General features: G+C 40.5%; 1 protein-coding gene across 1 annotated transcript; it reads left to right on the top strand.

The window, feature by feature from the left end:
• Positions 1–18,092: 18,092 nt before the first annotated feature.
• Positions 18,093–45,348, top strand: LOC139755277 (craniofacial development protein 2-like). The gene is made up of 2 exons (XM_071673396.1): positions 18,093–19,738; positions 45,307–45,348. Exons 1-2 carry the CDS (start codon positions 18,578–18,580, stop codon positions 45,316–45,318), a joined length of 1,173 nt encoding a protein of 390 aa, XP_071529497.1. The 5' UTR covers positions 18,093–18,577; the 3' UTR covers positions 45,319–45,348.
• The last annotated feature ends 26,741 nt before the right edge of the window (positions 45,349–72,089 follow it).

Here is a 72,089-nt window from a genome sequence, read left to right as displayed (position 1 = left end):
TATATACAATTCTTTTTTTTTTTTGCTTTGCCGCTGTCTCCCGCGTTTGCGAGGTAGCGCAAGGAAACAGACGAAAGAAATGGCACAACCCACCCACATACACAATGTACACACACACACGCCCACCCACGCAAATATACATACCTATACATCTCAATGTACACATATATATATACACACTCAGACACATACATATATACCCATGCACAGAATTCACACTGTCTGCCCCTATTCATTCCCATCGCCACCTCGCCACACACGGAATACCATCCCCATCCCCCCTCATGTGTGCGAGGTAGCAATAGGAAAAGACAACAAAGGCCCCATTTGTTCACACTCAGTCTCCGGCTGTCACGCAATAATGCCCAAAACCACAGCTCCCTTTCCACATCCAGGCACCACACAACTTTCCATGGTTTACCCCAGACGTTTCACATGCCCTTATTCAATCCACTGACAGCACGTCAACCCCGGTATACCATATTGATCCAATTCACTCTATTCCTATTCACCCTCCTGCATGTTCAGGCCCCGATCACTCAAAATCTTTTTCACTCCATCTTTCCACCTCCAATTTGGTCTCCCACTTCTCGTTCCCTCCACCTCCGACATATATATCCTCTTGGTCAATCTATCCTCACTCATTCTCTCCATGTGACCAAACCATTTCAAAACACCCTATTCTGCTCTCTCAACCGCGCTCTTTTTATTTCCACACATCTCTCTTACCCTTACATTACTTACTCGATCAAACCACCTCACAACACACATTGTCCTCAAACATCTCATCTCCAGCACATCCACCCTCCTGCGCACAACTCTATCCATAGGCCACGCCTCGCAACCATACAACATTGTTGGAACCACTATTCCTTCAAACATACCCATTTTTGCTTTCCGAGATAATGTTCTCGACTTCCACACATTCTTCAAAGCTCCCAGGATTTTCGCCCCCTCCCCCGCCCTATGATTCACTTCCGCTTCCATGGTTCCATCCGCTACCAGATCCACTCCCAGATATCTAAAACATTTTACTTCCTCCAGTTTTTCTCCATTCAAACTTACCTCCCATTTGACTTCACCCTCAACCCTACTGTATATAATAACCTTGCTCTTATTCACATTTACTCTTAACTTTCTTCTTTCACACACTTTACCAAACTCAGTCACCAGCTTCTGTAGTTTCTCACATGAATCAGCCACCAGCGCTGTATCATCAGCGAACAACAACTGACTCACTTCCCAAGCTCTCTCATCCACAACAGACTGCATACTTGCCCCTCTTTCCAAAACTCTTGCATTCACCTCCCTAACAACCCCATCCATAAACAAATTAAACAACCATGGAGACATAACACTTTCCTGCCGCAAACCTACATTCACTGAGAACCAATCACTTTCCCCTCTTCCTACACGTACACATGCTTTACATCCTCGATAAAAACTTTTCACTGCTTCTAACAACTTGCCTCCCACAACATATATTCTTAATATATGTTGATGGAGAGAGATGGGTGATTATTGGCGCATATGCACTTGGGCATGAGAAGAAAGATCATGAGAAGAAAGTGTTTTGGGAGTAGCTGAATGAGTGTGTTAGTGGTTTCATACACGAGACCGGGTTATAGTGATGGGTGATTTGAATGCAAAGGTGAGTAATGTGGCCGTTGAGTGAATAATTGGTATACATGGGGTGTTCAGTGTTGTAAATGGAAATGGTGAAGAGCTTGTAGATTTATGTGCTGAAAAAGGACTGGTGATTGGGAATACCTGGTTTAAAAAGCGAGATGTACATAAGTATACTTATGTAAGTAGGAGAGATGGCCAGAGAGCGTTATTGGATTACGTGTTAATTGACAGGCGCGCGAAAGAGAGACTTTTGGATGTTAATGTGCTGAGAGGTGCATCTGGAGGGATGTCTGATCATTATCTTGTTGAGGCTAAGGTGAAGATTTGTATGGGTTTTCAGAAAAGAAGAGTGAATGTTGGGGTGAAGAGGGTGGTGAGAGTAAGTGAGCTTGGGAAGGAGACCTGTGTGAGGAAGTACCAGGAGAGACTGAGTACAGAATGGAAAAAGGTGAGAACAATAGAAGTAAGGGGAGTGGGGGAGGAATGGGATGTATTTAGGGAATCAGTGATGGATTGCGCAAAAGATACCTGTGGCATGAGAAGAGTGGGAGGTGGGTTGATTAGAAAAGGTAGTGAGTGGTGGGATGAAGAAGTAAGATTATTAGTGAAAGAGAAGAGAGAGGCATTTGGACGATTTTTGCAGGGAAAAAATGCAATTGAGTGGGAGATGTATAAAAGAAAGAGACAGGAGGTCAAGAGAAAAGTGCAAGAGGTGAAAAAGAGGGCAAATCAGAGTTAGGGTGAGAGAGTATCATTAAATTTTAGGGAGAATAAAAAGATGTTCTGGAAGGAGGTAAATAAAGTGCGTAAGACAAGGGAGCAAATGGGAACTTCAGTGAAGGGCGCAAATGGGGAGGTGATAACAAGTAGTGGTGATGTGAGAAGGGGATGGAGTGAGTATTTTGAAGGTTTGTTGAATGCGTTTGATGATAGAGTAGCCGATATAGGGTGTTTTGGTCGAGGTGGTGTGCAAAGTGAGAGGGTTAGGGAAAATAATTTGGTAAACAGAGAAGAGGTAGTAAAAGCTTTGCGGAAGATGAAAGCCGGCAAGGCAGCAGGTTTGGATGGTATTGCAGTGGAATTTATTAAAAAAGGGGGTGACTGTATTGTTGACTGGTTGGTTAGGTTATTTAATGTATGTATGACTCATGGTGAGGTGCCTGAGGATTGGCGGAATGCTTGCATAGTGCCATTGTACAAAGGCAAAGGGGATAAGAGTGAGTGCTCAAATTACAGAGGTATAAGTTTGTTGAGTATTACTGGTAAATTATATGGGAGGGTGTTGATTGAAAGAGTGAAGGCATGTACAGAGCATCAGATTGGGGAAGAGCAGTGTGGTTTCAGAAGTGGTAGAGGATGTGTGGATCAGGTGTTTGCTTTGAATAATGTAGGTGAGAAATACTTAGAAAAGCAAATGGATTTGTATGTAGCATTTATGTATCTGGAGAAGGCATATGATAGAGTTGATAGAGATGCTCTGTGGAAGATATCAAGAATATATATATATATATATATATATATATATATATATATATATATATATATATATATATATATATATATATATATATATATATGTATATATATATATATATATATATATATATATATATATATATATATATATATATATATATATATATATATATATATATATATATATATATATATATATATATCGTCGTAGAATCGTCCCTCAGATCGTGCCTGTCACATCGACCTGTTAATTTTCCCTCGCCTGCGGCGCCAACCAGCCGGGGGTCAGCCAAGAGGTCACGCCTGGGAGAGGTCGCCTCCTTAGTATCATCTTTTCCCCGGCAAGATGCAGCAGGGCCGGGCCCTTAGGCGGTATGAGTGCCGGATCTTAGGCCTCCAGCCAATCACGGTCGGAATGAGGGCGTGACAATCCGTCTTTGACCAATCAAGACTAATCGTAGGTGGTCATTCCTCCCAATCATAGTGTAGTGAGGCGGGTGAGGGCGGAGCTGGCTGTTCCCGGCTGACGTCTGCTCGGCCATGATTCCTTCAGTCATTCACGTACCCGGCAGGTCATGTAGGTTTTCTTCGTCTCAACTTGGTAGTCACTACGATCACTACTGTGATCACTACCATCGCTCAGTGATGCGCCGCTACACTGAATTATACGATGTTAGACAGAGCCGTTCCGGGTCCGAGTGTAACAATGTATGGTAAATTGTCATGGAATTGCCCACCGATGTAGTGTGTTTTGTGTCATGGTTCTGTAGCGTTAATATGTCTCTTTTGTCTTGTATTCTTTATTTCTTGTTATATAAGGGTCATCAATGGACTGAGTTACTTATGGTCAGAGATAATGAAGACAAAGAAAGAGGATGATACAGTATTAAAGGAATCAACTTAGCGTTTAAAAGAAAATACTAAGGTTTTGGAAATATTGTTGACGGAGAAGTTGCTTTTGAAGGAGATGATCGAGTACTCATCCTCTCCACTGTGGTCACCTCCAGTCTACTCAGCCTCACAGACCAGAGCGAGCGAGCAGTGTGGGGAACCACGAGCAAGAGAGGCTTTTACCAGACTTTGTGGTCGTCTGGTTGAATACAAGCCTTCATGTTTGGATTGTGCTAATAAGTCGACCTTACCTCGCAATGCACAGCAAATATAACAAATCAATTGCGCCATCCAACACCTCCTCGTCCGCTTGCGGTTGCCACATCCTGTTCCGGACGTCGGCTGCGGTAGTAAATGATTTTAACAACCACGGACAGATCAGCTTTGAGCGCCTCTTCGCAAACGGAACTACCTTGGCCCACCAGTGATGCTACTACGTTTGTGAATCGGGAACCATTGCAACACAAACCTCGCCAGGTGGTAGAGTTTCCCGCAGTGTATCGAGACAGACTTCCCCAGAACCTTTTTTAAAACAGTTGTGGGAGTATGTGATAGAGTGAAAGAAAGTAAATTCTCGATTAATATGGGTAAAACTGAAAGTTGATGGAGAGAGGTGGGTGATTATTGGTGCATATGCACCCGGGCATGAGAAGAAAGATCATGAGAGGCAAGTGTTTTGGGAGCAGCTGAATGAGTGTGTTAGTGGTTTTGATGCACGAGACCGGGTTATAGTGATGGGTGATTTGAATGCAAAGGTGAGTAATGTGGCAGTTGAGGGAATAATTGGTATACATGGGGTGTTCAGTGTTTTAAATGGAAATGGTGAAGAGCTTGTAGATTTATGTGCTGAAAAAGGACTGATGATTGGGAATACCTGGTTTAAAAAGCGAGATATACATAAGTATACTTATGTAAGTAGGAGAGATGGCCAGAGAGCGTTATTGGATTACGTGTTAATTGACAGGCGTGCGAAAGAGAGACTTTTGGATGTTAATGTGCTGAGAGGTGCAACTGGAGGGATGTCTGATCATTATCTTGTGGAGGCTAAGGTGAAGATTTGTATGGGTTTTCAGAAAAGAAGAGTGAATGTTGGGGTGAAGAGGGTGGTGAGAGTAAGTGAGCTTGGGAAGGAGACTTGTGTGAGGAAGTACCAGGAGAGACTGAGTACAGAATGGAAAAAGGTGAGAACAATGGAAGTAAGGGGAGTGGGGGAGGAATGGGATGTATTTAGGGAATCAGTGATGGATTGCGCAAAAGATGCTTGTGGCATGAGAAGAGTGGGAGGTGGGTTGATTAGAAGGGGTAGTGAGTGGTGGGATGAAGAAGTAAGAGTATTAGTGAAAGAGAAGAGAGAGGCATTTGGACGATTTTTGCAGGGAAAAAATGCAATTGAGTGGGAGATGTTTAAAAGAAAGAGACAGGAGGTCAAGAGAAAGGTGCAAGAGGTGAAAAAAAGGGCAAATGAGAGTTGGGGTGAGAGAGTATCATTAAATTTTAGGGAGAATAAAAAGATGTTCTGGAAGGAGGTAAATAAAGTGCGTAAGACAAGGGAGCAAATGGGAACTTCAGTGAAGGGCGCAAATGGGGAGGTGATAACAAGTAGTGGTGATGTGAGAAGGAGATGGAGTGAGTATTTTGAACATGCAGGAGGGTGAAAGGAGGGCAAGGAATAGAGTGAATTGGAGCGATGTGGTATACCGGGGTTGACGTGCTGTCAGTGGATTGAATCAAGGCATGTGAAGCGTCTGGGGTAAACCATGGAAAGCTGTGTAGGTATGTATATTTGCGTGTGTGGACGTATGTATATACATGTGTATGGGGGGGGTTGGGCCATTTCTTTCGTCTGTTTCCTTGCGCTACCTCGCAAACGCGGGAGACAGCGACAAAGTATAATAAAAAAAATAAAAAAAAAATAATATATATATATATATATATATATATATATATATATATATATATATATATATATTTAATGTATTTATTTATTTTGCTTTGTCGCTGTCTCCCGCGCTATCGAGACAGCACAAGGAAACAGACTAAAGAAAGGCCCAACCCACCAACATGCAAATGTATATACATATTCATCCACACACGCAACTATACATACCTCTACATCTCAACGTATACATATATATACAAACACAGACATATACGTATGCACACATGTATATAATTCATACTGTCTGTCTTTATTAATTCCCATCGGCACCTCGCCACACATGAAATAACAGCCCCCTCCCCCCAAATGTGTGCGAGGTAGTGCTAGGAAAATACAAAAAAGACTCAATTTGCTCATACTCAGTTTCTAGATGTCATTTGATAATGCACCAAAACCACAGCTCCCTTTCCACATCCACGTCCGAAAAAACTTTCCATGGTTTACCCCAGACGCTTCACATGCCCTTGCTCAATCCATTGATAGCACGTCCACCCTCGTATACGACATCGTTCCAATTCACTCCATTCCTTTCACGCCTTTCACCCTCCTGCATGTTCAGGCTCCGATCACTCAAAGTCTTTTTCATTCCATCTTTCCATCTCCAATTTGGTCTCCCACTTCTCCTCGTTCCCTCCACCTCTAACATATATATCATCTTGGTTAATTCTTCCTCACTCATTCTCTCCATGTGACGAAACCATTTCATAACACCGCTTCTGCTCTCTCAACCACACTCTTTTTATTACTATGCATCTCTCTCTCACCCTTTTATTACTTAGTCGATCAAACCACCTCCCTCCATATATTGTCCTCAACCTTTTCATTTCTAGCACATCCACCCTCCTGCGCACAACTCTATCCATAACCCACACCTCGAAACCATACAACGTTGTTGGAACGACCATTCCTTCAAACATACCCATTTTTGCTTTCCAAGATAATGTTCTCGACTTCCACACATTCTTCAAGGCTCCCAGATATTTCGCCCCCTCCCTCACCCTATGATTCACTTCCGCTTCCATGGTTCCATCCGCTGCCAAATCCACTCCAAGATATCTAGAACACTTCACTTCCTCCAGTTTTTCTCCATTCAAACTTACCTCTCAATTGACTTGACCCTCATCCCCACTGTACCTAATAGCCTTGCTCTTATTTACATTTACTCTCAACTTTCTTCTTTCACACACTTTACCAAACTCAGTCACCAGCTTCTGCAGTTTCACACATGAATCAGCCACCAGCGCTGTATCATCACCGAACAACAACTGACTCACTTCCCAAGCCCTCTCATCCACAACAGAATGCATACTTGCCCCTCTTTCCAAAACTCTTGCATTCACCTCCCTGACAACCCCATCCATAAACAAATCAAACAACCATGGAGACATCACACACCCCTGCCGTAAACCTACATTCACTGAGAATCTCACCATGAACCAATCACTTTCCTCTCTTCCTACACGTACACATGCCTTACATCCTCGATACAAACTTTTCACTGCTTCGAACAACTTGCCTCCCACACCATATATTCTTATAACCTTCCACAGAGCATCTCTATCAACTCTATCATATGCCTTCTCCAGATCCATAAATGCTACATACAAATCCATTTGTTTTTCTAAGTATTTCTCACATACATTCTTCAAAGCAAACACCTGATCCACAAATCCTCTACCACTTCTGAAACCACACTGCTCTTCCCCAATCTGATGCTTTGTACATGCCTTCACCCTCTCAGTCCATACCCTCCCATATAATTTACCAGGAATACTAAACAAACTTATACCTCTGTAATTTGAGCACTAACTCTTATCACCTTTGCTTTTGTAGAATGGCACTATGCAAGCATTCCGCCAATCCTCAGGCATCTCACCATGAATCATACATACATTAAATAACCTTACCAACCAGTCAACAATACAGTCACCCCCTTTTTTAATAAATCCCACTGCAATACCATCCAAACCCGCTGCCTTGCCGGCTTTCATCTTCCGTAAAGCTTTTACTACCTCTTCTCTATTTACCAAATCATTTTCCCTAACACAAAACTTCAAAATACTCACTCCATCTCCTTCTCACATCACCACTACTTGTTATCAACTCCCCATTAGCCCCCTTCACTGAAGTTCCCATTTGCTCCCTTGTCTTACGCACTTTATTTACCTCGTTCCAAAACATCTTTTTATTCTCCCTGAAATTTAATGATACTCTCTCACCCCAACTCTCATTTGCCCTCTTTTTCACCTCTTGCACCTTTCTCTTGACCTCCTGCCTCTTTCTTTTATACCTCTCACACTCATTTGCATTTTTTCCCAGCAAAAATCGTCCAAATGCCTCTCTCTTCTCTTTCACTAATAATCTTACTTCTTCATCCCACCACTCACTACCTTTTCTAATCAACCCACCTCCCACGCTTCTCATACCACAAGCATCTTTTGCGCAAGCCATCACTGCTTCCCTAAATACATCCCATTCCTTCCCCACTCCCCTTACCTCCTTTGTTCTCACCTTTTTCCATTCTGTACTCAGTCTCTCCTGGTACTTCCTCACACAAGTCTCCTTCCCAAGCTCACTTACTCTCACCATATTCTTCACCCCAATATTCTCTCTTCTTTTCTGAAAACCCCCACAAATCTTCACCTTCGCCTCCACAAGATAATAATCAGACATCCCTCCAGTTGCACCTCTCAGCACATTAACATCCAAAAGTCTCTCTTTCGTGCGTCTATCAATTAACACGTAATCCAATAAGGCTCTCTGGCCATCTCTCCTACTTACATACGTATACTTATGTATATTTCGCTTTTTAAACCAGGTATTCCCAATCACCAGTCCTTTTTCAGCACACAAATCTACAAGCTCTTCACCATTTCCATTTACAACACTGAACACTCCATGTATACCAATTATTCCCTGAACTGCCATATTACTCACCTTTGCATTCAAATCACCCATCACTATAACCCGGTCTTGTGCATCAAAACCACTAACACACTCATTCAGCTGCTCCCAAAACACTTGCCTCTCATGATCTTTCTTCTCATGCACAGGTGCATATGCACCAATAATCACCCATCTCTCTCCATCAACTTTCAGTTTTACCCATATCAATCTAGAATTTACTTTCTTACACTCTATCACATACTCCCACAACTCATGATTCAGGAGTAGTGCTACTCCTTCCCTTGCTCTTGTCCTCTCACTAACCCCTAACTTTACTCCGGAGACATTCCCAAACCACTCTTCCCCTTTACCCTTGAGCTTCGTTTCACTCAGAGCCAAAACATCCAGGTTCCTTTCCTCAAACATACTACCTATCTCTCCTTTTTTCTCATCTTGGTTACATCCACACACATTTAGACACCCCAATCTGAGCCTTCGAGGAGGATGGGCACTCCTCGCGTGACTCCTTCTGTTTCCCCTTTTAGAAAGTTAAAATACCAGGAGGGAGGGTTTCTGGCCACCCTCTCCCGTCCCCTTTCGTCGCCTTCTACAACACGTGAGGAATGCGTGGGAAGTATTCTTTCTCCCCTATCCCCAGGGATATATATATATATATATATATATATATATATATGTATATATATATATATATATATATATATATATATATATATATATATATATATATATATATATATATATATATATATATATATATATATATATATATATATATATATGTGTGTGTGTGTGTGTGTGTGTGAAGCGTTTGGGTAAACCATGGAAAGCTGTGTAGGTATGTATATTTGCGTGTGTGGACGTATGTATATAAATGTGTGTGGGGGTGGGTTGGGCCATTTCTTTCATCTGTTTCCTTGCGCTACCTCGCAAACGCGGGAGACAGCGACAAAGCAAAAAATAGAAAATAAAATATATATATATATATATATATATATATATATATATATATATATATATATATATATATATATTTATATATATATATATATATATATATATATATATATATATATATATATATATATATATATATATATATATATATGTGTGTGTGTGTGTGTCTCCATGGTTGTTTAATTTGTTTATGGATGGGGTTGTTAGGGAGGTGAATGCAAGAGTTTTGGAAACAGGGGAAGTATGCAGTCTGTTGTGGATGAGAGAGCATGGAAAGTGAGTCAGTTGTTGTTCGCTGGTGGCTGATTCATGTAAGAAACTGCAGAAGCTGGTGACTGAGTTTGATAAAGTGTGTGAAAGAAGAAAGTTAAGAATAAATGTGAATAAGAGCAAGGTTTATAGGTACAGTAGGGTTAAGGGTCAAGTCAATTGGGAGGTAAGTTTGAATGGAGAAAAACTGGAGGAAGTAAAGTGTTTTAGATATCGGAGTGGATCTGACAGCGGATGGAACCATGGAAGCGGAAGTGAATCATAGGGTGGGGAAGGGGGCGAAAATTCTGGGAGCTTTGAAGAATATTTGGAAGTCGAGAACATTTTCTCGGAAAGCAAAAATGGGTATGTTTGAAGGAATAGTGGTTCCAACAATGTTGTATGGTTGCGAGGCGTGGGCTATGAATAGAGTTGTGCGCAGGAGGGTGTATGTGCTGGAAATGAGATGTTTGAGGACAATATGTGGTGTGAGGTGGTTTTATCGAGTAAGTAATGTAAGGGTAACACAGAAATGTGGAAATAAAAAGAGTGTTGTTGAGAGAGCAGAAGAGGGTGTTTTGAAATGGTTTGGTCACATGGAGAGAATGAGTGAGGAAAGATTGACAAAGAGGATATATGCGTCAGAGGTGAAGGGAATGAGGAGAAGTGGAAGACCAAATTGGAGGTGGAAAGATGGAGTGAAAAAGATTTTGAGTGATCGGGGCCTGAACATGCAGGAGGGTGAAAGGCGTGCAAGGAATAGAGTGAATTGGAACGATGTGGTATACCGGGTTCGACGTGCTGTCAATGGATTGAATGAGGGCATGTGAAGCGTCTGGTGTAAACCATGGAAAGTTCTGTGCGGCCTGGATATGGAAAGGGAGCTTTGGTTTCGGTGCATTATTACATGACAGTTAGAGACTGAGTGTGAACGAATGGGGCCTTTGGTGTCTTTTCCTAGCGCTACCTCGCACACATGAGGGGGGAGGGGGTTGTTATTCCATGTGTGGCGAGGTGGCGATGGGAACAAATAAAGGAGGACAGTATGAATTATGTACATGTGAATATATGTATATGTCTCTGTGTGTATATATATGTGTACATTGAGATGTATAGGTATGTATATGTGCGTGTGTGGATGCGTATGTATATACATGTGTATGTGGGCGGGTTGGGCCATTCTTTCGTCTGTTTCCTTGCGCTACCTCGCTAACACGGGAGACAGCGACAAAGCAAAATAAATAATAAATAATATATATATATATATATATATATATATATATACATATATATATATATATATATATATATATATATATATATATATATATATATATATATATATATATATATATATATATATATATATATAGTAAACAATGAAATACGATGTATACGTTGAATTGATATTTTGGTGTGCATAACTTGTCTGCTATGTGCCTATATATATTTTTTTTTTATTTTATTATACTTTGTCGCTGTCTCCCGCGTTTGCGAGGTAGCGCAAGGAAACAGACGAAAGAAATGGCCCAAACCCGCCCCATACACATGTATATACATACGTCCACACACGCAAATATACATACCTACACAGCTTTCCATGGTTTACCCCAGACGCTTCACATGCCTTGATTCAATCCACTGACAGCACGTCAACCCCGGTATACCACATCGCTCCAATTCACTCTATTCCTTGCCCTCCTTTCACCCTCCTGCATCTTCAGGCCCCGATCACACAAAATCTTTTTCACTCCATCTTTCCACCTCCAATTTGGTCTCCCTCTTCTCCTCGTTCCCTCCACCTCCGACACATATATCCTCTTGGTCAATCTTTCCTCACTCATTCTCTCCATGTGCCCAAACCACTTCGAAACACCCTCTTCTGCTCTCTCAACCACGCTCTTCTTATTTCCACACATCTCTCTTACCATTACGTTACTCACTCGATCAAACCACCTCACACCACACATTGTCCTCAAACATCTCATTTCCAGCACATCCATCCTCCTGCGCACAACTCTATCCATAGCCCACGCCTCGCAACCATACAACGTTGTTGGAACCACTATTCCTTCAAACATACCCATTTTTGCTTTCCGAGATAATGTTCTCGACTTCCACACATTCTTCAAGGCTCCCAGAATTTTCGCCCCCTCCCCCACCCTATGATCCACTTCCGCTTCCATGGTTCCATCCGCTGCCAGATCCACTCCCAGATATCTAAAACACTTCACTTCCTCCAGTTTTTCTCCATTCAAACTCACCTCCCAATTGACTTGACCCTCAACCCTACTGTACCTAATAACCTTGCTCTTATTCACATTTAGTCTTAACTTTCTTCTTCCACACACTTTACCAAACTCAGTCACCAGCTTCTGCAGTTTCTCACATGAATCAGCCACCAGCGCTGTATCATCAGCGAACAACAACTGACTCACTTCCCAAGCTCTCTCATCCCCAACAGACTTCATACTTGCCCCTCTTTCCAAAACTCTTGCATTTACCTCCCTAACAACCCAATCCATAAACAAATTAAACAACCATGGAGACATCACACACCCCTGCCGCAAACCTACATTCACTGAGAACCAATCACTTTCCTCTCTTCCTACACGTACACATGCCTTACGTCCTCGATAAAAACTTTTCACTGCTTCTAACAACTTTCCTCCCACACTATATATTCTTAATACCTTCCATGGAGCATCTCTATCAACTCTATCATATGCCTTCTCCAGATCCATAAATGCTACATACAAATCCATTTGCTTTTCTAATTATTTCTCACATACATTCTTCAAAGCAAACACCTGATCCACACATCATCTACCACTTCTGAAACCACACTGCTCTTCCCTAATCTGATTCTCTGTACATGCCTTCACCCTCTCAATCAATACCCTCCCATATAATTTACCAGGAATACTCAACAAACTTATACCTCTGTAATTTGAGCACTCACTCTTATCCCCTTTGCCTTTGTACAATGGCACTATGCACGCATTCCGCCAATCCTCAGGCACCTCACCATGAGTCATACATACATTAAATAACCTTACCAACCAGTCAACAATACAGTCACCCTCATTTTTAATAAATTCCACTGCAATACCATCCAAACCTGCTGCCTTGCCGGCCTATATATATATATATATATATATATATATATATATATGTATATATATATATATATATATATATATATATATATATATATATATATATATATATATATATATATATATATATATATATATATATATATATATATACATATATATATATATATATATATATATATATATATATATATATATATATATATATATATATATATATATATATATATATATATATATATATATATATATATATATATATATATATATATATATATATATATATATATATATATATATATATATATATATATATATATATATATATATATATATATATATATATATATATATATATATATATATATATATATATGTATATATATATATATATATATATATATATATATATATATATATATATATATATATATATATATATATATACATATATATATATATATATATATATATATATATATATATATATATATATGTATATATATATCTTTCTTTCTTTCAAACTATTCGCCATTTCCCGCATTAGCGAGGTAGCGTTAAGAACAGAGGAGTGGGCCTTTGAGGGAATACCCTTACCTGGCCCAATTCTCTGTTCCTTCTTTTGGAAAATGAAAAAAAAAACGAGAGGGGAGGATTTCCAGCCCCCCGCTCCCTCCCCTTTTAGTCGCCTTCTACGACATGCAGGGAATATGTGGGAAGTATTCTTTCTCCCCTATCCCCAGGGAACATATATATATATATATATATATATATATATATATATATATATATATATATATATATATATATATATATATATATATATATATATATATATATATATATATATGTGTGTGTGTACGTGTAGGAAGAGAGGAAAGTGATTGGTTCTTAGTGAATGTAGGTTTGCGGCAGGGGTGTGTGATGTCTCCATGGTTGTTTAATTTGTTTATGGATGGGGTTGTTGGGGAGGTAAATGCAAGAGTTTTGGAAAGAGGGGCAAGTATGAAGTCTGTTGGGGATGAGAGAGCTTGGGAAATGAATCAGTTGTTGTTCGGTGATGACACAGCGCTGGTGACTGAGTTTGGTAAAGTGTATGAAAGAAGAAAGTTAAGAGTAAATGTGAATAAGAGCAAGGTTATTAGGTACAGTAGGGTTGAGGGTCAAGTCAATTGGGAGGTAAGTTTGAATGGAGAAAAACTGGAGGAAGTAAAGTGTTTTAGATATCTGGGAGTGGATCTGGCAGCGGATGGAACCATGGAAGCGGAAGTGGATCATAGGGTGGGGGAGGGAGCAAAATCCTTGGAGCCTTCAAGAATGTGTGAAAGTCGAGAACATTATCTCGGAAAGCAAAAATGGGTATGTTTGAAGGAATAGTGGTTCCAACAATGTTGTGTGGTTGCGAGGCGTGGGCTATGGATAGAGTTGTGCGCATGAGGATGGATGTGCTGGAAATGAGATGTTTGAGGACAATGTGTGATGTGAGGTGGTTTGATCGAGTAAGTAACGTGAGGGTTAGAGAGATGTGTGGAAATAAAAAGAGCGTGGTTGAGAGGGCAGAAGAGGGTGTTTTGAAATGGTTTGGGCACATGGAGAGAATGAGTGAGGAAAGATTGACCAAGAGGATATATGTGTCAGAGGTGGAGGGAACGAGGAGAATTGGGAGACCAAATTGGAGGTGGAAAGATGGAGTGAAAAAGATTTTTTGTGATCGGGGCCTGAAGATGCAGGAGGGTGAAAGGAGGGCAAGGAATAGAGTGAATTGGATCGATGTGGTATACCGGGGTTGACGTGCTGTCAGTGGATTGAATCAGGGCATGTGAAGCGTCTGGGGTAAACCATGGAAAGCTGTGTAGGTATGTATATTTGCGTGTGTGGACGTATGTATATACATGTGTATGGGGGTGGGTTGGGCCATTTCTTTCGTCTGTTTCCTTGCGCTACCTCGCAAACGCGGGAGACGGCGACAAAGCAAAAAAAAAAAGAAAAAAAAAAAATATATATATATATATATATATATATATATATATATATATATATATATATATATATATATATATATATATATATATATATAGGCATATAGCAGACAAGTTATGCACATCAAAATATTAATTCAACGTATACCTCGTTTTTCATGGTTTACTATTGCTTAACTTTAAAACCTGATTCCTCATGGATGTGATTTTCGTGTAAATATGTAGTTTAGATTGTAAAACAAAACGACAAGAAATTATCAAATCCCATCACTGGAAAGCATTTGTGACGGGAGGATCTTATCATAACAGAATATGAGTTGCAACATAAAATTCCCTCCAGATGAACGAGAAATGTTGCTCAAGAAAATCAAGTCGACGTACTCAGGCATAACTGGTCTACGATTATATTCTGTGTATCCAGCAGCGTTTGAGATGCTACGAAGCAAACGAGAATTGAGGAGTACAGTAATGCCCAACACATTACTTTGTGCTAATCTTTTCAACTATGGGGAGCACTATAGTTGGATGAAGGATGGAGACGACTCTTGGCTCAGGGAAGAAGGATACAATATGGTTGTCGTACAAAGGAGCACAACTCAGGTAAGCGGGATACAATATAGTTGTCCTATTAAGGAGCACAGAGTTAACCAAGGAGAGGAAGGAAGCTTTAGTCTTTGTTAAGTTTATTCTTTTGATAGACATACAGAGACAAAGGGAGCGTCACTAAGCTTGACGGAGAGGCAAGGGCGTAAATGAAGGCTCGAAAAATGGGTTGAAAATCATGGTAGCACGAAAGGAACAAAACCAAAATAAGGAGAAACTGTGAGTGCTTATGGTACAGATACAGCATCACAATTTATGGACGATGAAAGGGGTCGCAAATCACTGTTATGAGAGAAGGGCTCAGATCATAACAGAGAGAGAGAACCACAAGATATGGTGATGGGAGGTGGCCTAAAATTCTGGAACAGAGAGAGAGAGAGAGAGAGAGAGAGAGAGAGAGAGAGAGAGAGAGAGAGAGAGAGAGAGAGAGAGAGAGAGAGAGACCTACAAATCATGATTTGGAAAGGAAGACGCAAATATTGCCATGGCGAGAATTTGACATATCGTGGAACACAAATCACGGAGGATTCAGGTGGATATTCAGTGGTAGGGAGAGTGAGGCACAGGTCATGGCTTGGGGAGCGGGACGCAGGTCATGGCTCGGAGAGTGAAGCACGGGTCATGGCTGGGAAGAGAGGGGAAGCAAATCAAGGCTCAGTTTAAGGGTCGTTCAATAAGACCTGGGTAGCAGGTTGCCCTTCCATCCACAAAGCAGCGTTTTCCATCGTTTGTGTATTCACTAAGGTATTGTCCATCACGTAGGAATCTGTTTCTATATGAAGAGAAAAATGAACAAGTAATGAAGAGAAATTCATATTCCAGCGAACACTTTTTATGGCTTCCAGAGTCACAGTCGTGCAGTGGGAGCGCTCAAGCCTCTCTCGTTAAATCAACATACGGCAACATTCACGAACGGAATATGAATAGTGATGGAACAAGTTGCCCTGAGGCAGAGACAAAAATCTCACACAAGTGTACCAGGAAAAAAGGATATTATGAAACTTGTCTCTGGGCCGTACTATTTTCCATCTCATTCCGCAACACAATTTCCGCTGTAGGAGGCATTGCTTTGTCATTTCCAGAGACGCATTTGTTTCTCACTAGTGTGTATCTCATTGTCTGAGGATGAGGACCACACCGTCCATCTTCATCACAACGAAAACGGGCAAACGGTAGTTGCCACACAGCAGAATGTGTATTCACGAAATGCCACAAATTGTTTGCATGTTATTCATAACAGTATTTGTAGGAAGATACTTGGGTGTTATGAGGTTATCAGTGTCGTTTCCTTGATAATCATCTGGTGCCCTTCCCTTGATGAACCATCACACGACGCGCATCCGTGTAAGCTTACAGCTTAGAGCCAGTATTATGAAGGTAGTTCCTTATATGATATATGAGAGTGTCTCGTGTAACACCATAACCATGATGATATTCTACGTTTATACGTAATTTTCTATGTTCCCAGTGAAAAGAAAAAACGAAAAAGTTCACATGTTGATCATATATATATATATTTTCTTTCTTTCATACTATTCGCCATTTCCCGCATTAGCGAGGTAGCGTTGAGAACAGAGGACTGAGCCTTTGAGGGAATATCCTCACCTGGCCCCCTTCTCTGTTCCTTCTTTTGGAAAATTAAAGAAAAAAAAAACCGTGAGGGGAGGATTTCCAGCCCCCCGCTCCCTCCCCTTTTAGTCGCCTTCTACGACACGCAGGGAATTTCTTGACCTACTGATCAAGGTCGCAATTCTGCGTCATCTATGCTGAAAACTCTTACGTCCTGTTCTTACCCCCCTGACCTGCTTTCTCGAACATTTTCGTGACCTTTCCAACTCCACAACCACTTAATGCGTCCAACATTTTCTGATCTATTACCTACACGCGTCCAGCGTCCTAGTCAAAAGGCCAGACTTTGTGACCTTCTCTCTCTCTCTCTCTCTCTCTCTCTCTCTCTCTCTCTCTCTCTCTCTCTCTCTCTCTCTCTCTCTCTCTCTCTCTCTCTCTCTCTCTCTCTCTCTCTCTCTCTCACGACCGTTAACCTCCCGTGACCTCTTTACGCCTTGTGACATACGACCCTCGTGACAACTCCAATGACCTGGCCTCTCTCTCTCTCTCTCTCCTGTGACCTCTAATCTCTCCCTAGGAACCTGCCGTTCCACCTTATCATCCTGACCTGTAATCTTAAGACATGATATAATCATATGATTTTTGGATATATATATATATATATATATATATATATATATATATATATATATATATATATATATATATATATATAAATTTATATATATTTATATATATATTTATATATTTATATATATATATATATTTAAAGGGGAAGTAAATGTTTATAGTTGTGTTATTGGAGTGATAGTTTTCATGCATGGTGTTTTTGACAAGAAAATAGTGAAGTTGGAGAAAAATGTAGCTTAGACATTGAAGCTTATTGACACAGTGGTGAAATTGATGAGAACTGCTATTGACGTTTGTGTGAATAAATTGTACATTTCCTTTTCCATAGCCAGAGGTTGAACCATTATGTGACATTCATTTTTTTTCATTCATTTCAAGCTAAAAGTTTGTTTTCTAAATTGTTTCTTACATTTTTCATATGTATATATATGTATGTGTGTGTGTGTGTGTGTATGTGCATATGTGTGTGTGTGTGTGTGTGTGTGTGTATATGTATATATATATGTATATTATCCCTGGGGATAGGGGTGAAAGAATACTTCCCACGTATTCCTCGCGTGTCGTAGAAAGCGACTAGAGGGGACGGGAGCGGGGGGCCGGAAATCCTCCCCTCCTTGTATTAACTTTCTAAAATGGGAAACAGAAGAAGGAGTCACGCGGGGAGTGATCATCCTCCTCGAAGGCTCAGAGTGGGGTGCCTAAATGTGTGTGGATGTAACCAAGATGTGAAAAAAGGAGAGATAGGTAGTATGTTTGAGGAAAGGAACCTGGATGTTTTGGCTCTGAGTGAAACGAAGCTCAAGGGTAAAGGGGAAGAGTGGTTTGGAAATGTCTGGGGAGTGAAGTCAGGGGTTAGTGAGAGGACAAGAGCAAGGGAAGGAGTAGCAATACTCCTGAAACAGGAGTTGTGGGAGTATGTGATAGAATGTAAGAAAGTAAATTCTCGATTAATATGGGTAAAATTGAAAGTTGATGGAGAGAGGTGGGTGATTATTGGTGCATATGCACCTGGGCATGAGAAGAAAGATCATGAGAGGCAAGTGTTTTGGGAGCAGCTAAATGAGTGTGTTAGCGGTTTTGATGCACGAGACCGGGTTATAGTGATGGGTGATTTGAATGCAAAGGTGAGTAATGTGGCAGTTGAGGGAATAATTGGTATGCATGGGGTGTTCAGTGTTGTAAATGGAAATGGTGAAGAGCTTGTAGATTTATGTGCTGAAAAAGGACTGATGATTGGGAATACCTGGTTTAAAAAGCGAGATATACATAAGTATACTTATGTAAGTAGGAGAGATGGCCAGAGAGCGTTATTGGATTACGTGTTAATTGACAGGCGTGCGAAAGAGAGACTTTTGGATGTTAATGTGCTGAGAGGTGCAACTGGAGGGATGTCTGATCATTATCTTGTGGAGGCTAAGGTGAAGATTAGTATGGGTTTTCAGAAAAGAGGAGTGAATGTTGGGGTGAAGAAGGTGGTGAGAGTAAGTGAGCTTGGGAAGGAGACCTGTGTGGGGAAGTACCAGGAGAGACTGTGTACAGAATGGAAAAAGGTGAGAACAATGGAAGTAAGGGGAGTGGGGGAGGAATGGGATGTATTTAGGGAATCAGTGATGGATTGCGCAAAAGATGCTTGTGGCATGAGAAGAGTGGGAGGTGGGCTGTTTAGAAAGGGTAGTGAGTGGTGGGATGAAGAAGTAAGAGTATTAGTGAAAGAGAAGAGAGAGGCATTTGGACGATTTTTGCAGGGAAAAAATGCAATTGAGTGGGAGAAGTATAAAAGAAAGAGACAGGAGGTCAAGAGAAAGGTGCAAGAGGTGAAAAAAAGGGCAAATGAGAGTTGGGGTGAGAGACTATCAGTAAATTTTAGGGAGAATAAAAAGATGTTCTGGAAGGAGGTAAATAGGGTGCGTAAGACAAGGGAGCAAATGGGAACTTCAGTGAAGGGCGTAAATGGGGAGGTGATAACAAGTAGCGGTGATGTGAGAAGGAGATGGAATGAGTATTTTGAAGGTTTGTTGAATGTGTCTGATGACAGAGTGGCAGATATAGGGTGTTTTGGTCGAGGTGGTGTGCAAAGTGAGAGGGTTAGGGAAAATGATTTGGTAAACAGAGAAGAGGTAGTAAAAGCTTTGCGGAAGATGAAAGCCGGCAAGGCAGCAGGTTTGGATGGTATTGCAGTGGAATTTATTAAGAAAGGGGGTGTCTGTATTGTTGACTGGTTGGTAAGGTTATTTAATGTATGTATGACTCATGGTGAGGTGCCTGAGGATTGGCGGAATGCGTGCATAGTGCCATTGTACAAAGGCAAAGGGGATAAGAGTGAGTGCTCAAATTACAGAGGTATAAGTTTGTTGAGTATTCCTGGTAAATTATATGGGAGGGTATTGATTGAGAGGGTGAAGGCATGTACAGAGCATCAGATTGGGGAAGAGCAGTGCGGTTTCAGAAGTGGTAGAGGATGTGTGGATCAGGTGTTTGCTTTGAAGAATGTATGTGAGAAATACTTAGAAAAGCAAATGGATTTGTATGTACCATTTATGGATCTGGAGAAGGCATATGATAGAGTTGATAGAGATGCTCTGTGGAAGGTATTAAGAATATATGGTGTGGGAGGCAAGTTGTTAGAAGCAGTGAAAAGTTTTTATCGAGGATGTAAGGCATGTGTACGTGTAGGAAGAGAGGAAAGTGATTGGTTCTCAGTGAATGTAGGTTTGCGGCAGGGGTGTGTGATGTCTCCATGGTTGTTTAATTTGTTTATGGATGGGGTTGTAAGGGAGGTAAATGCAAGAGTCCTGGAAAGAGGGGCAAGTATGAAGTCTGTTGGGGATGAGAGAGCTTGGGAAGTGAGTCAGTTGTTGTTCGCTGATGATACAGCGCTGGTGGCTGATTCATGTGAGAAACTGCAGAAGCTGGTGACTGAGTTTGGTAAAGTGTGTGGAAGAAGAAAGTTGAGAGTAAATGTGAATAAGAGCAAGGTTATTAGGTACAGTAGGGGTGAGGGTCAAGTCAATTGGGAGGTGAGTTTGAATGGAGAAAAACTGGAGGAAGTGAAGTGTTTTAGATATCTGGGAGTGGATCTGTCAGCGGATGGAACCATGGAAGCGGAAGTGGATCATAGGGTGGGGGAGGGGGCGAAAATTTTGGGAGCCTTGAAAAATGTGTGGAAGTCGAGAACACTATCTCGGAAAGCAAAAATGGGTATGTTTGAGGGAATAGTGGTTCCAACAATGTTGTATGGTTGCGAGGCGTGGGCTATGGATAGAGATGTGCGCAGGAGGATGGATGTGCTGGAAATGAGATGTTTGAGGACAATGTGTGGTGTGAGGTGGTTTGATCGAGTAAGTAACGTAAGGGTAAGAGAGATGTGTGGAAATAAAAAGAGCCTGGTTGAGAGAGCAGAAGAGGGTGTTTTGAAATGGTTTGGGCACATGGAGAGAATGAGTGAGGAGAGATTGACCAAGAGGATATATGTGTCGGAGGTGGAGGGAACGAGGAGAAGAGGGAGACCAAATTGGAGGTGGAAAGATGGAGTGAAAAAGATTTTGTGTGATCGGGGCCTGAACATGCAGGAGGGTGAAAGGAGGGCAAGAAATAGAGTGAATTGGAGTCATGTGGTATACAGGGGTTGACGTGCTGTCAGTGGATTGAAGCAAGGCATGTGAAGCGTCTGGGGTAAACCATGGAAAGCTGTGTAGGTATGTATATTTGCGTGTGTGGACGTGTGTATGTACATGTGTATGGGGGGGGGGGTTGGGCCATTTCTTTCGTCTGTTTCCTTGCGCTACCTCGCAAACGCGGGAGACGGCGACAAAGTATAAAAAAAAAAAAAAAAAAAAAAAAAAAAAAAAAAAAAAAAATATATATATATATATATATATATATATTTATTCATTGATTCATCTATTTTACTTAACCGCCGTCTCCCGCGTTAACGAGGTAGCGTAAGGAAATATGAACAATGACCCAACCCACCTACATACACATGTATATACATAAAACGCCCGCACACGCACATATGCATACATATGCATTTCAACGTATACATACATATACTTACACAGGCATATACATATATACTCATATACATATCCATACTTGCTACCTTCATCCATTCTCGTCGCCAACCCGCCACACACAAAATAGAACCCCCCCCCCCCCTCCTTCAAGCAACGCAACGCCAAGAACAGACATAGAGGCCACATTCGTTCACATTCTGTCTCTAGCTGTCATGTGTAATGAACCGAAACAACCGCTCCCTTTCCACATCCAGGCCACACAAAACTTCCTAGGGTTTACCCCCGACGCTTCACATGCCTTGGATCAATCAATTGACAGCACGTCGACCCCGATATACCACATCGTTCCAATTCACTCTATTCCTTGCACACCTTTCACCCTCCTGTATGTTCAGGCCCCGATCGCTCAAAATCTTTTTCACTCCATCCTTCCACCTACAATTTGATCTCCACCTTCTCGTTCCCTCCACCTCTGACACTTACATCTTCTTTGTCAATCTTTCCTCACTCATTCTCTCCATGCGTCCAAAGCATTTCAATACACCCTCTTCTGCTCTCTCAACCACAGTCTTTTTATTACCACCCATCTCTCTTACCCAAGCTTGCATTACTTACTCGATCAAACCACTTCACACTACATATTGTTCTCAAACATCTCGTTTCCAACACATCCACCATCGTAAGCACAACCCTATCTATAGCCCATGCTTCGCAACCATATAACATTGTTGAAACCACTATCCCTTCAAACATACCCATTTTTGCTCTCCGAGATAACGTTCTCGCCTTCTAAACATTCTTCAACGCTTCCAGAAGCTTCGCTCCCTCCCCCACCCTGTGACTCACTTCCGCTTCCATGATTTCATCCGCTGCTGAGTCCACTCCCGGATATCTAAAGCACTTCACCTCCTCCAGTTTATTCCATTCAAATTTTCCTCCCATTTAACTTGTCTCTCAACCCTACTGAACCTAATAAACTTGCTCTTATTCACATTTACTCTCAACTTCCTTCTTTCACATACTTTACCAAACTCATTCACCAGCTCCTGCAGTTTCTCACCCGAATCAGCCACCAGCGCTGTATCATCAGCGAAAAACAACTGACTAACTTCCCAAGCCCTCTCATCCACAACAGACTGCATACTTGCCCCTCTTTCCAACACTCTTGCATTCACCTCCCTAACAACCCCATCCATAAACAATTAAACAACCATGGAGACATCATCCACCCTTGGCGGAAACCAACATTCGCTGAGAACCTATCACTTTCCTCTCTTCCTACCCGTACATATGCCTTACATCCTTGGTAAAAAGAAATTCACTGCTTTTGGCAACTTACCTCCGACACCTTATGCTTTCAAAACCTTCCATAAAGCATCTCTATCAACCCTATCATGTCTTCTCCAGATCCATAAATGCTCCATACAAATCCATTTGCTTTTCTAAGTATTTCTCACATACATTCTTCAAAGCAAACACCTGATCCACACATCCTCTACCACTTCTGAAACCACATTACGCTTCCCCAATCTGATGCTCTGTACATGCGTTTATCCCATATAATTTCAAAGGAATACTTAACAAACTTTGTAATTTGAACACTCACCTTTATCCCCTTTGCCTTTGTACAAACTCACTATACATGCATTCCGCCAATCCTCAGGGACTTCAGTATGATCAATGCATACATTGAATATCCTTACCAACCATTCAACAACATAGTCTCCCCCTTTTTTAAGCCTTGCCGGCTTTTATCTCCCGCAAAGCTTTCACTACCTCTTCTCTCTTTACCAAACCATTCTTCCTGACCCTCCCACTTCGCAAACCACCTCGACCAAAACACCCTATATCTACCACTCTGTCATCAAACACATTCACCAAACCTTCAAAATACTCACTCCATCTCCTTCTCGCTTCACTACTTGTCATCACCTCCACATTAGCCCCCTTCACCGATGCTCCCATTTGTTCTCTTGTCTTACGCACTTTATATATATATATATATATATATATATATATATATATATATATATATATATATATATATATATATATATATATATATATATATGTATATATATATATATATATATATATATATATATATATATATATATATATATATATATATATATATATATATATATATATATATACATATATATATATATATATATATATATATATATATATATATATATATATATATATATATATATATATATATATATATATATATTATTCATAATTTTTTGTTTTTTATTTTACTTTGTCGCTGTCTCCCTCGTTTGCGAGGTAGCGCAAGGAAACAGACGAAAGAAATGGCCTAACCCACCCACATACACATGTATATACATACACGTCCACACACGCAAATATACATACCTATACATCTCAATGTACACATATATATACACGCACAGACATATACATATATACACATATACATAATTCATAGTCTGCCTTTATTCATTCCCACCGCCACCTCGCCACATATGAAATAACAACCCCCTCCCCCCTAATGTGTGCGAGGTATCGCTAGGAAAGGCAACAAAGGCCTCATTCATTCACACTCAGTCTCTAGCTGTCATGTAATAATGCACCGAAACCACAGTTCCCTCTCCACATCCAGGCCCCACAGAACTTTCCATGGTTTACCCCAGACGCTTCACATGCCCTGGTTCATTCCATTGACAGCATGTCGACCCCGGTATACCACATCGTTCCAATTCACTCTATTCCTTGCACGCCTTTCACCCTCCTGCATGTTCAGGCCCCGATCACACAAAATCTTTTTCACTCCATCTTTCCACCTCCAATTTGGTCTCCCACTTCCCCTCGTTCCCTCCACCTCTGACACATATATCCTCTTGGTCAATCTTTCCTCACTCATTCTCTCCTGTGACCAAACTATTTCAAAACACCCTCTTCTGCTCTCTCAATCACACTCTGTTCATTACCACACATCTCTCTTACCCTAATATCACTTACTCGATCAAACCATCTAACACCAAATATTGTCCTCAAACATCTCATTTCCAGCACATCCACCCTCCTGCGCACAACTCTATCCATAACCCACGCCTCCTAACCATACAACATTGTTGGAACCACTATTCCTTCAAACATACCCATTTTTGCTTTCCGAGATAACGTTCTCGACTTCCACACATTCTTCAAGGCTCCCAGAATTTTCGCCCCCTCCCCCACCCTATGATTCACTTCCGCTTCCATGGTTCCATCCGCTGCCAAATCCACTCCCGGATATCTAAAACACTTCACGTCCTCCAGTTTTTCTCCATTCAAAATTACCTTCCAATTGACTTGACACTCAACCCTACTATACCTAGTAACCTTGTTCTTATTCACATTTACTCTTAACTTTCTTCTTTCACACACTTTACCAGTCACCAGCTTCTGCAGTTTCTCACATGAATCAGCCACCAGCGCTGTATCATCAGCGAACAACAACTGACTCACTTTCCATGCTCTCTCATCCACAACAGACTGCATACTTGCCCCTCTTTCCAAAACCCTAGCATTCACCTCCCTAACAACCTCATCCATAAACAAATTAAACAACCTTGGAGACATCACACACCCCTGCCGCAAACCTACACTTACTGAGAACCAATCACTTTCCTCTCTTCCTACACGTACACATGCCTTGCATCCTCGATAAAAACTTTTCACTGCTTCTAACAACTTGCCTCCCACACCATATATTCTTAATACCTTCCACAGAGCATCTCTCTCAACTCTATCGTATGCTTTCTCCAGATCCATAAATACTACATACAAAGCCATTTGCTTTTCTAAGTATTTCTCACATACATTCTTCAAAGCAAACACCTGATCCACACATCCTTTACCCCTTCTGAAACCACACTGCTCTTCCCCAATCTGATGCTCTGTACATGCCTTCACCCTCTCAATCAATGCCCTCCTATATAATTTACCAGGAATACTCAACAAACTTATACCTCTGTAATTTGAGCACTCACTCTTATCCCCTTTGTCTTTGTACAATGGCATTATGCAAGCATTCCGCCAATCCTCAGGCATCTCACCATGAATCATACATACATTAAATGACCTCACCAACCAGTCAATAATACAGTCGCCTACTTTTTTGATAAATTTCACTGCAATACCTTCCAAACCCGCTGCCTTGCCAGCTTTCATCTTCCGCAAAGCTTTTACTACCTCTTCTCTGTTTACCAAATCATCCTCCCTAACCCTCTCACTTTGCACACCACCTCGACCAAAACACCCTATATCTGCCACTCTATCATCAAACGCATTCAACAAACCTTCAAAATACTCACTCTAACTCCTTCTCACGTCGCCACTACTTGTTATCACCTCCCCATTAGCCCCCTTCACTGAAGTTCCCATTTGTTCCCTTGTCTTACGCACTTGATTTACCTCCTTCCAAAACATCTTTTTATTCTCCGTAAAATTTAATGATACTCTCTCACCCCAACTCTCATTTGCCCTCTTTTTCACCTCTTGCACCTTTCTCTTGACCTCCTGCCTCTTTCTTTTATGCGTCTCCCACTCATTTCCATTATTTCCCTGCAAAAATCTTCCAAATGCCTCTCTCTTCTCTTTCACTAATAATCTTACTTCTTCATCCCACCACTTACTACCCTTTCTAATCCGCCCACCTCCCACGCTTCTCATGCCACAAGCATCTTTTGCGCAAGCCATCACTGCTTCCCTAAATACATCCCATTCCTCCCCCACTCCCCTTACCTCCCTTGTTTTCACCTGTTTCCAATCTGTACTCAGTCTCTCCTGTTACTTCCTCACACAAGTTGCCTTCCCAAGCTCACTTACTCTCACCACTCTCTTCACCCCAACATTCTCTCTTCTTTTCTGAAAACCTCTACAAATCTAAATCTTCACCTTCGCTCCACAAGATAATGATCAGACATCCCTCCAGTTGCACCTTTCAGCACATTAGCACCCAAAAGTCTCTCTTTTGCGCGCCTATCAATTAACACGTAATCCAATAACGCTCTCTGGCCATCTCTCCTACTTACATACGTATACTTATGTGTATCTCTCTTTTTGAAATATATATAAATTGAATACGATATCGTATTGAGTTATTGGTCTACCTCATTGTATCTGGTGATGGACTGTCTATCTCCCTACTTGGTGTAAGATTGTTCTGTGTTTTCCTCTTCTGTAAGTCTTTTTATATTTCTGTATCCATGTTTTTTGATTAGTTTGTATTACTTATGTTGTTTTCCATCACTTTATACGTTCTATGTACTGCGGTGTGTTTCCAATATATACGTTTGCGTTTTACATTTTATATCCAAATTTTGTGATGCAGTTTTTCTCTCTTTTTAGTAAATTCCTGATGATGCCCCCGCGAAGGGGAAGGCTTGATTGAAATGAAATAGATGATGGGTTGAGGGTTCAAGACCCACCTTAGTTAGGTGCGGTTAGGAACGTAACGTGGGGGCCTGTCTGGGAGTGAATTGTGGCATTATACGTGTATCTGTGTGAACTAAAGTGAATACTTTTGTAACAACTAGTAAGTGGTAATAATCTATGTTAAGTGTAAACCATCGTACTTCTGTGAATAGGTCAGGTTATCTATTGTATTGTGTGTGAAAAAAAAAGACGTCAATTATGGCTGGAAATAATGTGAACAAGTTTGTGGAGTTCCCAAACTTGCATAAGTTAACCGGTGCAATAAAGAAGAGTTGTTCCAAAAAGCAAGCATGTATGAACTTCACTTAAGGTCAGGTACTAAAAGTGAAATACTAGCAGACTTGGTGGAAGAGCTATAATCTATTGGTGTATTAGGAGATGAGGAAGAAAGGGTGAAAAATGTTAACCCTGATGCAGAGGTGGGTGTGGGTGAACGTGTTAAGGTAGAGAGGATATTAGAATTTGAGTTTAGGAAAATGCAAATTGAGGCAGAAAAGAAGATAATGCAGATTGAGAAAGGGAATAAGAAAATGCAGATTGAGGCAGAGAAAATGCAGATTGAAGCAGAGTTAGGTTAAAAAAGATAGAGGCTGTTGCACAGATGGGTTCCAGTCAAACCAAGAATAATGTGGATGCCAGAGCGAATCATTTGCCAGAGTTTATAGAGGAAGAGGCAGAGGATTTCTTGTATGACTCCTGTGTAGAGAGAGAGAGAGAAAGAGGTTTTGGTGCCGATTCACACTAAACAACGACGAAGGTTATCATGTTAAAAGCACCAAAATATTTCATGACTTAGATAAACATCATTGTGACTTCGTTATCTTTTCAAGTTGTATCTAGTTAATAGTTTTTTTCATGTAGTTTCAACTATGTTAGTGCATTTCTTATAACACTGCTCTGTATAAGCTGGAATACATTTTTCATCGAGGTCAGCCCTTGTTAATAGAGAAGGAGAAATACTAAGAGGGTAACCCACAGAGTTTTTGAGATAGTGGAAAAACCTTTCCCCTACGATAAGAAAGAAAAATATTGTCATAGGTGATTGGAAAAGTATGATTCAGAATGATTAAGAAGGTCGTACTAAAAACTGTGAACTCGGAGCAAGAAAGAGGATGAACTGTGTATAGGGCTTGCTGAGAGATGATTAACCCAGACTGGAAGCTTTTGTTAGAGAAGCAGAGAGTAAATTCAGCAGTCCACCTCAACACTCCAATATTGGGACGGTATTTGTGTACATACCCAAGAGGCTGATGTCTGTCAGAAGGATAACTTTATTTGTCTATGTTGTATTCTGTTGTTAAAGAGTTTCCTTCATAATTCGATTAGGAAAAATGCAATAAGAACAATTCATATACTAATTTACTTAATATATGGGATTTTAATGAGATACAGATTTCTATTTCACGACAATGTATACCACAGATTTATTAACTTTCAGCTAACGGAGACGGTGTCCACTGCACGACGTGTGGCTGTTTGGTACCTTATATCTGGACAGTAACCGGGCAAGTGGTAGTCTAACTCTTGCTGGGAAAATAGACTACGTCCCTCTACGGCTAATTTCGCACTGGTCCTGTTGCATATCTTCGTTTTTTCCAGCAAGAGCTGACACCAGACCAGGGAAGGTGTAAGCTGAGAACTGCCATCTGAGACACAGTATCGAATTGCTTTGAGGACGTGAGGTAGCCAGTTGTTGTAGGGCAGCTCTTACCTCGGAAATGGACGTTGATCCTATAATGGATCACCTGCGGACTTCCCGCCTCCTGACTTTAATGACGACGTCCGGCTGTGGACGAAGACCTCATGGATACCACTCTGGAGGGGCTTAGTTCAGGAGGGCGTGAAGAAGGGGCCGTGGCAGGGAGGCGAGCTGACTGTAGCGTCAAGTGTCATGAAGAGTACAAGCGATCGAGGGGCGCAGATGTGCCCTTTATCTGCAGGGACTGTCTTGTGTTAGAAGATGACCTTTAGGAGTAGATTCTATGTATGGTCCTCTGCTGTATTTCCAATGGATTTCTTAAGCGTTGGTGCAACATTGTTGGTCAGTTGTTCTCTCTTTTCTGACATTTGGCATTTTCTAATAACTTGATATAACTAATTATTTACAGTTAGTAGAGATGATATCTGAGCTGTATACATAGGGTAGTGCAGAGTAAGATTAGGTGTCTCTTCTTATTTTGTGAAGGTCTTCTGCCTGCCACCCGTGAAGAACGGTACTAGTTATGTGTAGAAAATTGGTCGAGGTTAATGATGGTAGCCGCTAATTATATATTGACTGTCCAATTACATCCACCAACAGAAGAATTATGAACACCTTCAGGTGTTTAGGATAATTTGTAAAGCCACCTACACTCTCATTATGTATGTGGACCTTGACAGACCACTCGAGAACAACAGTTCTCGTACACCGACGCAGACAGTTGAGGTCATTGTGGGTAGAGGCGAATGGAAGACATGCAGGGGTGGCTGAAGGAGGTGTGTGCGGCGGTGAAAACAGGTTTAAGAATTCATTAATATCAAATGATGTACTTAACATCGTTTCGCTATATCGTATCTACACTTCGTGTAACTGCTGCTTCTGAACACTATCTCTGAACCTTTTTCTGTTTCTCTGATAGGCCGAGAATTTTTCCAGTCCCTGAGATCATACTGGTCATTGAACTACACACGCGTTGATCCTGTAGTTCCTGCTACACATGCCTATGTTCAAGTGTTCAAGGAACAAACAGCAACAGACCCATGGGTTCATTGGAGGCTGTTTGTGATCGTGGCAGATATATAATCATCATAGATCAGTGCGGTAAAAGTAGAAATACCGACATATCAAAATCAAAAAAGATATCATAAACTTTCTATGTAGCTAAGGAAGAGGAAAGAGTGTCAGTCGAAGATCTGATAGATATGTTCACCAAGTCTCTGCCTACATTCAACCTTCTAACTGGTAAATCATCACACATGTTAACAGTCCTGTTGAAGAAAAAGTACTTCGCCTCATTCTAGGTAAAACGTTTGTCCACGAGTTTGTAACCATTACTACAAGTAAAATCATACGGGTCTACCCCAATGTAGGTCGTTACATCAAGATTATCGATGCCTTTGATAGTTTTGAATGTCTGTGACAGATCATCCCATAACCTTCTCTTTTTCAAACTAAATAGATATATATCGTTAATCGGCTCTCATACGATTTCTTTCTCAGTCCTGGGATCATCTTGGTAACTCGACTCTGTACTTTCTCTATTCTGCCCTTGTGTTTCCTCAAGTAGGGTGCCCAAAACTGAACACAATATTCAAGATCAGGACACACAAGTGACTTGTAAAGAGTAGGGATGATTTCCAATAATTTCGTTCGCCAGTTATTAACGCAAGAACTTTGTTCACCTTTTTAATTGCTTCTGTGCACTGTTTACTTGGCTTTAGATCATCAGTGATTATCACACCCAAGTCTTTTACACATTTACCTTCTGCAGTCCAACAGAATAGATACTCTCGTATTGACGGGAGTATCTACGTCTCGAGACGTCTATCCTACGTACCAACACCATGCTGCAACCATCACTAGGATGTCATCTGCACACTACCTCTGTCGTCTCCATTACTGCATTCGGCTTTTCTGGTGATACTCTAGATATCTGTGCTTGTCTGTCAGATCATCTCTTTGTTACTTGCCTTAGTGAGAGAGGGCAGTGGCAGTGTCCCCTGACAGTCATTCTCAATATGTAGTAATTACTCGTACGAAAAAAGGAATAATTAGAACATCCCGTAAAATGAGGTATGTTTCGCACAGCAGCTCCTGTCGGAAAACTGTGGCCGAGTGTAAACCCTAAAGCCACTCCTTACATCTGCATAGTTTCCTCCTCCAGGCACCCCTCCATGACCTTCACTTTCATCTTCCCCAGCACTGACCTCACCCGCCCGTACCCTGCACCGACCCCCCCCCCCCCCCGCATTTATCTCCCTCCCTCGCTGCGTGGGAGGGTACATAACCTGTTCTAATGTGCTTTTGGTTGACTTGAAAAAGGTTTAGATGAAGGACTCCTCCACAGTAAAGGTGTTTTTAACATTACTCACGGTAATCCTTGCTTGTACGTACACTCTAAAATGTGCCAAAGTTGGCGTTTCGAGGAGTGAAATGGGATTGGGCATACTTATTAATAAGGGACAGATATGATGGTGTGGTCAGAGGACCCTAAGAGGACTGAGATAGTATATGTGTAGATGGAAGACAAAGAGGTAAAGTGTGGTCGCTACAGTCGGGAGTTCGTGTTGGGTGTTTATTTGTTCCGGATCTTAAGAAGGGAATAAGAAAAAGACCTCAACTCCACCGTGATCATCCTTTATATAGCCTAACGAATCCTTTTATCGTACGTTATAATACTCTGCATAGAAGATCTCAGTCCCCTTATGTTAAGAAAGCAGTGGTTTGTGGCAAGAAGTCAAATAGCCGAAGAGTTGTACAGAACTCGGGAATCTGGAAGAAAATACAGGAAACATCAATGCAACATCATAGAGAGCAGAGAAACTCAGTCATTTAGCTTCCAAACGTAAAGATTCAAGATCCTCGGGTCACAACAGGTGTTTTTACAGTAAGTTCTGGACATACACGGACCTTACATAAAGTTGTGGAGGAAGACAAGAACCTGCGTATTACTGACGTCAGTCGTGAGAAACACGTAATGAAATGAATAAACTTTGAAAGGATTTGGTTTCCATTCTGTTCACAGAAGTACTGTCCGTTTGAATGTTTAAGACTTTATCTCCAGAAAATGGTTTGTGTTAGTGACATCCAAAAATTCTACTTCATTCTTCATTGCTGTTTATGTTTCTCTTCTTTGGCATTATCCCTCACGGCGGATCTAGTTTCATGGGTTTAACTCTCGCCAAACTACACTCCTCCTGCCATGATAACTGTTCCTAGCCCGTAAGTCACATCAAGTATAGACTTCCTCTCTCTCGTTACGTTGTCTTTTGCTCTGACATTTTCGCTTCATCACGTCATGTATTGTGCGTCCTACACTGTTATTTCAAGTTCGCGCTATTGAGGAAACTCTTTCTCTTTACCACTTACATAAAACTTTCTCGTTGCTCTGATCTTTCACCTAACTTGCCGTCATCATTCTGGTATGGGTCCACACTTCAGAACTTTTCAATGGCTTGTGACCTTTTGTTTTCAAGTTTCATGGGTCTAGTGCCCTAGCTCCAATCAGAACTACGTTCCATATCAAAGTTCCCCCATCGGTTTCCTCAGCTTCGGGTCAAGCTTAACTATGAGCAGCCTTTTCTCTTTGTTGCAAGCTGCTGCTGCTTTGTCCATAGCAGGTCCTTGTCCTCTATCACAAGATAAGATACTTCCAAGATACGCAAATATTTTACCTCTTCAAATATTTCATCGTCAACATATGTAGGTACAGATCCTTTTTCCCTCCTTGTAATTCTTGTCACTTTCTTAGACATTTGGTCTCACTCTGCAAATACTTGTTGTTCCAGCTAAGCTGTTTACTGATCGCTAGAACCTTCTTCTGTGGTGCTGATAAACTGATGGTCCTCAGCAGACCTGAGTTTTGTTACTGGTTCTCCTCAAACTGAGACACCCGACCACGATACAACTGCTTATTCAAATCTACGGTCTCTCCAGTTAACGTTTGAATTTCCGAATATTTCCAGTAACATTGTCCATTAAACTCCAACAGTGGCATGGTCAGGAGAACGTACTTACATCTTCAGATCTTGATCTATTGATTGATCTATTGCTTTATACGGCACCGACGTCTTTTCTTCCAGTCTGCATCACAACCCAATCCAAAGTGATCTTTATCAAGGTGTTCTTTTGCTCTTGTCAATCTTTTGGTTAGCACGTATGGCGTTATTGTTGAACGTAAGGTTGAGTTATAGTGCAGAAGTCTGACTCCTCTGGTCGCTGCTGTTTTGTAGGGGGCGTAGTATTTAACGGAAAAAAAATATCAAAAAAAAGAAAATTGAGTTTAAGAGTCAGACGGGGAGGGAAAACTGTGTATTTCTATCCTTAGATCTACTACCTAATTACACGCAGTTATAAAAAGGGATACTCATACCGTTTTGATGTCTGTCTTTCCTTCAACCGCTAAAGTTTGTCTTCTTATATCTTTCTTAACAACTACGACCAATCCGTTTTCAAAAGACAAACTCTCCATCTTCCTTTAAAATTCTGAGAATATTATTTTTCATTCCCTTTTATCTCGACTCACCCTTTCTCTTTTTCAATAATTCTCTCGATTTGATGGAGACTTCCCTCCAAGACTTGAGTCTTTGTCATAAAAGCAAAATGGATTTAGAGTTGGACCACAAACTGCCTTTGTATTTTTAGAACTGAAAGTCGAAGTTTAAATCCAATACCTCGTCTCTGAGTGATCCTCATTTTTCTGCTCTGCATCGTAATACATTTTCAGTTATCCTCTATAAAGTCGAGCTCAACTGGACTTTGCAAGTTCTTTTATGCATTTCTAATTCTTGGCCAAATAGTGTCATTCATTTTGAAGATAAAACTAACTGACTGATAGACAGATCTGATACATTATGAAAGCGCAGAGGTAATTCTTTCACTAAAACAGAGTTAAGGTCGATAAAAATCTACCAATGAGAGAGATCTTTTTGACGATTGGTGACTTACTGGTAGTATTTAGGGTGACTTACTGGTAGTATTTAGGGTAAGTCCATATAAAGCCCTACGGATATGTACAAGAAATTAATACGTTTGCTCACAAACGATGAAAATCTTGTCTTCTAACCATGGAAAGCTGCCTGGTAGGGGAAGGTAAGATCTGGGGACACCATTAAAGTGTAGTCCTTCATTAGTAAGTTGGGTACAATGTGGAGCTTCCCTACATTAACCAGACCCAAGGCTGGAGGCGCGCGACGAGACAACAACGAGGCATCACAGTAACATACGAGCCGCTTAAGTTGGCGGTGTTAAGCAGATGAGACATGTGATGGTGTGAAGAAGCTGAGGCCCTGCTGGCGAGCCAGTGATATCTACCAGATTCATGAGATAGTGGACATTGCTTCGTTATATGCCCGTGGACTCACTCCTGACCAGAGCACAGCATACTTCACATTCCCATCGTCAGGAAAAAGAAATTATACTAATAAAGACAATACTGGAGGTGCACATATTACCATCGCAAACATTGGACAATTTCTACCCACATCAGGATGATACAGTGAGGTCTTTTGACAAGCCAGAGACGACGGAAGTTTGTTTCGTATTTTCTAATAGGTTAAAGAAGATCAGTGATAAAAAGAATAGGTTTCTTTCTCATCACTGTAGGTTTTCTCAATCTTCCTCAGCAGATCATCACATATAATTTGTTCCGGTGACACTTGCCACATTAGCGATATCTGGACGGCCCGAATGACTGAGAACGATCCATCTTGATAACGTTGTTTGTACCTTTACAACCTGGTTGGTTGGTTGTTTGGACTTTACACCTGTGTCATCTAGGCCGTCCACGTCAAGTTACGAACACCATCCGAGAAAATAACTCTAAGACCACATACACCCTCACAGTGTATGTGGTCAATACTCACAATGACAACACAGCAACTGTCTGCACTGCATGATTCATCTTCTCATTACTGACGTTTGTCATATTTGCTGCTCGTTTGGCCAGATTGTCTTTCGTTAATCAAATATTTCGGTGTCTGTTAACACACGATAACAAAATGTAAAGAAAAAAATCGTCGCCCAGTTAACTTATCACATCTGACTCCCTATCCTCTAACGCAAACACCACATTCTCGTGTTCATTTGCCTTATATCTCTTTCTTCTTATGTGATCTCGTAGATATCCGCACTAAACGTCTCAGTGAGGTCATCCAGTCTGGTTCTGTCAACAAACCTGATCCTTCACTTTTACAACAGTATTCACAGCCCTTCTGCCTCGCTTCGTGGTCCAAGTTACATTATTCGTTTCGTCTGTGATCAAACTAACATATAACTGTTCTCTTTTTCTACTCACGGAATCATGATTACATTCATGCTGATGAATTATTTCTGCTTCGACCTATTCTGTAGCTTGTCATTATCATCTCTGTGTCTAGGAATAACTAAGATCATTATCAAGTTCAGTGGGTAAACAGAGGATATCTTGGCTGTGTGGATGATACACATCCTTTTACTTATATTTCTTGTATTTTTCTTTTCTTTTATAGGCACTGTAAGGAAAGGATCATTACTCTTCAGTGCTTAGAAAAAGAGAATTCTTCTTTACAGTTTTGTTTTCAGTGAACATACAAACGATAGGAGTACATTTTCAAAGGTACCTGAGTACCTGAAAGTTATTGAACTGTCACCCATTTTCTAAACTGACCATTTCTTTTTTTATTTCATTTTTTGTTATTTTCAGGAGATACTTTTTCGTTGGGTAAGACTTTGTACCACTGAGTCTTGGAACACTCCAGGCAAACTAGGCATTTTTGTCCATGGTTCACTTTCTTCTCTGTTGCCTTGTGACTAATATTCTGACGAGTGGTCAGAATCATGATAAAATTTGCATTTAGATTGTGTTTCCTGAAGGTTTCCCAGGTATATCCTGGGTTATTCTATTTTCTTCAATTTCTGCTCAATGAATATTTAACTGCTATTTCCTCGCTCCAGGATACAAGGTAAAAGTCGTTGCAACAATCAAAACTTTTCCCAGAACCAACTTTCTTAAATTAAGACATTTCACTCTGGCGAGCTTTTTGTTTCCATCATGTTGGGCTGAAGTTAGTAAATAAATGATGGTGAATTTTGACCTGACGATTATACTGTACTGATGGTTTCATCATTCATATAGTTACTGATTACTTTCCCACTACATGCACGGGAAATTATGTGCCTCAGTCTGTGACGTTTTATTCGAACAATTGTACATGTATGAATGCATGAAATACATATATATATATATATATATATATATATATATATATATATATATATATATATATATATATATATATATATATATATATATATATATATATATATATACATATATATAAAGAAAGAGAGAGAGAGAGAGAGAGAGAGAGAGAGAGAGAGAGAGAGTGAGAGAGAGAGAGAGAGAGAGAGAAACCCAAGGTCTGGCCTTAACACCACTAAAAAAGATGCAGGCAGCTTAAAAACACAAAAAGAAAATAACGGCAAAGCCAAGGTTCTCTCCCAACCTTTCACTGCCTTGGCAATACGTCGGAGTGGGAACAGGTAGGAAAAGACACCTTGCAGGATTGAACTGCCTGAAGTGAATTTGCATAGGATAGTGAGAAGGTAGAATGAACATGAATATGTGATGCCTGGAAGTGGATAGGGAGATGTGCTTTCGGTGCATTACGCATGTTTATGTGAGCGGATATGGCCTTTCTTCATCTGTTCCCTGGCGCGGTTTTCCTTATCCATATTACTCCTCATGATACAATCCTCCCTGTTCCCCTAAAGCAACCAACACGGATTAATCATTGTTGGTAAGTTATCATGGCATAGCCAGAACGACATTTGTGGTTAGAAACATGACATACCACTACGTTATGATGATTAGTTCAAAGAATCATTCAATAACAGAGAGTGACGGGTGATGATCAAGCCTACTTTTGAAGATAACAACAGTGTTTGCTCTGAACAAAGTGTCCATAAAGCTCATTCTATGTGTCAATAATATCGATAGTAAAGCGATATTATGTGCAATCCAGATTAATTCGATGACCCTAAGTTTTAGTCAGTTTTCTCTCATTGGTGGTACTGGGGCGAACATAAAGAAATTAACACATTTAAGTGTTTCAAAACATTCCATTAACTTGCCTCGAGGCGCCTCTTACAGAAAGAGAACAAATTCAATTCTCGCAGTCTGTCCTCATACGGATGTTATGCAAGGAAGTAATCAATTCAATTGCTCTTCGCTAAACAGCTTCCCAGTTTAAGAATATCCTTTCTTAGGTGAGGCCCCAGAACGGCACTACATTTGAGATGAGGTCTAACTAGAGTTAGGTAGTGGCGATATCGCCTCCTCGCTTTTATATGTAAAGTTTCACTTTAAAAAATCCTAGCGTTCTATTTGATTTCTTAGCAGCTTCGTTACAATCACTAGGCTCATTTGATATATAACTCTGGATGTTTGGAAGAAGGCTGAAATCATACACAGGGAAGCTCCTAGATCCCTTACACAAGGAGTATCCTTTGTCTTGTGACCCATCAGTTTACAATCAAATTTCTTGTTTAGGTTTTATACTTGTAACAGCTGACATTTATTGACGTTAAATGGCATTTACCATTTTTAGACCATTCAGCAATTCACGTAGATCCATTGTAATCTTAGAATCTTAGCCTATCTTCTTCTGTTAATATAGTATTACCGATCTCCGTGTCATCTGCAAATTCAGACACCAAGACATTCATCCGTGCGTCAATAGCATTAATATAACTAATGAAAAGTATAGGCCTCAGGACAGATCACTTGGGGTATGCCTCTAGTAATGCCCTTATAAAGTTAGGGGTAATAATACTGGTTTTAGGGGAGGCGGTTTTGAGGTTTGCATCGAACCTAACCGCGTTATGGTCACATGTACCTAGATGATCACCGGCGCGGAGAGAGAGAGAGAGAGAGAGAGAGAGAGAGAGAGAGAGAGAGAGAGAGAGAGAGAGAGAGAGAGAGAGAGAGAGAGAGAGAGAGAGAGAGAGATTGCCGGGCTTCGCCTACAAGAGATTCCCCCAAGAACGAAAAGTCACCTTTGGTAAAGCTGTATAACTGGGAATCGAGTTTCATCAAAGAACTTCTCACTACAAAGGAGTCTACAGCTCCCTGCTGTGTAAGTAGTGCAGCCCTAGGATGCGTGAACCTTTAGACACAGATCCTGGGTAACACCAGGATTCTTATAGAAATAGATCATAGAAGGTAAAGGGAGTATTGGGACAAGAAAATGAATATCCCCAGGGATAGGAGAAAAAGTATGCCACCACTGTATTCTTTAGTCGCCATAGGAGATGAATAAAAGGGGAAGGATTGGAGGGCTGAAAATCCCTCTCTTCCCTGTATTTCATTATCATAAAGCCCTGACAGGAGAAGGAACCCAAACAGGAGTGCTCATCCTCCTTGAAGGTTCATGTTGGGGTTTCTGATGTGCGTGGGTATAACCAGAATAAGAAGAGACACATTGTATGTCTGGGAAGAGGAACCTAAATATTCTGCCTCTAACTGAAACTATGCTCAAGGGGACGGGGGAAGGATAGTTTGGTAATGTCCTAAAAGTAAAGTATGAAATTAGTGTGAGGGGGAGAGGAGAGAGCAATTGGCATTTTTACTGAGGGAGGGTCGTGGCAATGTGTTCATTTATGTAAGGAATGAGCTCCAGGCTAACGCGTGATTGTCATTGCTTATGCACCCTGTAGCAAGTGGAGTGAGAAAGAGAGGCGGCAAGTGTTCTGGGAGGAGTTGAGTGAGTGCATCAGCAATTTGATGCGAGGGATCGAGAAACAGTAATGGGTGATTTGAATGCAAGAATGGGTGATGAAGCTGTTGAGGGCTTTATCGCAGCGCACGAGGCAACCATCGTGAACGAAAAAGTTAAGCACCTCCTGGCCCTCCCCCTTCCCTGGTTCCCACTCTCTCTTACCACTAGCTGACCCTCAACCCTGGATCTTCCTCTCACCTGGCTTTCCCTCACTCTTGACTCTCCCTCACTTTTTGGGTCTGCCTGACCCTAGTTCACCCTCACTCTCGGCTCTGCCCGACCTCTGACTCTCCATCACTCTAGGCTCTGCCCGACCTCTGACTCTCCCTCAATCTGGGTTCTGCCTGTCCCCTGGCTCTCCCTCACTCTATGCTTTTACTGACTGCTGGCTCTCCCTCACTCTTGGCTGTGCCTGACCGCTGGTTCTCCCTCACTCTATCCTCTGACTGACCGCTGGCTCTCCCTATCTCTTGGCTCTGCCTAACCCCTGGCTCTCCCTCCCCTATGGCTCTAACTCCCCTATGCCATTGCCTCTCCCATTCCCCTAGTTTGAGCTCTCCCTTCGTTCTCCCTTACCGTTGACTCACTGTTTTGTGCTTTAACTCTCTCTTCTGCCTTATCATTGTCTCTTCCTCTTCTTGGCTCTTCTTCACACCTGGCTCGACCTGGTCCTTGGCTCTATCTAACTCCTGGCTCGACCTAACCATGACTCTCCGTCATTTGTGGCTAGACCTGAATCCCTGGCTCTTTCTCACTCCTGGCTCTCCCTCTCCCCTAGCTGTACCTCTCTCTCTCTCTCTCTCTCTCTCTCTCTCTCTCTCTCTCTCTCTCTCTCTCTCTCTCTCTCTCTCTCTCTCTCTCTCTCTACGGGAAGAGGGATGGTCGCTCGTGTTGTCCTGTGTATTGACCAAATATATATATATATATATATATATATATATATATATATATATATATATATATATATATATATATATATATATATATATATATACATATGCTCTGTACATGCCTTCACCCTCTCAATCAATACCCTCCCATATAATTTACCAGGAATACTCAACAAACTTATACCTCTTATCCCCTTTGCTTTGTACAGTGGCACTATGCACGCATTCCGCCAATCCTCAGGCACCTCACCATGAGTCATACATACATTAGATAACCTTACCAACCAGTCAACAATACAGTCACCCCCTTTTTTAATAAATTCCACTGCAATACCATCCAAACCTGCTGCCTTGCCGGCTTTCATCTTCCGCAAAGATTGGGGAAGAGCAGTGTGGTTTCAGAAGTGGTAGAGGATGTGTGGATCAGGTGTTTGCTTTGAAGAATGTATGTGAGAAATACTTAGAAAAGCAAATGGATTTGTATGTAGCATTTATGGATCTGGAGAAGGCATATGATAGAGCTGATAGAGTTGCTCTGTGGAAGGTATTAAGAATATATGGTGTGGGAGGCAAGTTGTTAGAAGCAGTGAAAAGTTTTTATCGAGGATGCAAGGCATGTGTACGTGTAGGAAGAGAGGAAAGTGATTGGTTCTCAGTGAATGTAGGTTTGCGGCAGGGGTGTGTGATGTCTCCATGGTTGTTTAATTTGTTTATGGATGTGGTTGTTAGGGAGGTGAATACAAGAGTTTTGGAAAGAGGGGCAAGTATGAAGTCTGTTGGGAAATGAGAGAGCTTGGGAAGTGAGTCAGTTGTTGTTTGCTGATGATACAGCGCTGGTGGCTGATTCATGTGAGAAACTGCAGAAGCTGGTGACTGAGTTTGGTAAAGTGTGTGAAAGAAGAAAGTTAAGAGTAAATGTGAATAAGAGCAAGGTTATTATGTACAGTAGGGTTGAGGGTCAAGTCAATTGGGAGGTAAGTTTGAATGGAGAAAAACTGGAGGAAGTAAAGTGTTTTAGATATCTCGGAGTGGATCTGGCAGCGGATGGAACCGTGGAAGCGGAAGTGAATCATAGGGTGGGGGAGGGGGCGAAAATCCTGGGAGCCTTGAAGAATGTTTGGAAGTCGAGAACATTATCTCGGAAAGCAAAAATGGGTATGTTTGAAGGAATAGTGGTTCCAACAATGTTGTATATTTGCGAGGCGTGGGCTATTGATAGAGTTGTGCGCAGGAGGGTGAATGTGCGCAGGAGGGTGGATGTGCTGGAAATGAGATGTTTGAGGACAATGTGTGGTGTGACGTGGTTTGATCAAGTAAGTAATGGAAGGGTAAGAGAGATGTGTGGAAATAAAAAGAGCGTGGTTGAGAGAGCAGAAGAGGGTGTTTTGAAATGGTTTGGGCACATGGAGAGGATGAGTGAGGAAAGATTGACCAAGAGGATATATGTGTCGGAGGTGGAGGGAACGAGGAGAAGTGGGAGACCAAATTGGAGGTGGAAAGATGGAGTGAAAAAGTTTTTGTGTAATCGGGGCCTGAACATGCAGGAGGGTGAAAGGAGGGCAAGGAATAGAGTGAATTAGATCGATGTGATATACCGGGGTTGACGTGTTGTCAGTGGATTGAATCAGGGCGTGTGAAGCGTCTGGGGTAAACCATGGAAAGTTGTGTGGGACCTGGATGTGGAAAGGGAGCTGTGGTTTCGGGCACTATTGCGTGGCAGCTAGAGAATGAGTGTGAACGAATGGGGCCTTTGTTGTCTTTTCCTAGTGCTACCTCGTACACATGAGGGGGGAGGGGGAAGGTATTCCATGTGTGGCGAGGGGGCGATGGGAGTGAATGGGGCAGACAGTGTGAATTGTGTGCATGGGTATATATGTATGTGTCTGTGTATGTATATATATGTGTACATTGAGATGTATAGGTATGTATATTTGCGTGTGTGGACGTGTGTGCGTATACATTGTGTATGGGGGTGGGTTGGGCCATTTCTTTCGTCTGTTTCCTTGCGCTACCTCGCAAACGCGGGAGACAGCGACAAAGCAAAATAATAATTATAAAATGTATTATATATATATATATATATATATATATATATATATATATATATATATATATATATATATATATATATATATATATGCTTATGATAATATTTTTCGCAGAGAAGTTTGATTCAGCCCACCTACAGATCAAATTATAGCAGATAATATTGCACATAAAATTATAAGAGATTAATGGATTTGTAACGATATGGCAGATTAAAAATATGGGAGCGACTTTCTGAACTGTTATCAAGATGATTGCTTGGATCCAGTTTAGACCTTCTATTACTGCGGGAATTCAGAAATGGAATGGGCTTGCTCCTAATTTTAAAATTGAAGCAAACAGAATAGTAGAGTAAAATATTTCTGAGTTGATTGAAATTGGTGCTGCAAAAATAATAAGGGCTGATCCGATAGCTTGAATTAGGAAATATTTAAGTGCTGCTTCACAGGAAAATTTATCTTTTCCCCTAGTTAAAATTGGAATAAATGATATCAAATTTAGTTCTTGTCCAATTCAAGCCATAAGTCAAGAGTTAGAAGATAAAGTTAGGACTGTTCCTGTAACAAGAAGAAATCTGAATAATATTTTTTGTGAGGATAGTAACATAAAAAAGAGTGAAAAATTCACATGGATAGGGTATGAGCCCATTAGCTTAAGTTTAGCTTATCTTTTTGGAATTTAGTATGAGTTGGTGTAAAGAGCATAAGAATTTTTGTTATTCTTGGAATTAGTGTAAGTCCATTACTTGTAATATGAGCAGGTCAGCCTACATTACTTGTCCTATCAAAACAAACCATTTGTCAGGCATCATATTTAATTAATCAAAGGATGAAACTAAACTGCAAAAATAAATTTACTAGATAACTTGTATAGAATTAAGAAATTTTATTAGAAGAGGGGGGGGTTGTAAGGTATAATAACAATAATGAACATATCTAAAGCTTGGTATATTTTGTTGAATAGTTTTAATTATGCGGATGAGAAGAAAGTAAAAATATATATGCATTTGTTGTTAGGGAATTATTGTTGTTTATTATTGTTCAATAGAATTTATATACTCCTGAAATGTTTATAAAAGCCTATGATTAGTATATACGGATGATCCCGAGAGAAAACCCCTGCTACTTTCTTGGAAGCAAAGGGGGTTTCTCTGGGGATCATCTCAAATATAAGGTTCTTTGGACGACTATTTGCCGACCTACTTGATCTCTTATAATTTTACTCGTGATTTATATGTTTGAACCTAAGATATACTTTAGGTTTATATATTTCTGTATTGTTGTGTAAAATTTAGCTCTTTACTTATTGTGAAATTTTTGATTACATTTATCTATATGTATATATAATAAGAACATGTAAATGGTTAAATACTCGGCTGGTTTTAAATTATAGATTAATTCGGTAAAAATCGGATTTCTTATGAAGCTATCGGATGCTTGTTAAACGTTTGGTTATTTAAGATTGTAAGTTTAACCTTTTAATATTAACATTCTAATTTAAGAAAAATTCTTATAAAGTTACTATGATATATATTTTAAATAAGCTAGTTTGTATAGCTTGGTTTGTGTAATATATAGTCTGATTCTTGCTATTACCTTTGTTAGTTGGCTTGAAGAATACATGCAAATCCTAGTTTGTAATTTGTGGCACTGTTCGTTAGATATGAAAGGAGTGTATAAAATGGTAGTAAGAACTATGATTGTTAGAAGTGCAGTATTAAAAATTTAATAAATCAAATAAGTGTGGATTAAGCAAAGCCTATTTAGGTGAGGTTAAAACTTGTGCCAGCAGCCGCGGTTAAACTGGATGTCCTAGTAAAGGTGAATAAGTGTAAAGGTTAGATCAGTAAAGTTAGATAAAACTTGTGTATTCAATATGATAATAAGTGAAATTTGTTTATTAGATCTAAAGAATTGAATGCAAGTTTTATTAAACTTAAATTGAAGCCTAGAAAATTTAGGTAAGGACCAGGATTAGATACCCTGTTACTCTACCAGGAGCAAATATTAAAACTTGACTATTGGTAATAAATCAATTTTAAATTCAAAGAACTTGGCGGTACTTTAGTCTAGTTGGAGTAACCTGTTTTATAAACGATAAACCATGTAAAATCTTTCTTATTCTTGTACAGTTAGTATACCTTCATTACAGATAATTTTGATTGATTGATTATTGTAATTGGTGAATAATACCAAATAAATTAGATCAAGGTGCTGCAAATGGATAAGTTAAAATGGGTTACAATGGTTTTGAACGTTAAGCGGATTATGTTTAGGATGGACATACGAAGATGGATTCAATTGTAATTTTAACTTTAATAAGGTAGTATGGCATTAGCTCTAAAGTGTGTGCAAATTGCCCTTCGCTTTCATTAAGTTAAATGAGATAAGTCGTAACATAGTGGGTGTACTGGAAAGTGCCCCTAGAAGTAAAGCAAAGCTTTTTAGTTAAGCGTTTCACTTACGTTGAAAAGATATATTGTGCGATTCGATTTGTTTTAAATATAAACTTGTTTGAGAAATTAGATGAATTTTTATATTTGTTAAGAAAAATAATTTTTAATATATAATTGATTAGTATGTTGAAATTTAGGCTTAAACTATAGTTTAAAAGTATCGTGAGGGAAAGTTTAAATATAATGAAAAATTTAATTTTAGAAAAGAAAATATAAAATTTTGTACCTTTTGTATCAGGGAGAATTTAAATTCTCCAGATAAACTGGATATCCCAAAAAAAGAATAGCTAAAAAATTAAGATCGTCTTAGTTGTAAATAAGTTTTTAATAATTTTTTAGTGGTGAAATACTAATCGAGTCTTTTAATATCTGGTTATTTAAAAGAAAAAATTAATTTCGTTTGAATGTAGGTAAAATTAATTCAAGTACATAATTGGAGGGAAAAGCTGATTGATTAATTCAAACATAAACTAATATGATTGGGTTTATTTTAACTAAGCTTAGAAGTAGCTATGTTAGTAAAGTGTTTTAACTAAAATTTCTAGTGATTGATATTTGTATGACTTCTGTCTTATAGATATGAAATTTTGATAGTAAATGTTGTATTGTTAGAAATAATGATTTTATTAGTAAAATTGTCTTGTGAGTAATCAATTAAGTGGAATAAAAATCGCTCTTTGTTAACAGATTGAAGATGCAGTAAAGGAACTCGGCAAATAAGATTTCTGCCTGTTTATCAAAAACATGTCTTTATGGAAGTTTATATAAAGTCTAGCCTGCCAAGTGATGTTTAAATTTAACGGCCGCGGTAGTATGACCGTGCTAGGGTAGCATAATAATTTGTCCTTTAATTGGGGACTGGTATGAACGGTTGAACAAGAAATTGAGTCTATTGCAGATTTGGAATATTTCGTTTAAGTGAAAAAGCTTGAATAACATAAGGGGACGATAAGACCCTAAATCTTTATATTTCAATTAATGCATTTTAAGAATTAGTTATATATTTAGTGTTATTAAATTGAAATATTTTGTTGGGGCGACAGGAGTATAATAAGTAACTGCTTTGTTTGTAAAATTAAATATTTTTATTATGAGAATTACATTGATCCTCTTTTGGAGAAATCAGACTAAGTTACTTCAGGGATAACAGCGTAATCTTTTTTGAGAGTTCATATCGAAAAAATGGTTTGCGACCTCGATGTTGAATTAAAGATCCTTGATGGCGTAGGGGCTATTAGAGGAGGTCTTTTTGACCTTTAAATCTTTACATGATTTGAGTTCAGACCGGCGTAAGCCAGGTCGGTTTCTATCTCCTATGGAAAATATAGCTCTTTTAGTACGAAAGAATTTAAGAGTTGAAATAATTTTTTTAAATGTAGAATATTACTTTGGCAGAATTTATGCATTAGACTTAGGATCTAATTATATAGAATTTGATATCCATAGGTAATATGCTAACTTGTTTGTCTTTATGACAAGTTTAGTTAATTATTTTGATTGTTTCTGCTTTAAAGTATTTGTTAGCTATCATTTGTGTATTAGTTGCTGTAGCGTTCCTGACTTTGTTGGAACGAGAAGTTTTAGGGTATGTACAGATTCGTAAGGGGCCTACTAATGTAGGGATTGCAGGAATTTTGCAGCCTTTTTCTGATGCTGTGAAGTTATTTTCTAAGGAACAAACTTTTCCGGTTTTGTCTGATTTTTTTTTTTTTTGTATATCATTTGTCTCCTGTGATTAGTTTGACTGTTTCTTTGGTTGGGTGGTCTGTTATGCCTTATGACTTAGGGATAATGAATTTTTACATAGGGGCTCTGTTTTTCTTGTGTTCTCTGAGATTGGGGGTGTATCCTGTTATGAGAGCGGGATGATTTTCGAATAGAAAGTACTCTTTGTTGGGGAGATTGCGTGCTGTAGCGCAAACTATTTCTTATGAGGTTAGTTTGGCTTTAGTTTTATTGAGATTTCTATTCTTAACTGAGAGGTTTAACTTGGAACTTTTTAGTTTGTATCAAGAAAAGGTTTGGTTTTTATGGATTACTTTGCCTTTAAGGGGAGTGTGATCAGCATCTTGCTTGGCTGAAACTAATCGGACGCCTTTTGATTCTGCTGAAGGGGAATCTGAGTTGGTTTTTGGATTTGATACTGAATATAGGGGAGGAGCTTTGCTCTTATTTTTATGTCAGAATATAGGAGAATCTTATTTATAAGGATACTTTTTAGGGTTATATTCTTGGGGGTGATCTTCTCAGTTTTTTCTTTTATATTAAGTTAGTAGCTTGGCTACTAACTTTGTTTTCATTTGGGTCCGTGGGACATTGCCTCGTTTTCGTTATGATAAACTCATGTATTTGGCTTGAAAGAGTTTCCTCCCAGTATCATTAAATTATCTAATTTTTTTATGGGGTTTAAATCTTTATGTTAGTGTTTATTTATCATTCAACTGATAATTAATATGATTTATTACGTAATTCGATTGATAAGAGTAAAATCTCTTTTTAAGCGTTTTCAAAACGCTGGTTTTATATAAACTAATTAATCAATCTAGGAGGGAATCTCATAAGCCTATGGAAATGAGATTAAGTACAAAATAAGAAAAAATATAAAACGGTTAAGATTTGTCCAGTTAAAATGTAAGGATCTTCTACTGGCCGTGCTCCAATTCATGTGAGTAAAATTAAAATTGATACAAAAGACCAGAATAAGAATTGACTTAGGGGGTAAAATGGTAATCTTCAATATTTTGAACAGTGCGTTGCAAAAAAAAAATCATAATGATGGCAACTGAGAGAACTTGGGCAATAACTCCTATTTTATTAGGGATAGAACGTAAAACGGCATAAGCAAATATATATATATATATATATATATATATATATATATATATATATATATATATATATATATATATATATATATATATATATATACATATATATATATATTTATTTCTTATTTATTTTGCTTAGTCGCTGTCTCCCGCATTTGCGAGGTAGCGCAAGGAAACATATATATATATATATATATATATATATATATATATATATATATATATATATATATATATATATATAAGTACAGATTTGTAGAAGTTTTCAGAAAAGAAGAGAGCATGTTGGGGTTAAGAGAGTGGTGAGAGTAAGTGAGCTTGGGAAGGAGACTTGTGTGAGGAAGTACCAGAGGAGAATGAGTACACAATGGATAAAGGTGAGAACAAAGGACGTAAGGGGAGTGCGGGAGGAATGGGATGTATTTAGGGAAGCAGTGATGGCTTGTACAAAAGATGCTTCTGGCATGAGAAGCGTGGGAGGTAGGCAGACTAGTAAAGGTAGTGAGTGGCGGGATGAAGAAGTAAGATTATTAGTGAAAGAGAATATAGAGGCATTTGGACGATTTTTGCAGGGACGTAAAGCAAATAACTCGGAGAGGTGTAAAAGAAAGAGGCAAGAGGTCAAGGGAAAGGTGCAAGAGGCAAAAAACAGGGCAAATGAGAGTTGGGGTGAGAGCATCATTAAATTCTAGGGAAGATAAAAAGATCTTTTGGAAGGAGGTAAATAAAGTGCGTAAGACAATAGAACAAATGGGAACATCAGTGAAGGGGGCTAATAGGGCGGTGATAACAAGTAGAGGTATTGTGAGAAGGAGATGGAGTGAGTCTCTTGAAGGTTTGTTGAATGTGTTTGATGATAGAGTGGCAGATGTTGGGTGTTTTGGTCGAGGTGGTGTGAAAAGTGAGAGGGTATGGGAGAATGATTTGGTAAACAGAGAAGAGGCAGTAAAAGCTTTGTGGATGATGAAAGCCGGCAAGGCAGTGGGTTTGGATGGTATTGCAGTGGAATGTATCAAAAAAAGGGGGTGACTGTATTGTTGACTTTGGTAAGGTTATTTAATGTATGTATGACTCATGATGAGGTGCCTGAGGACTGGCGGAATGCGTGCATAGTGCCATTGTACAAAGGCAAAGGGGATAAGAGTGAGTGCTCAAACTACAGAGGGATAAGTTTGATGAGTTTTCCTGGGAAATCATATGGAAGGGTATTGATTGAGAGGGTAAAGGCATGTACAGACCATCAGATTGGGGAAGAGCAGTGTGGTTTCAGAAGTGGTAGAGGATGTGTGGATCAGGTGTTTGCTTTGAGGAATGTATGTGAGAAATACTTAGAAAAGCAAATGTATTTGTATGTACCATTTATGGATCTGGAGAAGGCATATGATAGAGTTGATAGAAATGCTCTGTGGAAGGTATTAATATACGGTGTGGGAGGTAAGTTGTTAGAAGCAGTGAAAAGTTTTTATCGAGGATGTAAGGCATGTGTACCTGTAAGAAGAGAGAAAAGTGATTGGTTCTCAGTGAATGTTGGTTTGCGGCAGGTGTGCGTGATGTCTCCATGGTTGTTTAATTTGTTTATGGATGGGGTTGTTAGAGAGGTGAATGCAAGAGTTTAGGAAAGAGGAGCAAGTCTGCAGTCTGTTGTGGATGAGAGAGCTTGGGAAGTGAGTCAGTTGTTGTTCGCTGATGATATAACATTCGTGGCTGATTCGGGTGAGAAACTGCAGAAGCTGGTGACCGAGTTTGGTAAAGTGTGTGAAAAAAAGAAAGCTGCGAGTAAATGTGAATAAGAGCAAGGTTATTAGGTACAGTAGGGTTGAGGGACAAGTCAACTGGGAGGTAAGTTTGAATGGAGAAAAACTGGAGGAAGTGAAGTGTTTTAGCTATTTAGGAGTGGATTTGGCAGCGAATGGAACCATGTAAGCAGAAGTGAATCATAGGGTGGGGGAGGGGGCGAAAGTTTTGGGAGCGTTGAAAAATATGTGGAAGTCAAGAACGTTATCTTGGAAAACAAGAATGGGTATGCTTGAAGGAATAGTGGTTCCAACAATGTTATATTGTTTCTAGGCGTGGACTATAGATAGAGGTTTGCGGAGGAGGGTGGATGTGTTGGAAATGAGATGTTTGAGGACAATATGTTGTGTGAAGTGGTTTGATCGAGTAAGCAATAATAGGGTAAGAGAGATGTGTGGTTGAGAGAGCAGAAGAGGGTGTTTTGAAGTGGTTTGGGCACATGGAGAGAATGAGTGAGGAAAGATTGACCAAGAGGATATATGTGTCGGAGGTGGAGGGAACAAGGAGAAGAGGGAGACCAAATTGGAGGTGGAAAGATGGAGTGAAAAAGATTTTGTGTGATCGGGGCCTGAACATGCAGGAGGGTGAAAGGAGGGCAAGGAATAGAGTGAATTGGAGCGATGTGGTATACCGGGGTTGACGTGCTGTCAGTGGATTGAATCAAGGCATGTGAAGCGTCTGGGGTAAACCATGGAAAGCTGTGTAGGTATGTATATTTGCGTGTGTGGACGTATGTATATACATGTGTATGGGGGGGGGGGGTTGGGCCATTTCTTTCGTCTGTGTCCTTGCGCTACCTCGCAAACGCGGGAGACAGCGACAAAGTATAATGATAAAAAATAAAAAATGTATATATATATATATATATATATATATATATATATATATATATATATATATTCTCATTCTATCCTATGCCAGGTAACCCTTTCATCGATAATTCCTTAGGAGAGGATGAACAGCTGGGTGGGCTGTGAACCGGCTGTCGCGAACAGATTTCGAACTTTAGTGTGTTTGATCCCAAGCTGCGTGACGGTCGGTAATGCTGACATCTACGTCCTCATCACTTGCTCTCCTTCTCTCCTACCTCTCCCTCATCATCCTACTATCCCCTATATAGGTCCTCTTACGGGCTGTAACTATAGCTTGCATATAAAACAATACTAGAACACTTCTGCAACCACTGTACTGTAGTTATGTAACCAGCTCTGTCGTATTCACTATGTTAGTGATTTGATATAGAGCTCTGGAGGTTTGAGAGAGCAAGAAAATTATACACGAGGAAATTTTGTAGTTTAACATCAGAAGGACGTCAAGGTTGTAGCTTTAATGAATGGCTGGGAGGGGAACACTCTACATGATCACCCTACTGCCTCCCTAGGCTACTACCACGAGCTCGACCCCTTTGTCCTCCCAACGAATGCTTACCCAGCAACGAACGATCTCCTGCACAAGTCCATAATGACCATCTGACCTGCACTTGGCTCTCTTTCACCCCTGGCTCTACCTCACTCCCGGCTCTCCCTCTACATTGGCTCTCCCTTACCTCTGGTTCTGTCTCTCCATGGGTTCTCCCCTTCCTATGGTTTTCCCCATCTTCTGCTTAGGAAAAATGGATTGCATATCTTAGCTGTGAAACGAGTGACCATCTCTCACATATATATCAATTTCACTATCTATCTTTATATCTAGTTTACTCAATGTTAGTTTCATCATGGCTGACGAGCTAAAAGCGTCAAAATCCATGTCATATCATCTATTCAGACGTCCTATTGTGAAAATATATCTAATGGTATAAACAATTTGATTCTGCTGTTCAGTATACCCAAGGAATTTATGAGATGAAAATCATAACTAGAAATCTCACTCACACATATGACACATGGCTAGACTACAGAAAGCAGTTCAAGAGACTTTTGATGAAAATAGTTCTGTCTCTCATTTATCGTCGTTTTCTTGAGGAACATTTGTTGAATGCCGAGTAAATGCTCACCGTGTAGCCTCCTACAAGTCATGAGAGGTAACAGGTATGGTCATGTTCAGGAAATGAGTGAATTCAAAATACAAATAAAGATCCGGATCGAAGAAAATTTATTTGGATCGGTTGGCCAACTTTAGAAACCAACGGCTTTCATTAGATTAACCATCCGGTACTCACCTGCGAATCTACTTACACAAAGCAGGTAAAATAATGTATAAGTCATGAATGATCAATACAGTAATACAGAATAAACGTAGTTAACCAAGTGCTTTAATAAGCACATCTAAACATCTAGCATATATATCAACATTTTTATTTTGGCAAAAGCAGTAAACCGTCATCAGTTATTGTCTCTTTTTTTTATAAACCATCTACCACAGACAATTGATACATGAAGCTGTGTCACTCTACATCTGATGGATCCAGGGATGTACGACGGGCCTCAGTCTTTAACACAGTGACTAAGGTAAGTGATGCTGAAGATCTTAAAGTAAGATGATTTACTCATAAGTGGTCAAGTTGCTGTCTCAAGTGTGTCAGGTCTGAACGATACGGAACAAAAAGATAAAGTAATGTATAGAGAGAAGAAATGTCTTCTATCTTTAGCTAATTTTAGCACTCACGCGCATATATCAGGATCTCGGGAACACGGAAAACAACGACCATTTTCATTTGTTTCGCTGTCCTCATTTGCATGATACAGACCTCCGGCTGTTGATTGCTCAAACAATTTCACAGTATTTTTCTCCAAACTACATGGGTGATCAAAGCCAATTCCAGACCAGTGCATCCCCACCAGGTCATGCTCATCATTTCTATCGGCTACAATTAGGCTCATTTGCATAGTTGCCCAGTGACAGATTTCTGTTGAATATTAGTCGTGGTCCAGCTCAGGGCTCCACTGGTTGGCTGCCAGTCATGACACCCTCCACCTAATGCACCAAACTCCCCACCTAACACCCTCCAGGCTTCCCTGGATCCTCAGACTTACCTCAGCGGGAAGACACACCATCACCATGCTTCCTACCCCTATCATGCTCCCTCACCCCTCATCTCACTGGTCGCCTCACCCCTCACCACCGTACCAACCCCTCGCCACCACCGTGTCCTCTGGCCCTAAACTCACCCCTCACCATTGCATTGACCCCTCACCACCATCATGTCCTCTGGCCCTCACCTTACGCCTCACCATCGCACTAACCCCTCGCCACCACCGTGTCCTCTGGCTGTCAACTCACCCCCCACCACCGTACCAACCCCTTAAAACCACCATTTCCTCTGGCTCTCAACTCACCTCTCACCAACCGTTCCAACCCTTCGCTACCACCGTGTCCTTTAGCCCTCAACTCACCCCTCACTACCGCACTGACCCCTCACCACCACCACGTCCACAGGCTCTCGCCTCACCCCTCACCACCGCACTAACCCCTCACCACCACCGTGTTCTCTGGCCCTCTCCTCATCCCTCATCACCGTACCAACCCCTCACCACCACCATGTCTTCACGCCCTCGCCTTACCCCTCACCACCGCACAAACATGTCCTCTGGCCCTCACCTCATCCCTTACCTTGCCCCTTCATAATCATCCCCCCCTCCAACTCATCTCTTTTGGCAATAACGTCTCAACTCTCACCTCCACCTCCCCATCCAGCACTACATAGCCTCTTCGTCTCCATCTTGCCTCCTTACAACCCTTATCCTCTCCTAATAAATGCCTCGTTTCCTGACCGTCACTTCGTCACTTAGGTTAAATAGGAGGGAAACATGAAAAGACTGGACAGGAGAAGTGGATTAGTGCGGTGTATTGCGGTTGTTTGTCAGAGTACCATAGAAATCAGCTAAAATAGAGATGTTCATTGTAAACATTGAACAATAATGGAGCTTCTTCTTAGAATTCTGAGGTTCTCTGGTGACCAAGCATGTTCCATACCTCTCTTGCTGTCGAGGTTTTGAATATCTGTAGTTTGCGTCTTCTGCCTTATATTGTGCGTCATGTTTGAAGATTTTCGGCATTTTAAACATGTTGGTATTTTTCATTAGTAAGGAATCATTTGTGTCGTATGTGGTATCATCTGCATAATGACCATGTGTGAGATGAGTGGGTATTGGGAGGCTATTTGGAATATGGAGAATATTTGCACTTGCCAGCTTGAACCTCTCCAGAGGCGCCAGAATCTATCCAAGTTTGAGGCTGATTTACCTTTTGCGGCTTTTTTCTTTTTAAAAGTTTATTATTTAAAATAGTTATGTTGGTTTGTCGTCTCGTATGACCACATTTGCATACATCCAAATACCAGCATCCACGTATAATTTACTGAGTTTATAGCCACGCCCGCCTTTGGTTCTTTTTGCATAAAGATCCTCCATCTTTATCACCCTTCCTTTTTTGGTACAGCGTCAAATACTCTTTGGTGGGACAGAAACACAATTCTTCCCATACTTCTCTTTTGTTTAGAACGGAGAGCAGTCATCATTTGCTTTCCCATTACTCATCCCAATGTTTTGCAGATTGCACTCGTTATAGAAAGTTCAGCACAACTTCTTCGTCTTCTTTCCTAAGAACAGGTAAAGTAATTACTCTCCTTCAATTTCTTAGTTCTGTTCCTTCATGCAGCGACATACTGAACGACAGTACAAGCAACCTGTCAACCGTTACCTGCATAACTCATTAGCATATGTGGAAAACTTCATCTGGACCCTTAGCCTTATGTGGGTGAAGTCCCTTCAGCAGTGTGCTCAAATATTCCCAGTAAATTCAATGATTTCCAAAACCTCCTCTTTACTCAGTCTCGCTGGTTTCAGGGTTACAATGTCGTCCAGAGCGTGAGTAATTTTGATTTTGTCATTCAGATCCTTGTGTATCTTTACATCGTTCTCCACAGCTCTTACTTCTGAATCTCCTAAGCTTCGCTAACGGCTCTTCAATCAATGGTTCACCCCTGATGAATTGATGGAAATGTCTCGGTATATTTCCTACCTTGTGTCTGATCTTTTTTTCAGAGTGTCTTTCATCCACTTTCCTCATCTTGCTTGACACTGGAGTCAATTTCTCAGGACAAACAACAAACGAGAGGTTACCACAATGTTAAGGAGGGGACGTGGTTGACGGGAAGGGAAGCATGAATCAACGAAACAGTAAACTCGATGACCAATGAATCACCCAAATATATATTTAACTCTTTCTTTTTTGTAGCCAAGACGGTATGAGAAACTGAATGTCGTAATCGTATGTTTGGGTATGAGTATGTTTGAAGGAATAGTGGTTCCAACAATGTTATATGGTTGTGAAGAATGGGCTATAGATAGAGTTGTGCGGAGGAGGAAGAATGTGTTGGAAATAAAATGTTTGAGGACAATATGTGGTGTGAGGTGGTTTGATCGGGTAAGTCATGAAATGGTGAGAGAAATGTGAGGTAATAAAAAGAGTGTGGTTGAGAGAGCAGAAGAGGGTGTTTTGAAGTGGTTTGGACACATAGAGAGAATGAGGAAATATTAAGAAAGATGATATATGTGTCAGAGGTGGAGGTAACAAGTAAAAGCCGGAGCCAAATTTGGAAGTAAAAGGAGAAAGTGAAAAAACGTTTTAAGCGAATTAGAACGATGTGATACGCAGGGGTCGACGTGTTGTCAATTAATTGAACCAGGGCATGTGAAACGTTTGGGGTAAACCATAGAAAGTTTCGTGGGGCCTGGATGTAGATAGAGAGCTGTGGTTTCGGTGCATTACACATGACAGCTATATACTGAGAGTGAACGAATGTGGCCTTTTTTTGTCTGTTTTCCTAGCGCTACATTGCTGAAGCAGGCGGTGTACCGATGCTCTTTCCAGTGGGATGGGTTATCGCCGAGAATGAATGAAGGCAATCAAGTATGAATAATTACATGTGTATATGCATGTCTGTATGTGTATGAATATGTATGAATATGTGCGTGTATGGGAGTTTATATAGGGAGCTGAATGCAAGAATTTTGGAAAGAGGGGCAAGGATGAAGTCTGTTGTGGATGAGAGAGCTTGGGAAGTGAGTCAGTTGTTGTTCGCTTATGATACAGCGCTGGTGGCTGATTCATGTAAGAAACTGCAGAAGCTGGTGACTGAGTTTGGTAAAGTGTGTGAAAGAAGAAAGTTAAGAGTAAATGTGAATAAGAGAAAGTTATTAGGTACAATAGGGTTGAGGGTCAAGTCAATTGGGAGGTAAGTTTGAATGGAGAAAAACTGGAAGAAGTAAATTGTTTTAGATATCTGGGAGTGGATCTGGCAGCGGATGGAACCATGGAAGCGGAAGTGAATTTAGGGTGGGGTAGGGGGCGAGAATTCTGGGAGCCTTAAAGAATGTTTGGAAGTCGAGAACATTATCTCGGAAAGGAAAATGGGTATGTTTGAAGGAATAGTGTTTCCAGGAATGTTGTATGGTTGCGAGGCGTGGGCTATGGATAGAGTTGTGCGCAGGAGGGTGGATGTGCTGGAAATGAGATGTTTGAGGACAATATGTGGTGTGAGGTGGTTTGATCGAGTAAGTAATGTAAGGGAAAGGGAGATGTGTGGAAATAAAAAGAGTGTTGTTGAGAAAGCAGAAGAGGGTGTTTTGAAATGGTTTGGTCACATGGAGAGAATGAGTGAAGAAAGATTGACCAAGAGGATATATGTGTCAGAGGTGGAGGGAACGAGGAGAAGTGGGAGACCAAATTGGAGGTGGAAAGATGAAGTAAAAAAGATTTTGAGTAATCAGGGCCTCAACACGCAGAAGGGTGAAAGGCGTGCAAAGAATAGAGTGACTTGGAACGATGTGGGATACCGGGGTCGACGTGCTGTCAATGGATTGAACCAGGGCATGTGAAGTGTCTGGGGTAAACAATGGAAAGTTGTGTGGGGCCTGGATGGGGAAAGGGAGCTGTGGTTTCGGTGCATTATTACATGACAGCTGGAGACTGAGTGTGAACGAATGGGGCCTTTGTTGTCTTTTCCTAGCGCTACCTCGCACACATGAGGGGGGAGGGGGTTGTTATTCCATGTGAGGCGAGGTGGCGATGGGAATGAATAAAGGCAGGCAGTATGAATTATGTACATGTGTATATATGTATATGTCTGTGTGTATATATATGTGTACATTGAGATATATAGGTATGTATATTTGCGTGTGTGGACGTGTATACATATACATATGTATGTGGGCGGGTTGGGCCAATTCTTTCGTCTGTTTCTTTGCGCTACCTCGCTAATGCGGGAGACACCTCCAAAGCAAAATAAATATAATAAAGACAATTTTTTTTTTTTTTTTTTTTTGCTTTCTCGCTTTCTCCCGCGTTTCCGAAGTAGCGCAAGGACACAGACGAAAGAAATGGCCCAACCCAACCCCATACACATGTATATACATACGTCCACACACGCAAATATACATACCTAAACAGCTTTCCATGGTTTACCCCAGACGCTTCACATGCCCTGATTCAATCCACTGACAGCAAGTCAACCCCGGTATACCACATCGATCCAATTCATTCTATTCCTTGCCCTCCTTTCACCCTCCTGCATGTTCAGGCCCCGATCACACAAAATCTTTTCCACTCCCTCCTTCCACCTCCAATTTGGTCTCCCACTTCTCCGCTTTCCCTCCACCTCCGACAAATATATCCTCTTGGTCAATCTTTCCTCACTCATTCTCTCCATGTGCCCAAACCATTTCAAAACACCCTCTTCTGCTCTCTCAACCACGCTCTTTTTATTTCCACACATCTCTCTTACCCTTACGTTACTTACTCGATCAAACCACCTCACACCAAACATTGTCCTCAAACATCTCATTTCCAGCACATCCATCCTCCTGCGCACAACTCTATCCATAGCCCACGCCTCGCAACCATACAATATTGTTGGAACCACTATTCCTTCAAACATATCCATTATTGCTTTCCAAGATAATGTTCTCGACTTCCACACATTCTTCAAGGCTCCCAGGATTTTCGCCACCTCCCCCACCCTATGATCCACTTCCGATTCCATGGTTCCATCCGCTGCCAGATCCACTCCCAGATATCTAAAACACTTTACTTCCTCCAGTTTTTCTCCATTCAAACTTACCTCCCAATTGAATTGACCCTCAACCCTACTGTACCTAATTACCTTGCTCTTATTCACATTTACTCTTAACTTTCTTCTTTCACACACTTTACCAAACTCAGTCACAAGCTTCTGCAGTTTCTCACATGCATCAGCCACCAGCGCTGTATCATCAGCGAACAACAACTGACTCACTTCCCAAGCTCTGTCATCCCCAACAGACTTCATACTTGCCCCTCTTTCCAAAACTCATGCATTCACCTCCCTAACAACCCCATCCATAAACAAATTAAACAACCATGGAGACATCACACACCCCTGCCGCAAACCTACATTCACTGAGAACCAATCACTTTCCTCTCTTCCTACACGTACACATGCCTTACATCCTCGATAAAAACTTTCCACTGCTTCTAACAACTTTCCTCCCACACCATATATTCTTAATACCTTCCACAGAGCATCTCTATCAACTCTATCATATGCCTTCTCCAGATCCATAAATGCTACATACAAATCCATTTGCTTTTCTAAGTATTTCTCACATACATTTTTCAAAGCAAACACCTGATCCACACATCCTCTACCACTTCTGAAACCACACTGCTCTTCCCCAATATGATGCTCTGTACATGCCTTCACCCTCTCAATCAATACCCTTCCACATAATTTACCAGGAATACTCAACAAACTTATACCTCTGTAATTTGAGCACTCACTCTTATCCCCTTTGCCTTTATACAAATAGAATATATGTATATATATATATATATATATATATATATATATATATATATATATATATATATATATATATATATATATATATATATTTTCTTTTATTTTTATACTTTGTCGCTGTTTCCCGCGTTTGCGAGGTAGCGCAAGGAAACAGACGAAAGAAATGGCCCAACCCCCCCCCCATACACATGTATATACATACGTCCACACACGCAAATATACATACCTACACAGCTTTCCATGGTTTACCCCAGACGCTTCACAGTGCCTTGATTCAATCCACTGACAGCACGTCAACCCCGGTATACCACATCGCTCCAATTCACTCTATTCCTTGCCCTCCTTTCACCCTCCTGCATGTTCAGGCCCCGATCACATAAAATCTTTTTCACTCCATCTTTCCACCTCCAATTTGGTCTCCCTCTTCTCCTCGTTCCCTCCACCTCCGACACATATATCCTCTTGGTCAATCTTTCCTCACTCATTCTCTCCATGTGCCCAAACCACTTCAAAACACCCTCTTCTGCTCTCTCAACCACGCTCTTTTTATTTCCACACATCTCTCTTACCCTTACGTTACTCACTCGATCAAACCACCTCACACCACACATTGTCCTCAAACATCTCATTTCCAGCACATCCATCCTCCTGCGCACAACTCTATCCATAGCCCACGCCTCGCAACCATACAACATTGTTGGAACCACTATTCCTTCAAACATACCCATTTTTCCTTTCCGAGATAATGTTCTCGACTTCCACACATTCTTCAAGGCCCCCAGAATTTTCGCCCCCTCCGACACCCTATGATCCACTTCCGCTTCCATGGTTCCATCCGCTGCCAGATCCACTCCCAGATATCTAAAACACTTCACTTCCTCCAGTTTTTCTCCATTCAAACTCACCTCCCAATTGACTTGACCCTCAACCCTACTGTACCTCATAACCTTGCTCTTATTCACATTTACTCTTAACTTTCTTCTTCCACACACTTTACCAAACTCAGTCACCAGCTTTTGCAGTTTCTCACATGAATCAGCCACCAGCGCTGTATCATCAGCGAACAACAACTGACTAACTTCCCAAGCTCTCTCATCCCCAACAGACTTCATACTTGCCCCTCTTTCCAAAACTCTTGCATTTACCTCCCTAACAACCCCATCCATAAACAAATTAAACAACCATGGAGACATCACACACCCCTGCCGAAACCTACATTCACTGAGAACCAATCACTTTCCTCTCTTCCTACACGTACACATGCCTTACATCCTCGATAACAACTTTTCACTGCTTCTAACAACTTTCCTCCCACACCATATATTCTTAATACCTTCCACAGAGCATCTCTATCAACTCTATCATATGCCTTCTCCAGATCCATAAATGCTACATACAAATCCATTTGCTTTTCTAAGTATTTCTCACATACATTCTTCAAAGCAAACACCTGATCCACACATCCTCTACCACTTCTGAAACCACACTGCTCTTCCCCAATCTGATGCTCTGTACATGCCTTCACCCTATCAATCAATACCCTCCCATATAATTTACCAGGAATACTCAACAAACTTATACCTCTGTAATTTGAGCACTCACTCTTATCCCCTTTGCCTTTGTACAATGGCACTATGCACGCATTCCGCCAATCCTCAGGCACCTCACCATGAGTCATACATACATTAAATAACCTTACCAACCAGTCAACAATACAGTCACCCCCTTTTTTAATAAATTCCACTGCAATACCATCCAAACCTGCTGCCTTGCCGGCTTTCATCTTCCGCAAAGCTTTCACTACCTCTTCTCTTTTTACCAAATCATTTTCCCTAACCCTCTCACTTTGCACACCACCTCGACCAAAACACCCTATATCTGCCACTCTATCATCAAACACATTCAACAAACCTTCAAAATACTCACTCCATCTCCTTCTCACATCACCACTACTTGTTATCACCTCCCCATTAGCGCCCTTCACTGAAGTTCCCATTTGCTCCCTTGTCTTACGCACTTTATTTACCTCCTTCCAGAACATCTTTTTATTCTCCCTAAAATTTAATGATACTCTCTCACCCCAACTCTCATTTGCCCTTTTTTTCACCTCTTGCACCTTTCTCTTGACCTCCTGTCTCTTTCTTTTATACATCTCCCACTCCATTGCATTTTTTCCCTGCAAAAATCGTCCAAATGCCTCTCTCTTCTCTTTCACTAATACTCTTACTTCTTCATCCCACCACTCACAACCCTTTCTAATCAACCCACCTCCCACTCTTCTCATGCCACAAGCATCTTTTGCGCAATCCATCACTGATTCCCTAAATACTTCCCATTCCTCCCCCACTCCCCTTGCTTCCATTGTTCTCACCTTTTTCCATTCTGTACTCAGTCTCTCCTGGTACTTCCTCACACAGGTCTCCTTCTCAAGCTCACTTACTCTCGCCACCCTCTTCACCCCAACATTCACTCTTCCTTTCTGAAAACCCATACAAATCTTCACCTTAGCCTCCACAAGATAATGATCAGACATCCCTCCAGTTGCACCTCTCAGCACATTAACATCCAAAAGTCTCTCTTTCGCACGCCTGTCAATTAACACGTAATCCAATAACGCTCTCTGGCCATCTCTCCTACTTACATAATTATACTTATGTATATCTCGCTTTTTAAACCAGGTATTCCCAATCATCAGTCCTTTTTCAGCACATAAATCTACAAGCTCTTCACCATTTCCATTTACAACACTGAACACCCCATGTATACCAATTATTCCCTCAACTGCCACATTACTCACCTTTGCATTCAAATCACCCATCACTATAACCCGGTCTCGTGCATCAAAACCACTAACACACTCATTCAGCTGCTCCCGAAACACTTGCCTCTCTTGATCTTTCTTCTCATGCCCAGGTGCATATGCACCAATAATCACCCACCTCTCTCCATCAACTTTCAGTTTTACCCATAATAATCGAGAATTTACTTTCTTACACTCTATCACATACTCCCACAACTCCTGTTTCAGGAGTATTGCTACTCCTTCCCTCGCTCTTGTCCTCTCACTAACCCCTGACTTTATTCCCCAGACATTCCCAAACCACTCTTCCCCTTTACCCTTGAGCTTCGTTTTACTCAGAGCCAAAACATCCAGGTTCCTTTCCTCAAACATACTACCTATCTCTCCTTTTTTCACATCTTGGTTACATACACACACATTTAGGCACCCCACTCTGAGTCTTCGAGGAGGATGAGCACTCCCCGCGTGACTCCTTCTTCTGTTTCCCATTTTAGAAAGTTAATACAAGGAGGGGAGGATTTCTGGCCCCCCGCTCCCGTCCCCTCTAGTCGCTTTCTACGACACGCGAGGAATACGTGGGAAGTATTCTTTCACCCCTATCCCCAGGGATAATATACATATATATATACATATACACATACACACACATACACATACATACGCACATATACACACACACACACATACATATATATACATATGAAAAATGTAAGAAACAATTTAGAAAACTGAAACTTCTAGCTTGAAATGAATGAAAAAAATGAATGTCACATAATGGTTCAACCTCTGGCTATGGAAAAAAGGAAATGTATAATTTATTTACACAAACGTCAATAGCAGTTCTCATCAATTTAACCATATGTATATATATATGTATATCCCTGGGGATAGGGGAGAAAGAATACTTCCCACGCATTCCTCACGTGTCGTAGAAGGCGACTAAAGGGGACAGAAGCGGGGGGGCCAGAAACACTCACCTCCTTGTATTTTAACTTTCTAGAAGGGGAAACAGAGGAAGGAGTCACGCGAGGAGTGTTCATCCTCCTCGAAGGCTCACATTGGGGTGTCTAAATGTGTGTGGATGAAACCAAGATGAGAAAAAAGGAGAGATAGGTAGTATGTTGAGGAAAGGAACCTGGATGTTTTGGCTCTGAGTGAAACGAAGCTAAAGGGTAAAGGGGAGGAGTGGGTTGGGAATGTCTTGGGAGTAAAGTCAGGGGTTAGTGAGAGGACAAGAGCAAGAAGGAGTAGCACTACTCCTGAATCAGGAGTTGTGGGAGTATGTGATAGAGTGTAAGAAAGTAGATTCTAGACTGATATGGGTAAAACTGAAAGTTGATGGAGCGAGATGGGTGATTATTGGTGAATATGCACCTGAGCATGAGAAGAAAGATCATGAGAGGCAAGTGTTTTGGAAGCAGTTGAATGAGTGTGTTAGTGGTTTTAATGCACAAGACCGGGTTATAGTGATGGGTGATTTGAATGCAAAGGTGAGTAATGTGGCAGTTGAGGGAATAATTGGTATGCATGGAGTGTTCAGTGTTGTAAATGGAAATAAAGAGCTTGTAGATTTATGTGCTGAAAAAGGACTGGTGACTGGGAATATCTGTTTAAAAAGCGAGATATACCTAAGTATACGTATGTAAGTAGGAGAGATGGCCAGAGAGCGTTATTGGATTACGTGTTAATTGATAGACGCACGAAAGAGACTTTTGGATGTTAATGTGCTGAGAGGTGCAACTGGAGGGATGTCTGATCATTATCTTGTGGAGGCGAAAGTGAAGATTTGTGGGGGTTTTCAGAAAAGAAGAGAGAATGTTGGGGTGAGGAGAGTGGTGAGAGTAAGTGAGCTTGGGAAGGAGACTTGTGTGAGGAAATACCAGGAGAGACTGGGTACAGAATGGATAAAGTTGAGAACAAAGGAGGTAAGGGGAGTGGGGGAGGAATGGGATGTATTTAGGGAAGCACTGATGGCTTAAGCAAAAGATGCTTGTGGCATGAGAAGCGTGGGAGGTGGGTTGATTAGAAAAGGTAGTGAGTGGTGGGATGAAGAAGTAAGATTATTAGTGAAAGAGAAGAGAGAGGCATTTGGACGATTTTTGCAGGGAAAAAATGCAAATGAGTGGGAGAGGTATAAAAGAAAGAGGCAGAAGGTCAAGAGAAAGGTGCAAGAGGTGAAAAATAGGGCAAATGAGAGTTGGGGTAAGAGAGTATCATTAAATTTCAGGGAGAATAAAAAGATGTTATGGAAGGAGGTAAATAAAGTGCGTGAGACAAGGGAGCAAATGGGAACTTTAGTGAATGGGGCTATTGGGAGGTGATAACAAGTAGTGATGATGTGAGAAGGAGATGGAGTGAGTATTTTGAAGGTTTGTTGAAAGTGTTTGATGATAGAGTGGCAGATATAGGGTGTTTTGGTCGAGGTGGTGTGCAAAGTGAGAGGGTTAGGGAAAATGATTTGGTAAATAGAGAAGAGGTAGTAAAAGCTTTACGGAAGATGAAAGACGGCAAGGCAGGAAGTTTGGATGGTATTGCAGTGGAATCTATTAAAAACGGGGGCTGTATTGTTGACTGGTTGGTAAGGTTATTTAATGTATGTATGATTCATGGTGAGGTGCCTGAGGATTGGCGGAATGCGTGCATAGTGCCATTGTACAAAGGCAAAGGGGATAAGAGTGAGTGCTCAAATTACAGAGGTATAAGTCTGTTGAGTATTCCTGGTAAATTATATAGGAGGATATTGATTGAAAGAGTGAAGGCATGTACAGAGCATCAGATTGGGGAAGAGCAGTGTGGTTTCAGAAGTGGTAGACGATGTGTGGATCAGGTGTTTGCTTTGAAGAATGCATGTGAGATATATTTAGAAAAACAAATGGATTTGTATGTAGCATTTATGGATCTGGAGAAAGCATATGATAGAGTTGATAGAGATGCTCTGTGGAAGGTTTTAAGAATATATGGTGTGGGAGGCAAGTTGTTAGAAGCAGTGAAAAGTTTTTATCGAGGATGTAAGGCATGTGTACGTGTAGGAAGAGAGGAAAGTGATTGGTTCTCAGTGAATGTAGGTTTGCGGCAAGGGTGTGTGATGTCTCCATGGTTATTTCATTTGTTTATGGATGGGGTTGTTAGGGAGGTGAATACAAGAGTTTTGGAAAGAGGGGCAAGTATGCATTCTGTTGTGGATGAGAGAGCTTGGGAAGTGAGTCAGTTGTTGTTCTCTGATGATACAGCGCTGGTGGCTGATTCATGTAAGAAACGTAGAAGTGGTACGGTGTAAGTGTGAAGAAGAAGTTAAGATAATTATAAGAGCATTTTTAGGTAATTAGGTGAGGTCATCAATGAGGAAGTTGACTGGAAAAAGGAGGAGAAAGTTTAGAATGGAGTGATCTGGACGATGAACCATAGAAGCGAAGTGAATCATACTGGGGTAGGCAAATTAGGGCCTTGAAGAATGTTGGAATCGCAATACTGAAGAAATCTTATGTTGGAGAGGTAAATGTTTTGGTCAGCTGGAGAGGAAAAAAGTGTGAGGAAAAGGGGTAGTACGAGTAGTATGTAATGGGAAGAGAGATGTGTGGAAATAAAGAGAGTGTCGTGAGAGAGGCGAGAGGGTGATTTGGGGAAAGTGTTTGGATCAAAATTACTGAGAATATATGTGAAAGATTGACCAAAGAGTATATGTGTCGGGGTGGAGGAACGGTGCGAGAGGGGAGGCTGAAATGGAGTGGAAAATTGGGTGAAGAAGAGTAGTATTGAGTGAACGGGGTTGAAATGCAGGAGGGTGAAAGGCAGCAAGATGGAGTGATTTGAAATGGTTTGGTAAATAGAAATGAGGCTGAAAAGATTGAACCAGGGATTAAGTGTCGTGTGGGGAAACCAGGAAAGTGTGGGCCTGGAGTGGAAAGAGAGTTGGTTTGTGAGTATAGGGTGGCCGAACTAAGCAGAGTGTGAACGAAGATGGGGAATTGGGTCTTTTACCGAATGAGGCTAAGATTGACCAGCATGTAACGGGGGAAGTGGATAGTTAGTTGCCTGGATGAGGGCTGTGGCGATGTAATATTAGGCAGCAGACAGTGTGAACGAATGGGGCCTTTGGTGTCTTTTCCTAGAGCTACCTCGCACACATGAGGGGGGAGGGGATTGTTATTCCATGTGTGGCGAGTGGCGATGGGAATGAATAAAGGCAGACAGTGTGAATTATGTGCATGTGTATATATGTTCGTGTCTATGTGTGTGTATATAGGTGTACATTGAGATGTATAGGTATGTATATTTGCTTGTGTGGACGTGTATGTATATACATGTGTATGTGGGCGGGTTGGGCCATTCTTTCGTCTGTTTCCTTGCGCTACCTCGCTAACGCGGGAGACAGCGACAAAGCAAAATAATAATAAAAAAATAATATATATATATATACATATATATATATATATATATATATATATATATATATATATATATATATATATATATATATATATATATATATATATATAGCGAGGCGTGGGCTATGGATAGAGTTGTGCGCAGGAGGGTGGATGTGCTGGAAATGAGATGTTTGAGGACAATATGTGGTGTGAGGTGGTTTGATCGAGTAAGTAATGTAAGAGTAAGATAGATGTGTGGAAATAAAAAGAGCGTGGTTGAGAGACCAGAAGATGGTGTTTTGAAATTGTTTGGGCACATGGAGAGAATGAGTGAGGAGAGATTGACCAAGAGGATATATGTGTCGGAGGTGGAGGTAACGAGAAGTGGGAGACCAAATTGGAGGTGGAAAGATGGAGTGAAAAAGATTTTGAGTGATCGGGGCCTGAACATGCAGGAGGGTGAAAGGCGGGCAAGGAATAGAGTGAATTGGATCGATGTAGTATACCGGGGTCGACGTGCTGTCAATGGATTGAATCAGGGCCTGTGAAGCGTCTCGGGTAAACCATGGAAAGTTGTGTGGGGCCTGGATGAAGAAAGGGAGCTGTGGTTTCGGGCATTATTGCATGACAACTAGAGACTGAGTGTGAACGAATGGGGCCTTTGTTGTCTTTTCCTAGCGCTACCTCGCACACATGAGGGGGGAGGGGTATGTTATTCCATGTGTGGCGAGGTGGCGATGGGAATGAATAAAGGCAGACAGTGTGAATTATGTGCATGTGTATATATGTTTGTCTGTGATTGTGTATGTATAGGTGTACATTGAGATGTATGGGTATGTATATTTGCGTGTGTGGACGTGTATGTATATACATGTGTATGAGGGTGGATTGAGCCATTTCTTTCGTTTGTTTCCTTGCGCTACCTCGCAAACGCGGGAGACAGCGACAAAGCAAAATAATAAATAATAAAAAAAGATATATATATATATATATATATATATATATATATATATATATATATATATATATATATATATATATATATATATATATATATATATATATGTATATATATATATATATATATATATATATATATATATATATATATATATATATATATATATATATATATATATATATTGGAAATTATCACAATTTTGCACGTGATCAAGATATTCCTATGACTCCACGGGGAAAATGAAACACGAAAAGTTTGCAAGTGCACTTTCGTGTAATAATCACATCATCAGGGGAGACACAAGAGAGAAATATAACAGTCAGTTGATATACATCGAAGAGACGAAGCTAGGACATCATTTGTTAAACATGTTTACCAAGTCGAGAACATTATCTCGGAAAGCAAAAATGGGCATGTTTGAAGGAATAGTGGTTCCAACAATGATATATGGTTGCGAAGCGTGGGCTACAGATAGAGTTGTGCGCAGGAGGGTGGATGTGCTGGAAATGAGATGTTTGAGGGCAGTATGTGGTGTGAGGTGGTTTAATCGAATACATGATAATAGAGTAAGTGAGATATGGTAATGAAAAGTGTGTGCTTGAGAGAGCAGAAGAGGGTGTTTTGAAATGGTTTGGTTACATGGAGAGAATGAATGAGGAAAGATTGACAAAAAGGATATATGTGTCAAAGGTGGAGGGAACTAGGAGAATTGAGAGGCCAAATTGGAAGTGGAAAGATGGAGTGAAAAAGATTTTGAGTGATCGGGGCTTGAACATGCAGGAAGGTGAAAGGCGTGCCAGGAATAAAGTGAATTAGAACGATGTGGTATTCCGGGGTCGACGTGCTATCAGTGGATTGAACCAGGGCATGTGAAGCGTCTGGGGTAAACCATGGAAAGTTCTGTGGGGCCTGGATGTAGACAGGGAGCCATGGTTTCAGTCCATTATACATGACAGCTAGAGACTGAGTGTGAACAAATGTGGCTTTTGTTGTATTTTCCTAGTGCTACCTCGCACACATGCGGGGGAGGGGGTTGTTATTTCATGTGTGGTGGGGTGGCGATGGGAATGAATAAAGGCAGACATTATGGCTGTGTGTGTATATATATGCACACGTTGAGGTATGTATATTTCCGTGTGTGGACGTGTAGGGATATACATGTGTACGTGGGTGAGTTGAGACATTCCTTCGTCTGTTTCCTTGCGCTACCTCGCTGACGCGGGAGACAGCTACAAAGTAAAGTAAATATATATATATATATATATATATATATATATATATATATATATATATATATATATATATATATATATATATATATATATATATATATATATACCAAATGGCGTCCTAGCTTCGTCTCTTCAATGTAAATGTACTAACATATATTTCTCTCATGTGTCTCCCCTGATGATGTGATTACTACACGAAAGTCCCCTTGGGAACTTATCGTGTTTCATTTTCCCCGTGAACTCATAGGAATATATATATATATATATATATATATATATATATATATATATATATATATATATATATATATATATATATATATATATATATATATATATATATATATATATATATATATATATATATATATATATATATATATATATATATATATATATATATATATATATATATATTATTATATTTCTTTTATTTTGCTTTGTCGCTGTCTCCCGCGTTTGCGAGGGAACGCAAGGAAACAGACGAAAGAAATGGCCCAACCCACCCCCATACACATGTATGTACACACACGTCCACACAAGCAAATATACATACATATACATCTCAATGTACACATATATATACACACACAGACACATACATATATACACATACACACAATTCACACTGTCTGCCTTTATTCATTCCCATCGCCACCTCGCCACACATGGAATACCATCCCCCTCCACCCTCATGTGTGCGAGGTAGCGCTAGGAAAAGAGAACAAAGGCCCCATTCGTTCACACTCAGTCTCTAGCTGTCATGCAACAACCACAACTCCCTTTCCACATCAAGGCCTCACACAACTTTCCATGGTTTACCTCAGACGCTTCACATGCCCTGATTCAATCCACTGACAGCACGTCAACCCCAGTATACCATACCGATCCAATTCACTCTATTCCTTGCCCGCCTTTCACCCTCCTACATGTTCAGGCCCCGATCACACAAAATCTTTTTCACTCCATCTTTCCACCTCCAATTTGGTCTCCCTCTTCTCCTTGCTCCCTCCACCTCCGACACATATATCCTCTTGGTCAATCTCTCCTCACTCATTCTCTCCATGTGCCCAAACCATTTCAAAACACCCTCTTCTGCTCTCTCAACCACGGTCTTTTTATTTCCACAAATCTCTCTTACCCTTACATTACTTACTCGATCAAACCACCTCACACCACATATTGTCCTCAAACATCTCATTTCCAACACATTCACCCTCCTGCGCACAACTCTATCCATAGCCCACGACTCGCAACCATACAACATTGTCGGAACTACTATTCCTTCAAACATGCCCATTTTTCCTTTCAGAGATAATGTTCTCGACTTCCACACATTCTTCAAGGCTCCCAGGATTTTCGCCCCCTCCCCCACCCTATGACTCACTTCCGCTTCCATGGTTCCATCCGCTGCCAGATCCACTCCCAGATATCTAAAACACTTTACTTCCTCCAGTTTTTCTCCATTCAAACTTACCTCTTGACCCTCAACCCTACTGTACCTAATAACCTTGCTCTTATTCAAATTTACTCTTGACTTTCTTCTTTCATACACTTTACCAAACTCAGTCATCAGCTTCTGCAGTTTCTCACATGAATCAGCCACCAGCGCTGTATCATCAGCGAACAACAACTGACTCACTTCCCAAGCTCTCTCATCCACAACAGACTTCATACTTGCCCCTCTTTCCAAAACTCTTGCATTCACCTCCCTAACAACCCCATCCATAAACAAATTAAACAACCATGGAGACATCACACGCCCCTGCCGCAAACCTACATTCACTGAGAACCAATCACTTTCCTCTGTTCCTGCACGTAAACATACCTTACATCCTCGATAAAAACTTTTCACTGCTTCTAACAACTTGTCTCCCACACCATATATTCTTAATACCTTCCACAGAGCATCTCTATCAACTCTATCATATGTCTTCTCCAGATCCATAAATGCTACATACAAATCCATTTGCTTTTCTAAGTATTTCTCACATACATTCTTCAAAACAAACACCTGATCCACACATCCTCTACCACTTCTGAAACCACACTGCTCTTCCCCAATCTGATGCTCTATTAATGCCTTCACCCTCTTAATCAATACCTTCCCATATAATTTACCAGGAATACTCAACAGACTTACACCTCTGTAATTTGAGCACTCACTCTTATCCCCTTTGCCTTTGTACAATGGCACTATGCACGCATTCCGCCAATCCTCAGGCACCTCACCATGAGTCATACATACATTAAATAACCTTACCAACCAGTCAACAATACATTCACCCCCTTTTTTAATAGATTCCACTGCAATACCATCCAAACCTACTGCCTTGCCGGCTTTCATCTTCCGCAAAGCTTTTACTACCTCTTCTCTGTATATCAAATCATTTTCCCTAACCCTCTCACTTTGCACACCACCTCGACCAAAACACCCTATATATGCCACTCTATCATCAAACACGTTCAACAAACCTTCAAAATACTCACTCCAACTCCTCACATCACCACTACTTGTTATCACCTCCCCATTAGCGCCCTTCACTGAAGTTCCCATTTGCTCCCTTGTCTTACGCACTTTATTTACTTCCTTCCAGAACATCTTTTTATTCTCCCTAAAATTTAATGATACTCTCTCACCCCAACTCTCATTTGCCCTCTTTTTCACCTCTTGCACCTTTCTCTTGACCTCCTGTCTCTTTCTTTTATACATCTCCCACTCAATTGCATTTTTTCCCTGCAAAAATTGTCCAAATGCCTCTCTCTTCTCTTTCACTAATAATCTTACTTTTTCATCCCACCACTCACTACCCTTTCTAATCAACCCACCTCCCACGCTTCTCATGCCACAAGCATCTTTTGCGCAATCCATAACTGATTCCCTAAATACATCCCATTTCTCCCCCACTCCCCGTACTTCCATTGTTCTCACCTTTTTCCATTCTGTTCTCAGTCTCTCCTGGTACTTCCTCACACAAGTCTCCTTCCAAAGCTCACTTACTCTCACCATCCTCTTCACCCCAACATTCACTCTTCTTTTCTAAAAACCCATACAAATCTTCACCTTAGCCTCCACAAGATAATGATCAGACATCCCTCCAGTTACACATCTCAACACATTTACATCCAAAAGTCTCTCTTTCGCGCGCCTGTCAATTAACAAGTAATCCAATAACACTCTCTGGCCATCTCTCCTACTTACATACGTATACTTATGTATATCTCGCTTTTTAAACCAGGTATTCCCAATCACCAGTCCTTTTTCAGCACATAAATCTACAAGCTCTTCACCATTTCCATTTACAACACTGAACACCCCATGTATACCAATTGTTCCCTCAACTGCCACATTACTCACCTTTGCATTCAAATCACCCATCACTATAACTCGGTCTTGTGCATCAAAACCACTAAAACACTTATTCAGCTGCTCCCAAAACACTTGCCTCTCATGATCTTTCTTCTCATGCCCAGGTGCATATGCACCAGTAATCACCCATCTCTCTCCATCAACTTTCAGTTTTACCCATGTTAATCGAGAATTTACTTTCTTACATTCTATCACATACTCCCACATCTCCTGTTTCAGGAGTACTGCAACTCATTCCCTTGCTCTTGTCCTCTCACTAACCCCTGACTTTACTCCCAAGACATTCCCAAACCAAACTTCCCCTTTACCCTTGAGCTTCGTTTCACTCAGAGCCAAATCACCCAGATTCCTTTCCTCAAACATACTACATATCTCTCCTTTTTTCACATCTTGGTTACATCCACACACATTTAGATACCCCAGTCTTGAGTATACAAGGCGGATGAGCACTCCCCACGTGACCCCTTCTGTTTCCCATTTTTTAGAAAGTTAAAAAATACATGGAGGGGAGGATTACTGGCCCCCCGTTCTCGTCCCCTCTAGTCGCCTTCTTCGACACGTGAGGAATGCGTGGCAAGTATTCTTTCACCCCTATCCCCAGGAATGATATATATATACATACACACACATATACACATATATACACATATACACACATATACACACACACACACACACACATATATATATATATATATATATATATATATATATATATATATATATATATATATATATATATATATATATATATATATATATATATATATATATATGAGTGTGTTAGTGGTTTTGATGCACGAGACCGGGTTATAGTGATGGGTGATTTGAATGCAAAGTTGAGTAATGTGGCATTTGAGTGAATAATTGGTATACATGGGGTGTTCAGTGTTTTAAATGGAAATGGTGAAGAGCTTGTAGATTTATGTGCTGAAAAAGGACTGGTGATTGGGAATACCTGGTTTAAAAAGCGAGATATACATAAGTATACGTATGTAAGTAGGAGAGATGGCCATAGAGTGTTATTGGATTGTTAATTGGCAGGCGCGCGAAAGAGAGACTTTTGAATGTAAATGTGTTGAGATGTGTATATATATATATATATATATATATATATATATATATATATATATATATATATATATATATATATATATATATATATATATATATATATATATATATATATATATATATATATATATATATACATATATATATATATATATATATATATATACATATATATATATATATATATATATATATATATATATATATATATTTTTTTTTTTTTTTTATAATTGTCGCTGTCTCCCGCGTTTGCGAGGTAGCGCAAAGAGATAGACGAAAGAAATGGCCCAGCCCCCCCCATACACATGTATATACATACGTCCACACACGCAAATATACAAACCTACACAACTTTCCATGGTTTACCCCAGACGCTTCACATGCCTTGATTCAATCCACTGACAGCACGTCAACCCCGGTATACCACATCGCTCCAATTCACTCTATTCCTTGCCCTCCTTTCACCCTCCTGCATGTTCAGGCCCCGATCACAAAAAATCTTTTTCACTCCATCTTTCCACCTCCAATTTGGTCTCCCTCTTCTCCTTGCTCCCTCCACCTCCGACACATATATCCTCTTGGTCAATCTTTCCTCACTCATCCTCTCCATGTGCCCAAACCACT

The sequence above is a fragment of the Panulirus ornatus genome, chromosome 19, assembly GCF_036320965.1.
Source record: "Panulirus ornatus isolate Po-2019 chromosome 19, ASM3632096v1, whole genome shotgun sequence".
In the NCBI taxonomy this organism is placed as follows: Eukaryota; Metazoa; Arthropoda; class Malacostraca; order Decapoda; family Palinuridae; genus Panulirus; species Panulirus ornatus.
Note: the sequence above shows the minus strand (reverse complement) of the source record. Positions and strands in the feature narration are given on the sequence as shown.

What these genes read in the sequence shown, in the direction of transcription:
- LOC139755277 (XM_071673396.1), top strand. Translation starts at nt 18,578, where the DNA reads ATGGGAAACAGAAGAAGGAGTCACGCGGGGAGTGATCATCCTCCTCGA.